At 38.9% G+C, this 72089-nt stretch overlaps 3 protein-coding genes, 2 long non-coding RNA genes and 1 other non-coding gene across 8 annotated transcripts; 4 read left to right on the forward strand and 2 right to left on the reverse strand.

Annotated features, from left to right (window-relative positions):
* Positions 1–1095: 1095 nt before the first annotated feature.
* On the reverse strand, positions 1096–1202 carry LOC148293269 (small nucleolar RNA R71). The gene has a single exon (XR_015826007.1). It is a non-coding gene; the product is annotated as a small nucleolar RNA R71 (small nucleolar RNA).
* Positions 1203–16211: 15009 nt separating this feature from the next.
* On the reverse strand, positions 16212–17324 carry LOC110746763 (uncharacterized). Its single transcript, XM_021947005.2, has one exon. It carries the CDS (start codon positions 17307–17309, stop codon positions 16212–16214), a length of 1098 nt encoding a protein of 365 aa, XP_021802697.2. The 5' UTR covers positions 17310–17324.
* Positions 17325–25190: 7866 nt separating this feature from the next.
* LOC110746411 (uncharacterized) lies at positions 25191–29483 on the forward strand. Its single transcript, XM_021946634.2, is given in 6 exon segments — positions 25191–25732; positions 25988–26142; positions 26459–26566; positions 27821–28290; positions 28293–28379; positions 28735–29483. Coding segments are annotated over 6 exon segments (1977 nt in total). The 3' UTR covers positions 29350–29483.
* Positions 29484–31962: 2479 nt separating this feature from the next.
* On the forward strand, positions 31963–57030 carry LOC148293270 (uncharacterized). Of its 2 annotated transcripts, XR_015825756.1 has the most exons (6): positions 31963–32017; positions 56181–56235; positions 56457–56516; positions 56668–56708; positions 56793–56845; positions 57004–57030. It is a non-coding gene; the product is annotated as an uncharacterized LOC148293270 (long non-coding RNA). The 2 variants fall into 2 exon arrangements; XR_015825757.1 differs by lacking the exons at positions 31963–32017; positions 56181–56235 and adding an exon at positions 56245–56330.
* On the forward strand, positions 31978–37089 carry LOC110771359 (uncharacterized). Of its 2 annotated transcripts, none has more exons than XM_021976001.2 (17): positions 31978–32191; positions 32365–32414; positions 32497–32549; positions 32649–32736; positions 32834–32886; positions 32979–33075; positions 33158–33210; positions 34016–34134; positions 34223–34306; positions 34996–35058; positions 35252–35369; positions 35469–35523; positions 35621–35646; positions 35754–35820; positions 35890–35942; positions 36525–36661; positions 36739–37089. In XM_021976001.2, exons 1-17 carry the CDS (start codon positions 32155–32157, stop codon positions 36867–36869), a joined length of 1284 nt encoding a protein of 427 aa, XP_021831693.1. In that variant the 5' UTR covers positions 31978–32154; the 3' UTR covers positions 36870–37089. The 2 variants fall into 2 exon arrangements, with proteins under 2 accessions (XP_021831693.1, XP_021832362.1); XM_021976670.2 differs by having other exon boundaries at positions 31979–32191; positions 32374–32414; positions 36739–37088.
* Positions 42734–44216, forward strand: LOC148293271 (uncharacterized). Its single transcript, XR_015837180.1, has 2 exons — positions 42734–43084; positions 43267–44216. It is a non-coding gene; the product is annotated as an uncharacterized LOC148293271 (long non-coding RNA).
* Positions 57031–72089: the final 15059 nt, after the last annotated feature.

Here is a 72089-nt window from a genome sequence, read left to right on the forward strand (position 1 = left end):
ATAACCCAGAATTGAATTGTTATGGTGAATCGAATGCCCTAGTCTCCAAACCTGTGTTTTAACCTTCAAAACCACCCTTTGTTACTTTTGTTTACTTGCTTTCCGTTGCAATTTCAGTTTGTTCATTTCTTTCTATAATCACAAGCATTCTCACTTCAAAGTTCATTTTAATCTTGCTGCATTTGTTTTCAAACTCACTCTTGCTTTAAATTCTGTTTTAAATTTAACTTCCTAACTTCATGAATTTGGTAATCTAAAGTACATAACTAATTTGAACTTCTCAGTCTTCGTGGGTACGACCTCGTACTTGTCTTGCTATACTACTAATTGCCCCGTACAATTGCGAGTTAACATATTATTAACAACAAAATTTTGGCGCCGTTGCCGGGGACTGAACTAAAGTTCTTCCCTGGTTATGTGCCCAAGGTTACCCTATTCTTTTTAGTGTTTCTAATTAATCTAATTTTCTGTTTCAGGTAGTTTATGTCTAAAAAGCCATTATTTGAACAAGTGAGGTCTTCGTTCCAACGTTCTAGATCTTTGAACGCAGGACCATCATTGCAACCTAGACAAGTGACCTCTGAAATTCAGAATCGTCTAGAAAGGGAGTTGTCAACTGCAAAAGAGCAAGCTCTTGCTACATTTACAAGTCTTGCTCTCCACACTGAACTTCCTGGTTCTTCACTTTCAAATTCGGAAGCAAGTTCAGACCAAGAAGAAGAAGAAATGATGGCTGGCATTGAGTTCATGGGAGAACTTGATATCCCAACAATTCCAGCATCTCCTTCATGCATTTCGCTGCCCACTGTAGCTCGAAACTATGAGCTTAAATCTTCTCATCTTAATATGTTGCCTTCCTTTTATGGTTTACCTAATGAAGATCCATTAACTCATATAAAGGATATTTTTAATGTTGTGAGTTCTTTTCCCTTGACAGGTGTGACAGAAGATCAACTTCGAATGAGAGTGTTTCCATACACTTTAAAGGATAAGGCGAAGTATTGGTTGAATTCTTTGAAGCCTGGTTCACTCACTACATGGTCTGCCATTCAAAAGAAGTTCCTGGAAAAATACTTCTCCACGCAAAAGACCGACATGCTTAGGGACAAGATCTTGTTATTTGCACAGCAAGATGATGAATCGTTTTGTGAAGCATGGGAGAGATTCAATGGGCTGCTCAACCAATGTCCTCATCATGGGATTCCATTGAAGCTTCAAATGCGTATGTTTTATAAAGGACTAACCCCTTCTAGTCATAATATAGTCACCAATTTTGCAGGTGGTTCTTTTAAAACCAAAACTCCAGAAGAAACGTACGAACTCTTTGAGGAGATAGCAATGGAGACCCAACATACGGATACAAGAGGTAAACGTGTTATTAGTGGTTCTAATGATGCTTCTAGTGTGCAGATTTCAAAACTGGAACAAAAGCTAGATGCTCTTCTTGCATTAAACTCAAGAAACCCTCCGAAGGAAGTGTGTAGCATCTGTGAAACTCATGACCATGCTACCACTGCTTGTCCACTTGGGGCTGGATATCCAGAATTTGTGCAAGAACAAGCTAAGTTGGTAAATTCCTACAACCAAGGTCCAAGAAATGATCCATACTCTCAAAGTTATAATCCAGGTTGGAGAAATCATCCAAACTTTTCATGGAGAAATACCCAGAATCAAGCAAATCCCCATTCATTCCAAAGACCACAACAATCATCATCATCATTGGAAGATATAGTGAAGCAGATGGCAATCAACCAATCCAATTTTCAGCAAACTACACAAACTGCCATCTCCAAATTGGAAGTCCAATTAGGCCAAATAGCTGCTGAAATAACTCAAAGACAGCCTGGGAAATGGCCAAGCCAAACTGAGATCAATCCAAAGAACCCAGAAGCCAAGGCCATTCATGTGCTCAGATCAGGTAAGATCATTGATAATAAAGATGATTCTAATCTTTCAAATGATGTTGTGATTGTAGAAAATGAAGAGGAGGAGACCATGGCCACGGAAGGAGAACAGCTCAAAACTTCTCAATCTGCTCCTAAGGCCAAATCAGATTCTCAGAAATCCGATCAATTCCAATTGCATAAAAGGGATGACAAATTTGTGCCACCACATCTTCAAGAAGATAGATACGTGCCACCCGCTCCATATGTTCCACAGATTCCATTTCCAGGCCGTCTTAAGAAAGCAAAGCAAGATAAGGCTTTTAAAGAGATTTATGATATTTTGAGTAAAGTTAATATCAATTTGCCTTTGCTTGATCTTATTGAACAGATTCCTGTATATGGAAAATTCATCAAGGACTTGAAAACTTACAAGCTCAATTTCGCTCCAAATGAAGGAGTAAAGCTCGACCAGAATGTAAGTGCTGTGTTGCAAAGGAAGCTTCCACCAAAACTAGATGATCCTGGCAGCTTTGACATTCCCATTAACATTGGAGGCAAGAAGGTTGGAAGAGCCATGTTGGACTTGGGAGCAAGCATCAATGTTTTGCCATATTCAGTTTATCAAGAGCTTGGCTTAGAAGGGATGAAGAAGACTTCAATGCGACTTGAACTAGCTGATCATTCTATAAAATATCCAAAAGGTATTGTAGAAGATATTCTAGTTCAAGTTAATACACTAATTCTCCCTGCTGATTTTGTAGTGATGGACATGGAAGACAATCCAAATGGAGATCGTGTTGATCCCATTCTCCTAGGCAGGGCATTCATGGCCACTGCAGACACAATCATCAAAGTGAAAGATAGCACCCTCTCCATGACTGTTTTGGGTGAAACTGTTGAATTTAAAATGCTTAATGCTCTATCTCAACCTTCTATCTCTCTTGATTCTTGCTTTTCAATTGATGTTGTGGATCATGAGGTTTCTTCCATAATTTTGCAGAGAAAGTCTAATGATGCTCTAGAAGCTGTCTTAACACAAGAAGAGGAAGATCTTTGTGAACCGGAGTTCCAAGAAGTGGTGGCTGCCTTAGAAGTGTTTCCGCCATACCCACCATCCTTTAGGCCACCAATCGAGCCTCTTGGACCATCATCCACGAAATTGGAGCCATCCATTGTCATCCCACCAAAGCTAGAACTTAAACCTCTTCCCAATAATCTTAAATATACATATTTGGGTGCTAACGAAACTCTCCCTGTTATAATTGCTGCAGGTCTCTCCTCACATGAAGAAGAGAGCTTAATTAAAGTTCTAAAAGAGCATAAAACAGCCATTGGATGGACCATAGCAGACATCAAAGGAATTAGTCCAAACATGTGCATGCACCGGATTTTAATGGAAGAAGACAACAAACCATCCCGTGATGCCCAAAGGAGGCTAAATCCCAACATGAAAGAGGTGGTTAGAGCTGAAGTTTTAAAGCTACTCGATGTAGGAATCATCTACCCAATTTCAGATTCTAAGTGGGTGAGCCCTGTGCAAGTTGTTCCAAAGAAGTCCGGAATCACCGTTGTGAAGAATGAGAAGAATGAGCTAGTTCCTACACGAACTGTCACTGGTTGGAGAGTTTGCATTGATTACAGGAAGTTGAACACATCCACTAGAAAAGATCATTTCCCCTTGCCTTTTATTGATCAAATGCTTGAACGTTTATCTGGCCATGCTTACTATTGTTTTCTTGATGGTTTTTCAGGTTATAATCAAATTCCCATTGCTCCGGAAGACCAAGAGAAAACCACATTCACATGCCCATTTGGTACGTTTGCTTATAGAAGGATGCCATTCGGTTTGTGCAATGCCCCAGCAACTTTCCAAAGATGCATGATGTCAATCTTTTCAGATATGGTGGAACGATTCATTGAGGTATTTATGGATGATTTTTCAGTTTTTGGTTCCTCTTTTGATAATTGTCTTCACCACTTGTCTCTAGTGCTTAAAAGATGCCAGGAAACAAATCTGATTTTGAATTGGGAGAAGTGTCACTTCATGGTGAGACAAGGCATTGTACTAGGCCATGTGATTTCAAGCAAGGGAATCGAAGTGGATAAAGCCAAGATTGACCTCATCTCAAATCTTCCACCCCCTACCTCTGTTAAAGGAATTAGAAGCTTTCTAGGTCATGCTGGATTCTATAGAAGGTTCATCAAAAATTTCTCAAGCATTACAAGGCCATTGTGTAATCTCCTTGCTAAGGATGCTGTTTTTGAGTTTAATGAAGCTTGCATGGAAGCTTTTACTACCTTGAAGAGGGAGCTAACTTCAGCCCCTATTATCATAGCTCCGGATTGGTCTTTACCATTTGAAATAATGTGTGATGCCTCTGACTTTGCTATTGGTGCAGTTTTAGGTCAAAAGAAGAACAAGCTGCCCCATGTGATTCATTATGCTAGCCGGACCTTGAATGATGCTCAAATCAACTACTCCACAACAGAGAAGGAGTTGCTTGCTGTGGTTTTTGCTTTAGAAAAATTTCGTTCTTACCTTGTTGGTTCTAAAGTAATTGTTTATTCTGACCATGCAGCTCTTAGATACTTGCTCACTAAGAAGGATGCCAAACCACGCTTGATTAGATGGATTCTCTTGCTGCAAGAATTCGATTTGGAGATTCGAGATAAGATGGGATGTGAGAATGTGGTAGCTGATCATTTGAGCAGAATTGGGGTTGAAGAAAAAGGAGCAACTATGCTACCTTGAATGAGACTTTCCCTGATGAACAACTATATGCTGCCCAAGTCAAAGAGCCATGGTATGCTGATTTTGTTAATTATTTTGCTTGTGGTGTTCTTAGAAATGATCTAACTTCTCAGGATAAGAAGAAGTTCTTTTCCATGTTGAAACATTATGTCTGGGATGAACCTTTCTTATTCAAGCATTGCCCGGATCAACTCATCAGAAGATGTGTTCCAGAAGAAGAGCAAGAAAGCATACTTAGGCATAGCCACGAATTGGCTTGTGGAGGTCACTTTGGAGCTAAGAAAACAGCACTTAAAATTCTGCAATCTGGTTTCTTTTGGCCCACTCTATTCAAAGATGCGTTTAATTTTTGTGTTAAGTGTGATAGGTGCCAAAGGATGGGGAACATAAGTCGCAGGAATGAAATGCCATTGAATAACATACTTGTTGTGGAGCTCTTCGATGTGTGGGGTATTGATTTCATGGCACCATTCCCATCTTCCTTTGGTTATACTTACATACTTGTTGCTGTTGATTATGTGTCTAAATGGGTGGAAGCCATAGCCACCAAAACCAATGATTATAAGGTGGTGCTGAAGTTCTTGAAGGATAATATTTTCACAAGGTTTGGTACTGCAAGGGCTGTCATTAGTGATGGAGGCAGCCACTTCTGTAACAAGCCATTCGAAGCACTCATGAAAAAGTACAACATCACCCATCGAGTCTCTACACCATATCATCCGCAAACTTCTGGTCAAGTGGAAATAAGCAATAGAGAAATTAAGCACATCCTGGAGAAGGTGGTGAACAATACAAGGAAAGATTGGGCAGCCAAGCTCAATGACGCATTATGGGCTTATAGGACAGCATATAAGCCTCCCATTGGCATGAGCCCTTATCGTCTTGTGTTTGGGAAAGCTTGTCACCTACCAATGGAGCTTGAACACAATGCCTTTTGGGCCATCAAGAAGTTGAATTTTGATCTAGACAAGGCAGGCCATGCAAGAAAGTTTCAGCTCAATGAATTGGAAGAAATTAGACAGGAGTCTTATGAGAATGCAAAGCTTTACAAAGAACGAACCAAGAGTTACCATGACAGAAACATTCAACGGAAAGAGTTCTCCAAAGGTATGTCAGTTCTTTTGTTTAACTCACGTTTGCGTCTCTTTCCAGGAAAATTGAAGTCTAGATGGCAAGGCCCATTCACCGTGGTCAATGTTTCTCCCTATGGAGCTGTGGAGATTCAAAACCCTAAAGATGGCTCGACTTTCAAAGTAAATGGACAACGTTTAAAGCCATTCTATGAGGGAGTTTCAGCTGGCATCCAAACTGGCCATGTGGTAGATCAACTTCCCTTCGTACCATCAACTTAGCTGATTGCACAATGTCTTGCCAAGACAGTAACTAAGGCGCTTCTTGGGAGGCAACCCATGTGTTCAAGAAGAAGGTGCTTGGTAGCAATCGACCTAATCGCATCAAGGGGAAGCATTTCAATCCTTTCTCTTTACTTGTTTTGTTTTTATTTTAGTCATTTTAAGTTTCTGTTCCTTTTTTATAAATAAATAAATATAAAAATAAAAAAAATAAAAAAATAAAAAAATTTCATATAAGCTAACTTTTGGTAACCCCAGTGAGCACCTCCGTCAATACAGTGTCTAGGAGTTCCTTAGGCGACACCTTCGGTGTCTAAGAAGTTTGGGTTTTAAGCGGGACCATTATGACCCCTCTGTTGTGTCGATACAGCTGCATCAAAATGGACTCAGTTGCATCCTCAACTTGTGATACTCGCAAGTGCACGAGCCGTTCGGTAGTATAGCGTATGTAAGTGCGAGGTCGATCCCACGAGGATTGGTGATTGAATGATTCAATTCATTTTCCCTACACAAAACAGAAATGAAAAAGAAGGGAAATAAATAAAACACGGAAGAAAGAAATAACTAACTCAAGCAGATAAGTTCCCAAGTTCAATTAGATTAACGGATTGATTCTAGCTAATGTATGATTAAGCCATGGTGTGTGGTCATAACCTTGTGTTCCTAATTCCCTAATTTGATCATTTGTTGTCTAACCTAAAATTAAGCATTAGGAACCCATTAAGCATAGAAGAACAATTTAAACAACCAAGCATGTATCTAATCCCTGTTGTCGAATGTCCATACATACTCTTCCTATTCATAGTTCAATTCGAATTAAAGCATGGTGTATACTCTTAATTCAAACCAAGATAGCTAACATGCAAGCCTAAATGGTGATCAATCATTCAAACTAGCATATTAACTTATAAGCATAATGAATAAGAACAAAAATCATAATTGAAACTTGGAAACTAATCAAACTTGAAACTAAAGAAAAGAATTTACATAATGAAAAGTAAAGTGAACTAAGAAAACTTAAGAAGAATTTCAACACAAATATTTCATTACAACAATTGAAAACTAGATAATGAAACTAAGAGAATTTGAGGGAGAGAAGGGAAAGGAGCTCTAGAGAAGTGTTTGAGAGCACCCCCCCCTTGGGGTGTGTTTACAAGCTTAGAGAACTTCCCTATTTATAGGCCTAGGGGAAGTGAAAATCTGAATTCAATATGGCTAATGCATACAACACTTGTTTTATAAAATCTGAAATGGTTGATGCACTTGTATTAGAAAATCTAAATTGGGTGATGCACTTCACCAATAGATCCCACCAGCAGCCCTAGCTCATCTTCATGTCACCATGACCAAGCTTCCAACCAGAAATGATAGCTCATACCTAGCTCACCATGACCAAGCATCCAACCAGCACATGCTGAGGTCAGCATGACCAGCAACTTCAAGGGCTTACAACTTGGGCTTCTCTTAATCAAATTAGGACTTTAAGCACTCGAAATTGAAGTTCAGAATGTCTTCTTTCCAGCCATATGTTATTTGGGCCAATCCAAGGTCGGAGGAGGAAGTTAAGGCCAAAACAAATTGCTAACTCATTTTCCGCGCTGATAAGATCCATCCTGAGCATGGTTCTGTGTTTGCTAGGTAACGGACTCCAGATTTATCCAATGGGGCTGAATTTTGGATATGTTATAGTACACACCAATTGGAACAACGTTCATGAAGAATGTGGCCTCATTCGAGCTATGTAGGTTGTTGAAACAAAGCTTGCAATATGACCTACGGAACTGGACTGGCAGGGGGCTGTAGCCAAAATGAGTTTGTCTTTTAAGCTCTTCATCCATTCATCCAAATTAGGCCTTAACATGCTTGAATTGCATGAATTATGCTCTCTAAAGCCATCATTATTACCTAAAGCTCAATGAACTGAAAGATAAACACAAAAAGGATTAAAAGCACAAGTTTAACTCAAAAACATAACCAAATCATAAGCTAGAAGGGTACAAAATGATATACAATTATGAACCGATCACCCTCCAACCTTCCCGGATCCCCTGGCTGTGTTTTCTGAGGCCCTTAACTGGTCATCCATGAGTTGCTTATATATTCATTTTTTTTTTTTTCCCTAAACCTTCTTCTAAACTTTTCCCTTTATCATTTGTTTGTTCTCAATCATCTTTTGTATGCTTTCACATTGAGGACAATGTTCAATTCAGGTCTGGGGGGAAGGTTTTCAATTTCAATTTTCTTATCCATTTGTGTTTTCAATTTTCGTTCTCTTGTCACTATTTATTTTTTTATTTTTTATTTTTTTTTATTTTTATTTTTATTTTTTTTAAAGAATGTCATACAATCAATGCTATGGAGCTGCTATTTGAGGTTTTCATATCAGAATTTTGCACTTCACAAAGCTTTTGCTCTTAGAATTCTGGTGGCTAAAGTACCATGCTCAAATTCTTGAAGGAAAATAGTGGAGACTACCCTAGTGAGCTATATCGAGCCTAATTGCTTTCTTGAGAGGGTTTAAAGTGTTCTATTTCTCATCCATACTTATTTTCTTCAATTCACTCTAATTGATCTCATCATTTCATTTTGATTGAATACTAAGGATGATTCTGTTTTACAGATATCATGTGCTTGCTCTCATTCATGAATGAACTCATTGAAGTGATGCTAGGCTATGTGCGTATAACTATTCTATGTGCTTTCTTTTCACCCTACCCATATGTGTGTTCCATTAGCCCTCTTGAAGCCAAACACTTAAAGCCTTTTTCTTCTATCACCCTCATCATTTCCCTACCTTTGTATCTCAATCTGAGATACTTGACCTATTGTAGCCATACCCTAGTAACTTAGAAATATACCAAGGTTTGCCAACATAAAGTTTGAAGCAAGGAAGTTGCAGCCATGTACCTAAATAAGAATTTTGTGTGAATCTGTGCAATAAAGTAAAGAAGATGCATATCAAATCAACAAAGATGAAAGTGTTTCAATATGATCTAAGTGTGAGAAATAAAGTCTATGCCAGGTGATACCATGAAGTTTGCTGCCATGCCAATCTAAATCAATGATGCTTTGCAGATTAATGAAGCATGCAACCTTGGTATGTTCTTAAGTTATTTGTTTTTCCTTCCAATTCTTCCATTTCCCCTAACCTTAGCCTTTCATTACAACCTTGTGAAAGACCTAGCTGATCTTTGAGGATGTATTCATGGGTGCTGGTATGTATATGTGTATCTATTTTCTTAGTATTTGATTCCTTTCATGAGATCTAACCAAATTTGTGCTTCTATTTCATACACTCACTTATGCTTTCTTGAGAGGATTAAACCTTAGGTTCTGAGTGATTGAGTGTTTTCTGTGAGAATTAGAGTCGAAGCATGTTCTCTATTCAAGGTTTGAGTGTGCTTGCTTTGAAACCGTGTGCCTTTGAGCTATAGCTTCCACTTGTACACACTGATTGATCACATATCTTGGCAACTCTATGGTGTTGGAGGTATGACTAAAGTTTTCTTTCATTTTCATTAGTTGATTAGTTTCCTATAATACATGCCCAATTTACTTACTTCTTTTGCTTAGTTTCCTATAATTCTGAGTTATTTGCCTCTATTTGTGTGTTTTGTAGGCCAATAGAGCAAGAGAGCATAATTCATGCAATTCAAGCATGTTAAGGCCTAATTTGGATGAATGGAAGAAGAGCTTAAAGACAAACTCATTTTTCCTACAGTCCAGTTTCGTGGGTCACATTGCAAGATCTTTGTCAGCAACCTACACAGCTCGGATGAGGCCGCATTCTTCATGAAAGTTGTTCCAATGGGTGTGTACTATAACATATCCAGAATTCAGCCCCATTGGATAACTCTGGAGTCCGTAACCTAGCAAACACTGAACCATGCTCAGGATGGATTTTTGTCAGCGAGCAAAACGAGTTAGCAATTTGTTTCGGCCTTAACTTCCTCCTCCGAGCTTGGATTGGGCCAATACTTGTGTGGTTGGATCATACACATTCTGAACTTCACAATGGACATCTTAAATGCTTCATTTGATTCAGCCTAGCCCAATTCGTAAGCCCAAGAAGTTGCTGGTCATGCTGACATGAGGATGAGCTGGTTGGAAGCTTGGTCATGGTGAGCTAGGCATGAGCTATTGTAGCTGGTTGGAAGCTTGGTCATGGTGACATGAAGATGAGCTAGGGCTGCTGGTGGGATTTATTGGTGAAGTGCATCAACCAATTCAGATTTTATAATGCAAGTGTTGTATGCATTAGTGAAGTGCATCAACCAATTCATCTTTTATAATGCAAGTGTTGTATGCATTAGCCATATTGAATTCAAATTTATCACTCCCATCTCCCTATAAATACCACATCCATTCCACATTCAAGACACAACAAATCCTGAGATTCACAACCCCCACAATTCACTCCAACCATCCTCAAACACTCTCACAATCCCAAACACTCCAACAATCACCAAAACAACTCCAGCAAACTTCTCTTCCATTTCCCTACGAATTTCATCTTCGTTAGCCATCACCACTCACTCAAACTCATCCCAAATCACCTCCATATCCTTCATACATCTTTCTAGAAGTGGGGAAGCTCTTGGAGAAGCATTAGAAGAGGAGAAGCACTTGGAGAAGCCTTGGACACCACAAGAACTTCAGAAAAAGGGTTTTTCTACTCTTATTGCATTCATTATGTTTTCTCATTTCTGTTCAAGTCTCTTTTCCATTATGAGTAGCTAAATCCATAACTAGGGCTTCGATGTAACCTAACATGAATATTCTGGGTTTATAAGTTTGGAGTTTCAAGTTTGATTCATGATTCATGTTCTTATTCATTATGCTTATAAGTTAACATGCTTGTTTGAATGATTGATCACCATTAGAACTTGTTTGTTAACTATCTTGGTTTGAATTAAGAGTATACACCATGCTTTAATTTGAATTGAACTATGAATAGGAAGAGTATGTATGGACATTCGACAACAGGGATTAGATACATACTTGGTTGTTTAAAATGTTCTTCTATGCTTAATGGGTTCCTAATGCTTAATTTTAGGTTAGACAACAAATGATCAAATTAGGGAATTAGGAACACAAGGTTATGACCACACACCATGGCTTAATCATACTTTAGCTAGAATCAATCTTTGAATCTGAATTAGACTTGTTACTTGAATCTTTATAACCCAGAATTGAATTGTTATGGTGAATCGAATGCCCTAGTCTCCAAACCTGTGTTTTAACCTTCAAAACCACCCTTTGTTACTTTTGTTTACTTGCTTTCCGTTGCAATTTCAGTTTGTTCATTTCTTTCTATAATCACAAGCATATTCTCACTTCAAAGTTCATTTTAATCTTGCTGCATTTGTTTTCAAACTCACTCTTGCTTTAAATTCTGTTTTAGATTTAACTTCCTAACTTCTTGAATTTGGTAATCTAAAGTACATAACTAATTTGAACTTCTCAGTCTTCGTGGGTACGACCTCGTACTTGTCTTGCTATACTACTAATTGCCCCGTACAATTGCGAGTTAACATATTATTAACAACAAAATTTTGGCGCCGTTGCCGGGGACTGAACTAAAGTTCTTCCCTGGTTATGTGCCCAAGGTTACCCTATTCTTTTTAGTGTTTCTAATTAATCTAATTTTCTGTTTCAGGAAGCCACCTCCTCCGACGATCTTGATGAGTTATACGCCAGCCTCCATGAGGAAGGGGGAAGCTCGGCCTCGGCTCCTTTGGACGAGGATTCCAAGACCGTCATTGAACGGCTATGGGAGTTCCTTCTCCTTGACGTTCGGCAGATGACCGCTGCTGGGGCAGTCTCGGAGTTTAGGTCCCGCTTGGATACGGCCATGGCGCTCGGTCTGCTCGACTCGGCTCAATTGGATGAACTGCAAGCCCGCCTGGCCGAAGGCGAGGAGATGATCGGCCGGTATGTTGAAGCCGTCACGCGGATGGCTGAGGGGAGCTCGCTCGATCAAGATCTGGAGGTGATTAAAGAACAAGTTCATCCTGCAATGGCTCGATTGAAAGAAAACGACCTCGTCGTCCAACGAGAGAATGAAGAGCTTGGGCAGGTTGAGGCCCAGATTACCGAGCTCCAGGCTCGCCGAGATCTCATCCTCCAACGCCGAGATGGTGCGGTCGCGGCCGGGAGCGAGCTGAAATCCTCGGCCAAGCGAATCCTCAAAGCAGCTACTGAGACGAAGAAGGCCCTGGCCGAGCGGAATCTGATTCGAGCGAGATGGCAGGCGGACATCAACGGCGGGGACATCGCTTGGAGAAGGATCACCTGCCTAATCTGGGGGATGTTCAGCGAAGGGGTCTAAGCGGGCGTAGAGCGGCCATCTTAACTTTTTCTTTTCTTTTCTCTTTTTGAGATGTAAATAAATAACCACATACAATTCTAAATTATTTACACACATAGTTTATCTTTTGTTTTATTTCGGCCGTGGCTGGCCGTTTTCTGTTTGTAAGTAATGCCCCCCTTTTTTTGTGTTTAAATACAAGGGCTTTCTTTTCTGAAAAGCTAGATGTATGTTGTTGTTTTATTTTGACCGCGCCGTTCGCTTACCTTGGTCGCCTACCTTCCTATTCTCTTCTTTTTGACTTTTTTGTCGTAGGTCCTCGGCGCCATCTTCTTTTGAATTTGCGCCGAGTTGTAGGCGTCGAGTTCCGACTGTTCTGAATTCTCTGAACTCCTGGGCCTCATCTGCGAGTCGCCCTTCTTCTCTTGGCAATGCTGCCCGATACTTTGAGGAAATAGAACCCTCTGCTTTGGTATTTTACCAGGGTCATGGCCGTCGACCAAGACATAAGGGGTGATACCCTCGGTCGAAATTTTTGAGATACGGCGTGCCCACAGAACCTTAGAAAATAAATCGTGCGCATTGCTAAGCTCCTTTGACAAGCGCGGCCTTGGGTAATCTGGTGCCCCCAGCTCTCCCTTTATTAAATTGTCTTTCACAATAGGCCGGATGTCCTTAAACCGAAACCCTTGACACGGCCAGCTTCGCTGCGCATTGTTTCGCGGCCAATCTTGCCGGGCCGTCTGAGCAACGGTCTCGGCCGTTATGACCGAGCCGGGTAGTTTCAGTGGAACGTCGTGGGTTTGGCCGAGATAATCTCGGTCGGTTAGCCATCGAGGTATGGTCACATGATCCTGCTGATCTGTATCATAAAGGGGACCTAGGCGCGTTTGCATTGTCGTCTGAATGGCCGAATCGTGTATTTGCAATGATAGTGCAACAGTCGTGCCTTTTTGCTCGCACCGTTGTGGTAACACTTCGGTCATACTGCTTTGGCCGGACCGTGCATGATCGGCCAAAGTATGGGCTAGGCCGAACTGCTCGGCCGCAAGTACCGTAGGACTCCTTTGGCTAGAGCGTGGAGCGGGCTACATACTCTCTTTGCCGGTTGGTTTGGTTCGGGACTCTCCCTTGAGGCCTGGGATTGCCCCCAGCCGTTGGTCGGCGGCAAAGAACGCTGGCCGTAGCCTAACGCTGGGGTACGGGAAAAGACGCCAAGGTTGCCGCTTTCGCCGTAAGGCTCAATCCTTTCACGTTCCTGGCTTCTATATCCGGCTCCAGGGAGTGTTGCGGGCGAAGTCACCGGCATTCTCTCCTGGAAAAGCGTTCGTAGCTCTGAAGAAAATCTGTCCATCGTGGCCATGAAAGATGTTTCCATCCTGCAAGCCTGCCTGGACATCAAATCCTCCATTACTGCCTGTTCCTGCATGGATTCGGCCGTGCGAACCGTCGTTACTGGAGCGCCGGCCGAGATCCCGACCGTATGTTCGGTCTCGATACTTGTGATTGTTGAGGTGGACTCAGGAGTCTCAGAAGTCATTTCGACTGCTTTGTTTTTGAGCTTTGCCTGTGCCCTAGTTTCCACCATAAGTTTTTGACAGTTATCCTACCGGGCGTGCGAAAAGTGTCTGCCGCGCAAATCTCACGGCCTGGAGTTCCGGGGCGAGGGGATGTGCGTTAACACGGGGTTTCCTGCTTTTGGGTGCGGTGCGGTTGTGCGCGGGCGTGCCAGCTGTTAAGCTCATAATTTCATACATATACATGCCCAATTTACTTACTTCTTTTGCTTAGTTTCTTAGATTTCTAAGTTATTTGCCTCCCTTTGTGTGTTTTGTAGGCCAATAGAGCAAGAGAGCATAATTCATGCAATTCAAGCATGTTAAGGCCTAATTTGGATGAATGAAAGAAGAGCTTAAAAGACAAACTCATTTTGGCTACAGCCCCCTGCCAGTCCAGTTCCGTAGGTCATATTGCAAGCTTTGTTTCAGCAACCTACACAGCTCGGATGAGGCAGCATTCTTCATGCACGTTGTTCCAATGGGTGTGTACTATAACATATCCAAAATTCAGCCCCATTGGATAAATATGGAGTCTGTTACCTAGCAAACACAGAGCCATGCTCAGGATGGATTTTATCAGCGCGCAAAATGAGTTAGCAATTTGTTTTGGCCTTAACTTCCTCCTCTGACCTTGGATTGGCCCAAATGATATATGGCTGGAAATAAGACATTCTGAACTTAAATTTCGAGTGCTTAAAGTCCTAATTTGATTAAGAGAAGCCCAAGTTGTAAGCCCTTGAAGTTGCTGGTTATGCTGACCTTAGCATGTGCTGGTTGGATGCTTGGTCATGGTGAGCTAGGTATGAGCTATCATTTCTGGTTGGAAGCTTGGTCATGGTGATATGAAGATGAGCTAGGGCTGCTGGTGGGACCTATTGGTGAAGTGCATCAACCAATTCAGATTTTATAATGCAAGTGTTGTATGCATTAGTGAAGTGCATCAACCAATTCATCTTTTATAATGCAAGTGTTGTATGCATTAGCCATATTGAATTCAGATTTGTCACTCCCCTCTCCCTATAAATACCACATCCATTCCACATTCAAGAAACAACAAATCCTGAGATTCACAACCCCCACAATTCACTCCAACCATCCTCAAACACTCTCAAAATCCCAAACACTCCAACAATCACCAAAACAACTCCAGCAAACCTCTCTTCCATTTCCCTACGAATTTCATCTTCCTTAGCCATCACCACTCACTCAAACTCATCCCAAATCACCTCCATATCCTTCATACATCTTTCTAGAAGTGGGGAAGCTCTTGGAGAAGCATTAGAAGTGGAGAAGCACTTGGAGAAGCCTTGGACACCACAAGAACTTCAGAAAAAGGGTTTTTCTACTCTTATTGTATTCATTATGTTTTCTCATTTCTGTTCAAGTCTCTTTTCCATTATGAGTAACTAAATCCATAACTAGGGCTTCGATGTAACCTAACATGAATATTCTGGGTTTATAAGTTTGGAGTTTCAAGTTTGATTCATGATTCATGTTCTTATTCATTATGCTTATAAGTTAACATGCTTGTTTGAATGATTGATCACCATTAGAACTTGTTTGTTACCTATCTTGGTTTGAATTAAGAGTATACACCATGCTTTAATTCGAATTGAACTATGAATAGGAAGAGTATGTATGGACATTCGACAACAGGGATTAGATACATACTTGGTTGTTTAAAATGTTCTTCTATGCTTAATGGGTTCCTAATGCTTAATTTTAGGGTAGACAACAAATGATCAAATTAGGGAATTAGGAACACAAGGTTAGGACCAAACACCATGGCCTAATCATACTTTAGCTAGAATCAATCTTTGAATCTGAATTAGACTTGTTACTTGAATCTTTATAACCCAGAATTGAATTGTTATGGTGATTCGAATGCCCTAGTCTCAAAATCTGTTTTCCAACTCTTAAAACCACTCTTTGTTACATTTGTTTACTTGTTTTTGTTTGCAATTTCATTTTTCTTCTTTTGTTCAACAATCACAACCACTCTTGTTTTAAATTCTGTTTTAGACATAACCTCCTACTTTCTTGAATTTGGTAATCTAAGTACATAACTAGTTTTAACTTCTCAGTCTTCGTGGGTACGACCTCGTACTTGTCTTGCTATACTACTAATAGCCCCGTACAATTGCGAGTTAACATAATATTAAGAACAAAATTTTGGCGCCGTTGCCGGGGACTGAACGAAAGTTCTTCCCTGGTTATGTGCCCAGTGGCGGATCCAGGAATTTTGTTTGCAGGGGTCAACGTCTAAAAGGTTAGAAAATTCTATACAAAATAGAACAAAAAAATAAATTAAAACGATAATATTATAATTCTTAATTAATAGAAAAAATCACATTACAATTGTCCACGACGGGTTTTCATATTCTGAAAACGTTGCATTATAGAGTCATTATCAATACAAATAAACACATCTTTCTCAATATAAACAAGTAAGCTATCACTCAACCATTGATCTCCCATTCGTTTGCGAAGTGGACCTTTCACAATATTCATAGCAGAAAATGCTCTCTCCACAGAGGCTGTTGCAACCGGTAAAGTTAAGGCTAATGTGAGAAGCAAATAAACATAATTAAATGTTTTATGCAACCCTTTCTCCACCATTTTTCTTGCAAGGCTACCAATCCCTTTCAATTGAGAAAAATCGCTCCTTGTACGCATATGATGAATATAAATCCCAAGCTGATCTTCAAGTGCCAAGAGGTCTCGGGGAGTAAAATCTTGAGGATAAAATTCAGCAAAACGAAGTAGCTTTTGTTTATCAAAAGCTCTGAATGAATCATCCGGACTCAAACATGCCAAACAAAGAAGTAACTCAGTATTTACCTCACTGAAACGATGATTTAGTTCCGCAAGTTGCCACTCAATGATCTGAATAAAGATATCCACACGATAATGATGGAGATGTGTTATTCTAGGAGCTTTCCGATGTGATCTCCATTGAGCTACATATGCATCATCCATGTTTGGAACCTCAATATCATGTTTGCCACAGAAGGAAGATACTTGATCAAGCAAGGCTTCAAATGCATTCTCTCTCATGTGCTGTAGTTGGTCTTTGCAATCTTTGACTAAAGCCATTGCATTCCCAATATCTTGGTCTTTCCTTTGTAATGCTTGTGACAAATCATTTGTGACTCCCAATATAGATCTCATGAAAAATAGGTGAAATACAAACTCAAAAGATTGTATATCTCTCAATGACCTATTTGCTTCACCTATATTATCAGTGGAGCCATCCTCAATAATCAATTTAAGCACTTTCACCACAGATTTGAACATGGAAATGATACTAAGTAATGTACCATAATGTGAGTTCCAACGTGTATCACCGGGACGCTTGAGACAAGTTTCTTGATTTAAGCCTCGCCTTGTTGGAAGAGTATCTTTTTCAAGAGCTTCCATAATATCCTCTTGTAGTTGATCTCTAAGCATGTCACGACGCTTACATGATGCTCCAACAATATTAACCAAGCTATTGCAAGATGTGAAGAAAGTGGCAATATCAGCATTTCCCTTTGTCACAGCCACAAGAGCTAGTTGAAGTTGATGTGCAATAATCTTTATTAATCAATTAAAGCATAATAAAAGATTAAAAAATAGGATAACATAATTTCAATTTGAGGGATAAAATCCATCATATTAAAACATACAAACTAATTAAATCATACAAACTAACATATAATTAATTAAAAACTCTAATTCATTCAAACTAATCAACATATACATATTAATCAATCTTATCAAAGCATAAAAAGATTATGAAATAGGATAACATACTTTCAATTTTGAGAGCAAATTTCAAAGCTAATTGAATTTGGGGTTTGCTGCCACCACTTGATGAGGGGAACGCCGGCGCCGGAGGATGATTCACGTGGAAAGGCCTTCAGATTGGGTGAAAGTTGAGTAGAATTAGGGGTTGGGGTTGGGGATTTAGGGTTTGAATGAGAGGAATGAGTGAAAAACCCATTCCCCAATCTGTTTTATCGATCTGCTGGGCTGCTGCAAGTTTTTTAATTTTTTTTTTTCGTTAAACCTAAGCCAAAACGACGTCGTTTTGGCCAGGTTTTAAAAAAAAAATTCACTTAAATGGAACGACGTCGTTTTGACGACAGAAACCCCAAAAAAAAAAAAACCACTTAAGTGGAACGACGTCGTTTTGACGTCAGGAACAAAAAAAAAAAATAGAAGTTCTGGCCTTGCGCGCGCTGCGCAGCTCCTGGCTATGGCTGCTCCTCTCTTTGGGGCATTTCATCAAACACATTTTGGGCATTTGCAGGGGTCAAGTTCTTCAGCTCCTATGGAGGATTCCGGGCTTGCGGGGGTCAATTGACCCCCCTTGCCCCTATGTGGATCCGCCACTGTATGTGCCCAAGGTTACCCTATTCTTTTTAGTGTTTCTAATTAATCTAATTTTCTGTTTCAGGTAGTTTATGTCTCACCCTAGTGGATCAACTTTGGATCCATTATTAATTGTTGAATAGTTTTGGATATAGTTGCAATATATGATAAGTGTAACTATGCCTAAAAGGTTTCTACAATTACATTTACTATTGTAGTAAAATGTTTTCACTCCATGGTAAATTTATTTTATTTGAATATGGTTACCACTTGAATTAAACCCATATATATGTATGCAAGCCAAGAGCATGTTTTTACATTGCTAGTTTAATTGTTTAAAGCGTTTAAATAATTAAAGGATGGTTATGGACTTAGACCAAACAATTGAGCTATGTGATTGGCCGCTTATTGGATATGTATTCGATTTTGATTGGCTATGTAATAATGAAATGGCTTTCATGCCTAATTTATTTTTATGCGCGCGTAATTAAAATGAATCACCATCCAAGACCATGATCCAACATGGTGGCTCGTGTTGGATCAACAAGAAAGTCCATAATCATCCTACAAGCCCAATGCAATTGGAATGTTCGGTAATGATGATAATTAATCAATTAGTAGTATCATGTATTTCCACTATCTCAAGCAAATGGTTTCTAAAAAATTTAGTGGGAGTATTATGTGCTACTAATATATTGCAATGGGAACCATTTAATGAGATTAGATAGGTAATTTTAACAGGATTAAAATTGGATTAAAATGAGACCAATTTAACTACCCTCAAAGCAATATTAAGTTGATAAGCGAAATGGCACTTTGAATGCTATTTTGTGGCCTTCCACCGTGGTAGTCTCTTATTGGGTGGCACATTTACACCTTGTTGGACCTCAGTGAGGCAACATCCAGTACTTGTAACCATCCAAGGGAAGCCTATTACACATACTTGATGTAGTGCGGATAGATAACGAGTGTGGCCAACAAACTGTTAGGTTGAGGTCATATTTGACACCCTATACCCACAAGCATGGTGGGAATAACTTAACTAAGACGAACGAAACCAACAAACTGTTAGGTTGAGGTCTAGTTCTCTAGAGGCCATAGTGATGGGTATTCACATTCATGATGTGATTGGATAAGAGTATCCTCTCATTAGTATCATAGCAATCCAACAAACTGTTAGGTTGAGGAAAACTATATGAAAGTGAGACTCCCCATCCCCACTAAGAGTTTCAACGGAAACTCTCGGATTTCAGGAGGGATATGAAATTTGCCAAAAATAGTGGGAGCTACCATCATGACTTAAAGACCCTAAGTCCTTGGTAGAAGATTAATCTAAATTAAAATCTATTTACGTTTTGCAGAATTTTTCAAATTAACCATCACAAACCCAATCTCGAAGATACTTGACTCAAACGTCCAAGATGACACGAACTATCCGGTTTGATTGCACAAACACCAACTTGTCCTATAATTGGATGAGATTGGTTGTGTATAAGAAAAATCCCACCACATACCCCTCATGGTCCATATGCCATTGAGGAGGAGACAAAGGCTTATAAGAAGCTTGTGTCAGATGACAACCGAGGTAAAAGTTACATGTTGGCATCCATGAAAAGGTGAAGCTACTCCTAGCTAACAATACCATATGTGAACTTGTTATGACAAGAATGGTAAGTGGGTTCCCGGTTAATCAACATGATCTCAAAGTAATATAATTACTTAAGATATTGGAAAATATGGATTTTTCTTTGATGTTGAAGTTCAACAAGATTCTTTCTTTCATCTCTATCATTAGTTAATCCCAATATGTTATGAACTATAATATGGGAAAGATGAATGATACCCTATATGAGCTACTCAATATAGCTATAGTAGCTTAAATGAATATCTCGAAAGATAAAGGGTTAAAGAGGATAGTTGCAAATTTTAGAAAGGTTCTTCTTTTTCCAAATCCAAACAAAAGATAAGGATAAAGGAAATAAGAAGAAAGATTTTCTAAAAACCCAAGGAAGAAAGAATACAAAAGAAAGACAAGTAACTGAAAGGTGCTTGTTTTCACTGTGGCAAGGATGGACATTGGAAGAGGAATTGCAAGAGATGTCTTGCAAGCCTCAAGAGAAAAACCTTCAGAAGGTCACTCTCTTGTTCTAAAATTAGTAATTACAGTTAAAGCTTCTAAACTGAATAGTTGATTCAGGAGCTAGTCAACATATAAGCAATTGTGTGCGTGGACTAGTGGGAGTAGAAGACTTGGAAAATGAGAAATGGTGCTAACCGTGGGAAATAGCACTAATGTAGTTGCCAATGCAATAGGCACCTAACATCTCAGACTACCCTCCGAAGAGGACCTGAATTTGAAATAATTGTTATTTCATTTCTGGATGTGTAAAGAACTTAATATCCGTCTCTATATTTTTAAGAGATGGATTTGATGTTTTGTTTGACAAAATGCTTTGTTCTATTTCACATATCAATCAAATCGTTGCTTATGCAATTTTGATTGATGGTCTCTTTTCATTTTAGAAATGAATGGTAGCATTGACTGTATATGGATAAAGATGCAACTAGACCTGAGAGGCCTAGAGATGTGGATACCGCAACTAAATTGTGATACCTTAAACTTGGAGGCATTAGCCAAGATCGAATTCACCGGATGGCAAAAGATGGAACCTTTTTGGATCATTTGATCATGTTCCTATGCCTACTTGTGAATCTTGTCTACATGGCAAAATGACCAAGTCTCCTTTCACTGGTAAAGGAGAAAGAGTTACAAAACTGTTGGAATTTATCTACTTAGATGTTTGTGGACCTTTGTCTACAAACACAGAGGGCAGTTATTCATACTTCATTACCTTTATCGATGATTATTCACGGTTCGGGTATTTATACTTAATGAAGCATAAATCTGAATTTTGAAAAGTTTCAGGAATTCAGAAATGAAGTTGAAAACCAAATAGGCAAGAGTATTAAAATCCTTAGATTCGATCGAGGATGTGAATACTTAAGCACAGAGTTTCTTGATTACCTTAAGGAACGTGGCATCTTATCACGATGGACTCCACCAGGAATTCCACAACATAATGGAGTTTCTAAAATGAGTTCTATGAGCTGTACTAATTTACCTATATCCTTTTAGGGATATGCACTTGAAACTGCAATTCATTTGCTAAATAGAGTGCCTTCCAAATCCATTCTACAAACTCCATTTGAAATGTGATTTGGGAAGAAACCAAGTCTTGATTAGATCAAGATTTGGGGTTGTCCAGCATATGTTAAAAGGCAAGATGCGGATAAACTAAATGCAGTCCCAGATCCACAACCTGTTGTAACACAGACTCCACGTAGTTCAAGTAGGGTTAGGAGAATGCCTAAAAGGTATTATGGTTTCCTTCATGACAACAAAGGAAAGTTGAATCTCCTAAGTGATTGTAAGGATATCGAAGACCCTTCGAACTACAATGAGGCAATGTCAGACATTGACTCATAGAAATGGCTTGGAGCCATGAAATCCGAAATGGATTCTATGTATACCAACTAAGTCTGGACTCTAGTGATCCTCCTCCTGGTATTGTACCAATAGAGAATAAATGGATCTTTAAGAGGAAGATAGGCTATGGAATAGTAGAAACCTACAAAGCAAGGCTAGTAGCAAAGTGCTACAAGCAAAGAGAAGGGATGGACTATGAAGAAACCTTCTCTCCTGTCACTATGACAAAGTCTATTCGGATTTGGCTTGCAATAGCTGCATACCATGATTATGGGATTTGTCAAAAATGGATGTGAAGGCGGCTTTTCTGAATGGCCACCTTCAGGAAGAACTATATATAGATCAACCTGAAGGCTTCATTTCTAAAGTTGATAAGCATAAGGTATGCAAGCTACATAGATCCATTTATGGGTTGATGCAAGGTTCTTGGAGTTGAAACATCCTATTTGATGAAGTTGTCAAAATCATTTGACTTCATACAAAACGTGGATGACCAATGAGTGTACAAAAGGGTCAGTGGGAGTTTGGTAGTATTCCTAGTGATGTATGTAGATGACATACTACTTATCGGAAACGATATAGGAATGATATCTTCAGTGAAGCTGTGACTCATTAAAATCATTCTTAACGAAAGATTTTAGAGAAGCATCTTACATACTAGGAATAAAGATTTATCATGATAGATCTAAGAGTATAATTGGATTACCTCAATCCTTGTATGCTGATAAGATGCTAAGGAGATTTCATATGGAACAGTCTAAGAAAAGTTTACTTCCAGTACGACATGGACTTCACTTTTCTAAGAGCATGTGTCCAAAAACTCATTATGAGATACAGCAGATGAGTAAAATCTCTTATGCATATGCAATAGGGATTCTCATATATGTCATAGCATGTACAAGACATGATATTGGTTATACGAGTATAACTAGAAGATATAAATCAAGCCCATGATTAGATCAATTGGGAGCAGTCAAGTATGTTCTTAAATACTTAAGAAGGACTAAGGACATGTTCCTCATCTGGGAGGAACATCAGAGTAGCAAGTGGAAGCATTTACTGATTTGGATAATGTATCTAATATCAACAATTGCAAATCCACCTAAAGGTACGTCTTCATTTTGAATGGACACGTAGTTAGTTAGAGAATAACTGAAGTTGATTACATTGTCGCTTTAGAAGCTACAATAAAATCTGTTTGGATAAAAGGTTCATTACCGAACTAAAATGTGGTTCTAACCATAATGTCACAAGTACCTTTACTGTGTGATGACAATGGGGCGATAGCTCAAGCCAAGGAACCTAGGTCTCATCAGAGATCCAAACACATAGAAAAATGTTACCATTAGATGGGGCATCTGCAAACAACGTAACAGATCCATGCACTAAGCCTATGTCACAGTCACAACTGGATAGACATACAGAGATAAAGGGTATGAGATACATGGCTATGTGGCTCTAGTGCAAGTGGGAGATTGTTAGAAATGTGCCCTAAGAGCCAATACATTTGATGTAATCTCCTTAGAATACATTTCGTATATGATATATAAAGGGCAAACTTAATTTGTTATCTTTTACATCGTGTAAAGAAACAAATGTCCAGGGTATGCTAAATAAGAGATAAAGTAATCTAAAGAAGATTAGATTCATGAGACCTTTAATCTCTAACTGTAGTATCCCAAAATGTTCCTAATCATAGGTTATCAAATGGGCATTGATAAACCGTCAAGATTAGCACATATTATGTATGCTCAATTGGGAGGATGGTTAGTCTCAAACCATTTGTGTAGTTGACACTAATACAAGTATGTGGGTGCTCATTAGTGAATGAGTACACTGAACGCGATCAACTGTAGTTCTCATATGGACTATTTATCTACATGTCAAATGAGAACTCATAGTTGCAATAATGCAAATTAGTCCTTAGACCTGAGGCATCATGGTTGTCCTATGATGCGTTATTGATCTTTGATAGCTCACAAAGGCAAGCCGTAAAAGATTTGTCTTAAGTGTTATTGGGATCTCTTAATTCATCATAGGGGCATGTGAATGTACAATAAGGAATCTCTACTTTCGATAAAGAAGGAGAATGTTTCAAGATGTGATTCAGTAAATCTTTGGCCAAAGTATTTTGAGCTTGATTTAGAAAGTTGTTCTTAATCATGTTCTTTTGAATCACATGAGGTTATAAATCATATTAGGGGTTTGACATAAACAATCCGTACCCCAATAATATGATTTGAAACATTATATAAGAGAAGGACCGTATTGCATTGCAATTCCAACTGAATAGGTTCTTCATCTATTCTGGTTAGCTTGGGTAGCCTTGATATATTGCTAGATGTCACTCTTGGCTTGTGGAAGTCCTAGGATTGATTGTGATCGATCCAAATAAAGGAAGAATTAAAAAGAGGGTTTTAATTCCAGTTGATTAGAAAGAGTTCTAATATTTTCCCACTGCCTTGCTAATTAGAACCTAATGGATCGCACACCTTAAATGGTTAACTTTGAGTAATACAAATGAGAATGAGGAAATCAATTTGATTGATTTGATGTGGATGATTTACTACGTGTAAAAACGTATTTGGGCTAAGTAATAGTTAACGGAAAGCCCAAATGGTTGGGTATCAAGCCCAAGGGCTTAAGACAACTAAATATTATGGTTTAAGTGTCATAAGGCCCAATTTTGGAAGCCCAATGGGTTTTGGCCGAAAATGCTTAAGTAAGTATGTATGTGAATTGTTTTCATAAGCTCATTAACACACAAACACAATCCAACATCAACCAAATGGGTTTGGGAGATCAAAGAGAGAAAAAAGAGAGTTTTCAAGAGTGAAACACTTTCATCTTTCAAAGTGGTTTAGATTGAAACCAATCTTGAGAATCTTGCACTAGCATCCAAGTATTCTCAAGATACTTATTCTCATCTCAAGGTTCCATTGGTGTGGAGACTTAGAGGCCATATACTTTTGTGGCTCACATGGAGGAGAAAGATCAAGGAGCAAAGATCAAAGATCAAAGAGGAGATCAACAAAGAGGAAATCATCAAGAGAAGACCAAACACAAATTGGTTCATATAATTGCTTCAAGGGTAATTAGATCTTATATTTTCTCTTGAATTTTCATTTATGAAAAACATATCAATGTTCATGGCTTAAGATACTTGGAAGAAGTTTTGTTTTTGAATTTAAACAACCACTATAGACTTCCGCTGCGATTAATTTGATTAAATGCATGTTTAATATTCAAATGAACTTTGGAAAAATGTTTTGAAATTACATGATGTCCATTCATTTAAAATACGGATGCTAATAACAATAGGGACAGTTTTGTGTCTCTAGTATTGCAATAGGGATGGTTTTGTGTCCCTTGATGTTTATAGGGACGGTTTAATATAAATCTGTGCCAAAAAGCAGTTTTTAGGGACTGTTTGTCTATCAGTCTCTTAAAAAAGGGTCCTTATTACCCAAATTTCTAGTAGTGAGGAGATGGAGGAGATAGACGAGGTTGAAATGGGAGAGGAACTTAGTCGCGCGAGAAAGCAATATGAATGGGTCATGAACGGCCAGTGGGAAAGCCTAAAAGGATTCTACAACAAGGATAATGTGCTTGAAGTATTTGGGCAAATGACAACGAAGTGCGACACTGTACTTCACGTGGCAGGCTTGGCTAGACGCAAAGACGTGCTTGATTTTTTGATTTCACTGATAGAATACAAGGATACGTTGATAGTGGAGAACAACCGCGGCAACACCCCGCTTCATGAGGTAGCTGCGTCTGGAAATTTGGACGCAGCAAAGCTGTTGGTGGAAGCCTTTGATCATGACGTGGAAGGCAGTTATGCAAGTCCGGTGTTGGTGGAGATTAAGAACCACTTAGGAGAAACCCCATTCTACAGGGCTGCTGCATTTGGTCACACAAAATTGGTCGAATATTTGGCTACCAAAGTGGGCGACGATATAGAGCAGCAGTTCCAAAGAACGGTTGATCGAGTATCCATTCTTCATATCGCAGTACTTGGCCAACATTTTGGTATCTCTCTCGATCTCTCTCTCCAAAATTAACTTTACAATATATATGTGGATGTCCGCGGACGTTATTTTTGTGTAGACGCCATTAATTTTCTTCCGCCTCTTCTTATTTTCTTCCCTATTTATAATGATAACTGCACAGTAATAATGTGCGGACATCCAAATGATAGAATAACATTAGTCTACCTATTATATCTGACTTTATTATATATTATGATTAACATGCATATTTCCTTCAATGCAAATTGCAATGCCGAGACTGCTCATTGGTTACTAAATAAGTACCCATATCTTGCGAATAGAAAGGAAAAGAATGGACTCACACGTCTTCAATTGCTAGCCCAAATGCCATCTTCCTTCAAACCCAAATTTCACGAAAGCATATGGATTAAGCTGCACCGTCATATATGTACCATCTACTCTCTCTACTGCTTATACACTACTGGCACAGTTAAAATTAGATATAAACTCAAAAATTTTATCAATGACCATGCTGATGAGTCAGCCTATTTTTTAATGGCAAAGTCAGAAATTTTCAATAGGGAGGGGAGGGCTAGCTATAAATTAAATTTATTTCCCGTGAGATTTGGCTAAATATATGCCGGTTCGGTTCAGAAGTGCTCGGGTTTGGTTAATTAGGATAGGCTACGTACTAAGTTTATTTTATGCAATCAGCCTTTCTAATGATAATGCTGATTTTTGTGCTCCCCTTATTATACATTCAGGCCTTTGTAATGACGATAACATTGATCGGGACCCAGCAAATCAAAAGAATGACTTGGAGAGCGGATTTAATCATCCTTCCCAATCTACTTTTTCAAACAAGATTATGAGTAATTAATCTAACTTTCAAAGTGTATGTTTGTTTATATATATAGTCCCATTCTATTGCTTTTAGGGTCTCTTATGATTTTTTTTCCAACGATCCAAACTATCTATTTTTTAAGTCTAAATTCATAGATTATCCTTGCAAAAAATTAAACAAATCGGAAACCGTTTAAACATCCAATTGTATCGTACAAAATCAATGAACATGGTGCTTCAAAAAAGTACTAAAATTTCAATAACTCAATTGAGTGGTCAAATGATATCGGATTCAAGTGTTTTTTTTTTTATAGAGATGATCTTTGAATGATTATCTAAAATATAGATGGTTTGGATTAGTGAAATACAATGGGGAGTGGGCCCTACAAAGGTGTCCCTCAAATAAGCTTATTTGAAAGATCCCTCAATAAAAGCTATATATATAGAATGTCATCCTTGCATAAAATCTTAAAAAACAACTTATTTGTTATTCAAAAACGTTATGTTTTCCATAATATAAAATGTTGGTAAGCCATTATTAATTATTATCGTTAAGAAACTTTTTCGTTAAACCTGGTACCTAATTTATTCATAGATATGTATTCTAATATAGTAATTTATATATGATCATATACATACTCTAATAGACCTACAAATATGTTCATAATTATTAAGTTAGTATATCAATATATACCGACCAACGTATATATGTTTACAATTTAATTAATAACTAGCCCCTTTGCACGCGCTTCCACGCCTGCGAGAGGCTTTTTTTAAAAAAATTTAAATTTATTTCAGAATTAAAAAGAATAATGGGTAGTTGTGTTCCATAAAAATATGATCCATTATCTAATTTTTCTTTTAATTTTAATTTTTTAATATGAAAAAGTGTGAATTTACCATATTATCCTAACTTAATTAATAATTTCAGTTCTTAATGTTTGTCTTAACCAAGGGCATTTTTTGCTTTATATATAGATAACGTACGTACTACAAATATATATATATATATATATATATATATATATATAACTAAGAGTTATAGAATTAAAATAATAAATAAATAAAAAACCAAACTAACAGCCAGGTAAAAATAATTAGGCCTTACCCAAGCTTAAGAATGACAATAAAATTTTGTACAATTGCTTAATTAAGGTTCGTTTTCATTATTAATTCCTGTGGTTTCATTTCATTCATTTGTTAAATTTTATACACTTGATTGTATTTACTTTTATTTTTTCTTTCTTCTCTTCATATTAATTCAATATCTCTCTCATGAATAGGAATGTTCAGAAGAACTACTATGGGCGAGGAAATGCAAAATCAAAAAGAACTATTGGAACTCACTGATTTTCTCGTCAAAATGGACTATTCATGGACGGAAATTGATCCAAACGAAGTAGTCAATACATTTTCTCTGGTGTCAAAACCAAATATTCCACAGAAAAAAGAAGATGCTGATTATAATAATCGTGATTGTGGCGACGGAAGGGAAACCAAATCTACTTATGAGTATATTCCATTGTTTATAGCAACTAGAACTGGAATATCACAAATTGTGGAAAAGATTTTGAAGCGTCATCCTCAAGCAGTTGAGGCGCACGATCTCAAGCATCAACAAAACATTTTGCACATGGCCATTAAGTATCGTCGGTTGGCCATCTTTAGGATTGTAAAGAAGAACAAATTCATAACTTCAAGGCTGGCTGACATGATTGATAGCGATGGGAACACCATATTGCAGATATGAGCTATTTCACAGATACGAGCTATTACTCTGTGGACGCTAAAGGTACATATGGTCCTGCATTTCAGTTGCAAGAAGAATTGCAATGGATGGCGGTGAGTGATATATATAAGCCTTAACCCTAATTTTAATTACCCTATATTTAAGTCAATTGAAGTTCGTCTACTAGGACATGCATTCATGCATTAAAAATACAGATTTTAAATGGTGATTCCCTTATCTTGATGAAAAAGAGCATTGATTTGTAGACAAGTGGTTTCAAGTGTTTAGACCCCCATGACATCATAGTGTGTGTGTGTGAAAACCTCTCTCCCTTCCTACACTTTAGTGACTAATTATTTTGATTTTTTTTCTTTTTTGACAAGGGAAACATCTTCTAACATTAATTGCCAAGAGAAACTAGTTATAGTAGTACGAAATGGTAACAATGTTTTTTCCATTTGTGGGCAGCGTGTGCAAAAGATAATCCCACTTAATTACACACTGCACCGCAACAAGAAGGGTGTGACAGCGGATGAGCTCTTTTCTAGGCAGCATGCAGAGCTTCTTCAGTCAGCAAAAGTATGGATGAAAGAAACTGCTCAGTCAGGCTCGGTCGTGGCGGCTTTGGTGGCCACCGTGGCCTATGCAGCTGAGTACACGGTTCCCGGGGGTACTAATCAGAACGGGCTTCCTAATCTCCAGCACTCTCCTTTCTTCAAAGCATTCGCCATTTCAAACACTGTCTCGCTTATCTTGTCATTGACTTCTTTGGGCACGTTTCTCAAAATCACGAGGTCTCCATTTGAGTACAAAAACTTTCACCACTCTCTTCCCTTCAAGCTGAATTTAGGGTTCCTCCTTCTCTTCTGCTCGCTTCTAGTGTCCATGCTCTCCTTCGCTGCTACTATTGTGCTCTTGATTCATCATCAAAAGATATGGTCAATTTCCCTCATTTACGTTGTTGTTGCCGTTCTTCCTTTCTCTGCGTTTGGGCTCAACCATAATCGTTTTTATCAAGTATTTTTCAAAGGTTTGAAATATATTAAAAAGAAACTTACGGTGTTGACCAAAAATAACTCTTAAATGATTTGCCCTCTGTAAGAGGACGTACGTTAGAATAAGAATGGAGCTGTAGCTCTCAGTTAGAAGGTTCCCTGTTCTTCCTCCTTTGTCGGTGTTTTTCCCCTTCCTTTTATGTATTTTCCAGAAGAAGTTAACATCCTTGAAATAAAAGTGTGTATGCTAAACATTGTGTTTGTGTCATGCTTTTATTTATAATTTCTCAAGTCGTACCAAAACGTCATTCATGCATGATCCTTATAATTATTAACAAGTTCAATTTATACTTGATGCTTCCTTTAAACTTGTTATTCTACTTTCGCTTTATTACTTTTTCTTTTTAAAATTTTATAATTGTGGGCTGGTATACGTTTACTTTGCTACTAATTGATTAAGCAAGGTATGTGATGCTAAAGAAAAAAAAAGAAAGAACAAAAAAAGGAAGGTGATATTGGGATTGATATCAAATATTGCTCACTACGTATAGAATATGTTTACTTATCAGTAATGAGAATGGGGAGAAAGAGAATTATTTCGATTCTTTGTTTCCTTTGCGTTTACTTACTCACCAAGGAATAAAAAGTAAGTGGACTCCACCTCAAAATTGGTAATTATTCCCATACAATCAATTACTCCCCTTATTGATCTAATTTTTGGTTTTTGGTTTTGGTGGGAATGATTACTGACTTCCCCGATTCCTTACTTCTCCCATTCTAAGTAAGTAAACATGCCAATAATGGGAGACTGCGTAAGAAAGAATAATATAGCTAGAGAAAGATGGAGGATGAGGTTGGAAGAAAAGGAAAGGTACTCAGTCTAGGGGAAAAGCCATAGACCACGACTGGAAACACCTAAAACAATTCTACAACAATGATGCGATGGAAGTAATTGGCGGGATCCTTTTGAGAGGATTTTGTGGGTCCATAATCATCAATCCATCCCTTGCTTTGGATTAGATTTTGAATATTATATAATATATTCATATTTCAATCCAAATTGTATCCAACTAACAAGACCTTATATATATTTCCCTTCTATTAAGGGATCTCGTAAATAATTTTATTTGAGGGACACTCTTTAGGGTACCTTACGAATTTTTTTTCCAACAATTCAAATCATCTATTTTTTAAGTATACATTCATAGATCATTCTTGCAAAAAATTAGACAAATTAAAAAAACGTTTTGACATCCAATTGTATCCTACAAAATCAATGAACACGGTGCTTCAAGAAAGTACTAAAATTTCAATAACACAATCGAGTGGTCAAATGATATCGGATTCAAGTGAGTTTTTGTAGAGATGATCTTTGAATGAATATCTAAAACATAGAAAGTTTGGATTAGTGAAATACAATGCAAATTGGGCCCTACAAACAGGGACGGACCCAGGATTTTAAAATGGGTTGGGCTAAATTTACCTTGCATATAAACCTATTAAGTCCATCTCTAATGCTAGATAACTCAAACCCAAATTTTCCTATCTAAAATAGAACTATTCATGTATATCTCGTACTCAACTTTATTAATTGTTTAAAATTGATTTAACTCTAAAATAATTTTATGTTTAATTTTTTCTTAATTTAATTTTAGTTTATATCATCGTAATTTATTTTCTTGATCATTTAACTTTAAAAAAAATTCAAATTTGGGAAACAAAATTTTGATGCCAGCAACTTCATGCCACATACAAGGAAACTGTATCGGTAGGTAGCAGGAGGTAAAGCCACTTGAAGTTGAGGTTTAATTTGTTTTGGAGTTCTGGGTTCTTTACCTCTTAACTAGTCATTGGGTGACATTCTTTACATTCCCTTAAATCTAGCATTACCTATACCTTAGGAATTCAAGCGTCCACAAACCAAATTCAAGTATGATGATATTAATGCAATTATACCTTAGGAATCCTTCGACAGGGCTTGGTAGATTTGGCCTTATGAAGAGGGGGTGAAAGCTATCTTGTTGAAACTCACAATTAAAATTCTCCATCTCATATTTAATATGTTGAGTTGTTGATTATTGTTGTAATCTTGTTTTCAAGTGCTTGGTTTATGTCCCATATGATAAATTACCTACGTGCAAAAAATTTGTATTACGAAATTGTTTTGATTTTTCTGTATTCGTCTATCCATATAAAGGTAGAAAGATTCAAAATCCCAAAAATTCACTATCTTAATAAAAGATATTAAAAGAGAAGATATTCTATTAAACAACATGTTTTGCAGTTGCAGGCACCTCAAAACTGTTTTGTATTTTAGATGTAGTTTTTTCAAATAACATATATGTGATTTATCAGTATGGTACTTGAATTATTGTGCATAGTAAACTGGACAAAAAATTATAAATAAAAGGGGACTCGGCTTGTGCCTTAGTTCATTTCATTAATAAGGTAAATTCAACTTAGTCCTTCTTGAAAGAATTATTAAAAAATAAAAATAAAACCCCTTTTAATTCCACCAATTTTTTTTCCAAAATTCATATTCAATAATCAATACCAATACAATACAACCACTTATTTTTTAAACCTTTGTCAACAAAAACAAAAGGTTGTGAAGCGGACATGAAACACGCCGCCTAAAACGTTATATAAATAGAGAAAGATTCAAATGTCTGGTTTTTTTTTCGTGAAATAACAATTGCCAAAACCCTAATCGAATCGTTTCCTATTGTGGCCAGATAGAATAGTAATAATAATAAGTAAGAGAGAGAGAGAGAGAGAGAGAGAGAGAGAGAGAGAGGAGTTCTATTGTGAACCGGATGCAGAAAGAGTCGCCGACTAAAAAGGTGATATAAATAGAGGCTTGTTGGCAGGGAGTCACAGTGGGAGTTTCGCCATGGCCGAAAGCTCTTTCAAGAACGAATATCCTCAGGGTATATTTTTCCTTCGCTTTATTTTTTTCGCTTTTTGGGTTGATTAGATGGTCTGAATAGTTCTTCAAAGATGCAGAATTGATGATGATTTTTGTTTATTTTGGAAATTGGTGATGAGTTTTTGTCTAAGTTTTCTTTTCTCATTTGTTTTCTGCTGATGGTTCTGGAGTAAGATGTTTCAGAAATGACCCAAGCAGAGGAGAACACTCCAGATCCGGCACCCGTAAGAATTTCACTCAATCGGATATGTTTAGTTCCTAGGCATTCACTGGGCATACTCTGTTCTAATTTGAGCCTTTATGCAGATGATTGTTGAGAATTCTGCAACCATTGACATTCCTGACCTTGGAAAGAGGAAGTTAGTTTCCAATTTCCTTGTTTTTTAAAATCTTGATTTGTATTGCTACATTGTAACAGGATTGTTTCCTTTTCATTTATGCTTTTGATATGTGTTCAGAAATTCGTCAAGAAAAGGAAGGAAAAATTTGGGGCCCGTTGTTTGGCCATGGCCCGTTATTGGTTTAGAACCTTTTGATTACAAATTGGTAAGAATTTCACTGAATTAAATATGTTTACATCCTACACATTCGGTGGATGCACTCTGTTCTAATTTGAGGCTCCATGCATGTGATTGTGGATAAGGTTTCGGAGACCAAGATTCCTAGCCACGTTGTGACTCGTAGCTGTCTTGTGAGGTTAGTTGCCGCGTCACTTGTGCTTTACTTATCCTGGTTTTAATGGAATAGGATTCTTATTTTCTTCATTTATCCTTTTGATATATGTTAAGGATTCAACCAAAGGGCTACAAGGACCACCGACCTTGTTTAGATCCACCTTGTTTAGATGCTGTGTATTTGAGGGAGATACGCCCAGATCTTATACCAGTAAGAATTTCAGCGCATTAACAATGTTTACGTCCTATGCATTCAGTGGATATAGTCTGTTCTAATTTGAGCTTTCATGCAGGTGATGGTGGAGAAGGATGCAAGGAGTTACCTTCCTGTCATGAACATGAAGAAGTTAGTTTCAAAAATTCCTTTGTGTGCTTTAATTATCTTGATTCGTATTATAGGATTGTTCCCTTTGCATTTATTCTTTTGATACACGTTATGAAATTGGTCAAGAAAAGAAACTAAATTGTTGAAAGTGCCCACTACTTTTTCTGTTTTTTATTGTGAGTTTTCATTTTAACATGTACGTGCAATCTATAGTATGCGGACTGGATGTAGTCACGACTCATGTGTATGGTTCATCTATAGTTGTACTTTTCCACTCTCTATATATATATGTACCTAAATACATAGGGTAATGATTTTCTCACTCCCCTTTTGTACACTTACACTCCCTTTTTGTTTTTAAATTCAGCTCTCTCTCTCTCTCTCTCTCTTTGTGTATATATATATATATATTTGGTGTGGAAAAAACTGCATTAGGTGAAGTTGTAGGAGGGCTAAGGGAATGGCATTCTTGGTGATAGTTTGATTGAATTGATTAAAGTAGCGAAGGCTTTCTACCGAGTAATTTTCATATTCCATATCACTACATAAGAATTACATACAGAAAGGAAAACCTGCTTATTACTACATTAGGTGAAGTTCTAGGAGTGTTTAGTAATGGTGCTGATTATGATGGTTTGCATGAATTGGTTACCTAAGTAGAAAAATATTCCAACCAAGTAATCTTATACTCCATATTAGTTTATAGGATTTGCATGCAGACAGGAAAACGTACTTATTACTACAATGGAAAATTCGAATTTCATTGATGTTGGTAGCTTGTCATTCTCATATAGTTTTATTGCGTATCCTCTTTTTCTTTCTGCAGATACCTTGTCCGTCGTGATATGCCCATTAGAGAATTTGTTAATTTTATTCGGTTTAATATCAAGCTCAGCAGAAAAAAGCCTATAGTTGTCTGTTTCAAGAACACTAAACCTCCCACTGGTGAGTTGCAGCTCGTTTTAGTTTTAAGGCATAATAATACCTTTTTCCCAAATTTGTGGTGGTATAATTCATCGATCCAATGTTACAGGTGCCTTGATGTCTGCAATCGATGAGGAAAATAAGGATGAAGATGGATTTCTTCACATTACGTACAGTGGAAAAGGAATACAGGGTAACATACAAATATGAGTCTTTCATGAATCATGCCTATGTATTACTAGCTCGGGTTGGTAGGTGTGGTAGGGGACCTAATTGCTGAATTGAAACTTTTATGCTTGCATGGTTTCAACTACACACATTTATCAAAGTTACACGAAAAGACTTTGTACTTTAAATTGTGTCATACCCGTTGGATTTCATACAGAAGCAGAAATCCTTTGATGCTGGGTATGCTATTATGTGTGATTTTGGTGGTAGGAACTTTAAGATTTACTTTTCTGTAAACAAAGAACAATTATGATTCGCTTTATGAATAGTGATAACTAAAGTTTCATGAGACTCGATATGGAAGGCAAGTATGTATAACCCTAAACCCTTTTAAAATCCATATTAAATACACCCAAAATTTTGAAAATTTTGCGCTAAATGAGTATCTTTGCCGAGGTCAGGCATTTTATTTCACTTCCACTTAATATTGTTTGTGTTAGTAATAAAAGAAAAACAAAAAGCCAAGAGAGGAAAAAAAAAAGAAAAAGAAAAAAGGAACATTTGTGTGAATTGGATGCGTAAAGAGTTGGTTGGAACATATTGACCAAAACAGAGATACAAATTGAGAAGATTTAAATGCATGTAATATAGACCTCTTCTCGATAACAAAATTTCGTATGCGGTTTTGATGTTTCCTTGTTTGAAAATTGGCAGAGAACAGTCGCAGCATGTGTTTCACCTTGGATGAATGCTCATACAAGAACACATATCCTCAGGGTATGTATTTCCTTCTTCTTTTTGTCGGAGTTTTTCCATCTTTTGTAGGGCTTAATTATATGATCTGTATAGATCTGTAACGATTAGCTTAAATTTCATAGATGCAGTGTTGTGATTTATTTTGGAAATTGGTGATTTGGTTTTGCCTAAGTTATCTGTCTCATGTCTTTTCTACTGATGTTTTTGGAGTAAGGAATGACACAAGCAGAAACAAATCCAACACCAGTAAGAACTTCACAGAATCAGATATGTTTAGTTCCTAGTCGTTCACAGGCCATAATGTTTGACAGTCCTGACATTGAAGAAAATCTGTTAGTTTCCAATTTCCTTGTGCTTTAAAATGTTGATTGGTATTGCAATAATGGAACGTGATTGTTTCCTTTTCATTTGTGCTTTTGATGTATGGTCAGAAATTGGTCATGGCCCATTAGTTATTTAGACAATTGGAGGAGTGTCGCCGAGAAGGTAAGAAATTCACTGAATCAAATATGCTTATGTCCTATGCTTTCAATTGATGCTCTATGTGCAAATTTGAGTCTCCATGCATGTGATTGTGGAGAAGGCTTTGAGGAACCCTGGAAAGAAGAGGTTGGTTGCCGATTCACTTGTGCTTTACTTATCTTGATTTTAATGTAATAGGATTGTTATTTTTTTCATTTATGCTTTTAATATGGGTTGAGGGATTCTATGAATAGGTACAAAGGCCTCCTTACTTCTTTAGATGGTGATTATTTGAGGGAGGCGCGTCCAAATTTTAGACCAGTAAGAATTTCACTGCATCAAATATGTTTACTTCCTATGCAGTATGTTCTAATTTGACCTTTCATGCAGGTGATTTTGGAGAAAGATGCAAGGAGTGGCATTCCTGACATGGTCCGGAAGAAGTGAGTTTCGAATTCCCTTTTGCTTTAGTTATGTTGATTTGCATACCTACAATAGAATAGGATTGTTCCCTTTTCATTTATACTTTTAATATATGTTCTGAAATTGGGCCAAAAAGAAAAGGGAGGAGGAGAGAATAAGAAAGAAGATTGTGGAAAGCATTGCCCAATACTTGATATGTTTTCATTGTTAGCTGTGCGTTTTAGTTTGTACATGAAATCTCTAGCACTCAGATAGGATCTAGTCATGACTCATGTGAAGTGAATCGTTCATTCAGAGTTGCACTTTTACAAAATAATAAGTAAATAAAAATATTGTGGGGGGAACAATGTTTCACTGCATTAGGTGAAGTTGTAGGAGTGGTTAGGGAATGGCCCTAACCCTAAACCCTATTGTTTGGATCAGTTGGTTACCTAAGTAGTGAAGGCTTCCTACCAAGTAATTTCCTATTCCATGCCACTATATTAGATTTACATACAGAAAGGAAAACCTACTCCAAATTTATTTGTATTCATAACTTGTCTTAAATGAAGGGGTTCTCACTCACACAGTTGTATTGCCTGTCCTGTTTTTTCTGATTGCAGATTCCTTGTCCCTGATGATATGCCTCTCGGAGATTTTTTTAATCATATTCGGTTTCAAGTCAAGCGCAGCAGACAGTTAGTCGTCGGCGCAATAAACCCTATATTTATGTTTTTCAAGAACACTAAACCTCCCATTGGTGAGTTGCAACTCGATCATCTTTGTTTTACTCATTTTAGTTGTGGTTGTAATAGTTCATTGTTCCAATGGTTACAGACGCCTTGATGTCCGCAATCTATGAGGAAAACAAGGATGAAGATGGATATCTTCACATTACGTACAGTGGAGAGGAGAGTGTATGTGGATCCAATGAAGCACAAGAATGCATGCTATGTGGTAGATCTTAAGGGAAAGTGTAAAATCTCGGAGGTCCGAGTGAATGATCTGACTTGCTTAAATCCTCATCTTGTGGCCTTATTATGGTGCTGGAAATATGTAGTTTTATGACATTGAAAGAAATGGACTTGGCGGCTGCATGCATGGAGTTGAAATAATTTTAATGATTTCCCAGTTCAGTTAGAAGTGAGTTTTGTCATTGTTATTCCTTCCCTGCTTTTGGGGGCTTTAATGAAGCATCTCTTTGACCCGAAAAAAATTGTTTCTGTTCCCCATCTTCATGATTCATTCCTTCTATTGAAGGACCCACCATCCTCGCATGATCACAACATGAGTTAGGAAGGGATGAAGCAACCAACTGCTGCAACTTGAGCCTCGTCTAATTAATATACCACAATTAGCAACCCCTCACATCCAAACCCAGCAATAAAAAATCACCCTCTCTTTAAAACCACAATACGAAATCAAATCCTTCAATCCCTTTGGAAGCCAAGAATTCATCATTTTAGAAATATGAGGAATCCCAGTAACTTCCTTGAATTCCCTTTCAAATCACTCATTGGGTTTTCTGATTCAACTAAATAAATTCATTCTGGAATAATAGAAATTGTAAATTATTGTAACGAGATGGAAAAAAAGATGCAGCAATTGACAATGAATTCTATACTTTATAGATTCAAACTGTGGGTATAGTGGCGAAGTGGGAGAGAGAGGCAAGACGGGGAGAAAAAAAAAATTAAACCGGCTATACTATTTATTAAGAAAAAATTAGGAAAATAATAATACAGCCGAACGGCTATACTATTTGCCGTATTTTAAAAAAAAATTGGAAAAACGAAGTATCGCAGCCCGGCTATACTATTTCACTGTGCAAAATTAGGGGAAAACCTAGTATAGCCGAGCGGCTAGACTATTTCTTTTATAAAAAATAAAAGGGGAAAAAAAACCTTTATGGAGCGCGGCTATACTACTTCTTTGCAAAAATTGGAAAAAACCGAGTGTAGTCGTGCGGCGATACTATTTCTTTTTAAAAATTTGAAAAACAGGTATCGCAGCGCTGTTATACTATTTAACTACATTATATTTAAATGAGTAGCCACTTGGCCATACTATTTTATTAAAATTATGAAAAAAAGACTCTCCTAGTTGCATTAGTTTATACCCTAGCGATAAAATACGTATGTGTTTTATTTGGAAAAATTTTCGCAAATTACAACTTAAAAGTTCGGCCACTATGTAATATTTTAATATAATTTATTTAAATATATATATATATATATATATATATTATTTGTATTCAATAATATATGATAATTATGTGTATAATACGTGAATGTTCTATGTATAATACGTGAATTTCATGTGTATAATTATTTAAATATTTAAATTTATACTATTTATATTCAACTTAAAAGATCGACTATACTATTTCATTTAAAAAATTTAGAAAAAACTAAGTATCGTCGCGCGGCTATACTATATAATGTTTTAATATTTTAATATAATATTATATAGCCACTATATAATCTTTTAATATATATTATTTGTATTCAATAATATGTGATAATTATGTAAATAATACGTGAATTTTGTGTATATACTCATTTTTATGTGTGTAATACGTGAATTTCATGTGTATAATTATTTAATTTTTTTAATAGATATTATTTATATTCAACTTAAAAGATCGGCTATACTATTTCTTTTAAAAATATTGGAAAAAATCGAGTATAATAGTGTGGCCATACTATTTCTTTTTAAAAAAATTAGGAACAATGAGCATAGTAGGGCGGCGATACTTATCTTTTTAAAAAAAAAATTGGAGAAAATCGGGTACAGCGGCGCGGCTATACTATTTGTTTTAGAAAAAAAATAAAAAAATGAGTATAGTTGGTCGGCTATACTATTTATTAAGAAACAATTTGAAAAAACACTACTCTTTCTTTTAAAAAAAACTAGAAGAAAAAAAAATCCTGTATACTCGGGTGGCTATACAATTTCTTTTAAACAAAAATTGAAAAAAAAAAAGAAGTATCGCCGTGCGGCTATACTATTTCATTTTGAAAAATTAGGGGAAAACCCTGTACCGCCGGGCGGCTATATTATTTCTATTTAAAAAATTGGAAAAAACCGAGTCTAGCCCGGCGGCTATACTATTTCTATTTTAAAAAAACTTTAAAAAACCGAGTCTAGCCGGGCAGCTCTACAATTTCTTTTTAAAAAATAGGGCTCGTATAACCGACCGGCTATACTATTTCCTTTTAAAAAAATTTAAAAAACCGAGTATATCCTCATGGCTATATATTTCTTTTATAAAAAAGTAGAAAAAAGAGTACAGCCGGACGGCTATACTATTTCTTTCAAAATATTTTTAAAATCCAAGTATGGCCGTACGGCCATACTATTTAAAAATATATATATATTAATTAATTACATTATATTTAAATGGTATAGCCACCCGATATATTATTTAGTTAAAAAAAATATGAAAAAAATTACCCTCCTAGTTGCATTAGTTTATACTTTATAGATATTAATTTGGTTTACCTTCGCGGCTATAATAATAAAATATGTACATGTCTTATGTTTGTACCATATCTGACCCTCCACTCATCCAATGACACGTGGATTAGAGAAACTCCCCAAGTGCCCTAGGCTCCGAACAATCAGCATCGGCTACCGATGATACTGTCTCAAAGCAGCAAACGGTCGCTACAGACCCAACATAGTCTACAATTGGTATTCCCTACCGATTCTGCAGAATCAACCTCGAACCACCCACCCGAAATATCTAAAGACTCGTGTCAACCTCATAGGGCCCTCCCACGAGTCCCACATCGAAATTAAGTACTAAGAGCATACAAAATGCTCTCTATAAATAGGCCCCTTCACTACAATACAAGGATAAGACTTTTCAGCTTGACTTTTATACTAATATATTGTCAACAGCAAAAGCTCTTAGAAAACAAACTTACTTTGGCATCGGAGGGTCTTAGGCTGGTTCCACACCGGTTCCATAGACCTTACGAGTCTTGGCTTCCTTCTATTCAGGGTCAACATCCAAGGACAGGAAGAATCAGCATCTAGCACTCAATCGATCTCTAACGTCGTCCACATTACTTGTAAGTTGCACTCATCTCTATCTGTTTAGTTTTAGTGCCAACAGATTGGCGCCGTCTGTGGGAATCGCTTATCGATTAACCCATATCTCAACTGAGACCAAAAAATGAATCCATCTTCGGCCCTCCCTGCCGATGGCCCCATCCTTGGTATTGGTGGTGAGCCAAGTCTAGCTCCTTTGTTTCAGACGCCACGAACAGAAACGCCTGCTCGACCAACCACACTGGAGGCTCGCATGGAGACACTACAGCAGGAAATGACAAGAATGCAGGAGCACAACAATATCCTCGCCTCTAAACTTGATGACACCCAGAGGCAACTGCATGATCAGCAAACACACTCAACCCAGTTGCAGAATGGTCTGGAACGAACCATGCAACTTCGGCAAGAGAAGTCGTTCAAAAGCGTACGGAAGCCCAGTGTTCAGGATAGAGGAAAGCAGCAAGCCGCAGGCGGACCATCTGCCTCCCGAAGGCTGTTCGTGCCCACCCCAAAGGAGCGTCGTCCGCAATATCAAGTTTACTCTGATTGTCGCGATAGGATTAACGATCGACGCAAAGAGCGACAGCCTCGCCCATCCCGATCCAGGCAAAGCTTAATGATTGACGTCTGGAGGCACTTCGACCAAAATCCCCAATACGTCGAAGGTACGACATGATCGGCCTGGAAGAAACAGACGAATCAGACTATGTTCCAACTTCACTAGGGACCACAATCTCCCACCGATCGGCGGGACCTTCAAAAGAGCACCATAGCCACCGATCGAATAGAGAAAACGATCAGCATACAAGAGGCTACGAAAGGAACTCCAGCCGAACGGCAGATCGAGAAACTCAAGGCCATAATGCTGGCCGGCACACAGAGAACCGAGCGCAAGAACCCTTCGGTGACGATCTTCCCTCTACCGATCCTACCATCCGTCTCCTCCTCCAGAAGATGAACCGCATTGAGGAGGAACAAACCCAGGCTCGGACGCCAACATGGGGTAAGGTACAACCAAGGCCATTCACCAGTCGTATCCGAACGTTCAGACACGAAAAAGAGGTCCAAGCACTCCGAATATCGTTCTACTCGGGGGTGGAAGACCCTGTAACTCACATTCATACCTTCCAGTCGGCACTGGGCTGCAAAGGACTTACAGACGAAGGCCAATGCTTATTATTCCCCTCCACCCTGACCGGAGCCGCCTTAAATTGGTTTTACCGACTGGAACCAGGTACAGTTGATTCTTTCGATCAGTTGAAACAAACTTTCCTCAACCATTTTATGATTCAAACCGATCGCCTGTACTCGGCCGATGACCTCTATACCGTTTGACAACAAGATGATGAGCCCCTAAGAGAATATGCGGCTAGGTTCAGCCATGAGTATTCCCGATGTCCAGAAACCGACGATAGAACAGCCTTCGGTGCTTTTAAATGTGGTCTTCGGTCATCCCAGTTTTGCTACCTAGTTCACAGCAGCAACTGGACCACATACGCAGAGCTGATGAAACAGGCGGCTATCCACGCCAAGGCCGAACATTTCAACTCCAAAGGACCAGCTTCGGCACTACCAAGCAAAGCAGCAACGACCGAACGGTCTTCAGCACAAAATTGTGACCGATTCCCAACTAATCGGATGGCAAATCAGACCCCCTACCGAACGGCACCCCCTGCCTTTGCTCCTTACGACGCAAGAAACAAGCGGAAAGATAACTTCCAGGATCGGCAGGACAACAGCAAAAGGGGCAAGGACTCTGGCAGGCGAAGCGACTTCAGAGATCCGAAAAAGAATCGGCTAGAGGAAATTTTCACTTTACTCAACACCACTTACGAGCATGTCCTCCTGACAGAAGGTGAGATGATACTGAAGCCGAATAATCGCAAACTCCCTCGGCAGAACGAGGACACAGGAGTCTTCTGCCGATACCACCAGTACAATGGCCACGATACGGAATCGTGCATCAACGAAGGAAAGCTGGATCAGTACCTAAACACCAAAACGGCTTCAGATCATCCCTCAAGTCGGCAGATCAATATGATCAGTGGAGGGGCATCCATCGCTGAAGCCAGCAACCGATCCCTCAAGAACTACGTCCGTGCCGTTCGGCACCCCCAAATCCTCAGCGTAACAGGGGGACGAAACGACAAGATCCAGCGACTCGGTTGGGAACCTATCACCTTTTCTGAAGAGGAAGAGAGAGGCATCATCTTCCCCCACTCCGATCCCATGATCATACGAGCCGATATTTCAGAATTTGATGTGGGACGAATCCTCATAGACATTGGCAGCTCGATCAATGTGCTATTTGCCGACGCCTTTAATGCCCTCGGCCAAGTGCGGGGGGATCAGTTGAGTGCACGAACATGTTACGTTTCGCCAACAAAAGAATCGGCAAGAGCTACACCTTGTGAAGCATACTCAGTTGCTACAAACGTGATTGTACAGAACGACAGGGGGACGGCCAAACCAAATGATCCCCGAGATGAGGCCGTCACCCCACAAGCGCAACCCATTGAAGATCTAGAATCGGTCACCCTCTCCGAAGCGCAGCCCGACCGACAAGTTCGAATCGGCACCACCTTGAGTTCGGCACTACGGGCCGATTTCATTGCCTTTTTGCGCGCCAATACAGAAGTCTTCGCCTGGTCATACGATGACATGCCCGGCATCGCCCCAAACGTCATCAGTCACAAGCTCAGCATTTGTCCCACTTTCAAACCCATCAGACAGAAACGGCGGGCCTACAATAGACATGGCAAAATCCCATACGACACGATAACACGACACGAATTCGCACGAAAAAATCAGTATTCGGGTTGGAGTTATCGTGTCGTGTTGCTATCGTGTTGACCCGTTAGCCACCCGTTAAGCTAACGGGTCGTTTCGGTGTCCATTCGCGAATACACGAACCAACCCGTTAAGTGGGGGTAATTTTGTAATTTTCTATTCTAAAAAAAAACCCTAGCATCTCTTTCTCTTCATTCATTCAGCCGCTTTCTTTTCTTTCTCTTCTTTGCAGTTTTCTTTCTTTCTCTCTCAAGTCCTCATCTTCTCCTTCTTCTTGCGATCTCTCCTCTCTCTGTCTTTGAAGATCTTTTCTGCTGTTAAATCCTATCTTAAGGTATGAATGTTTTTCTTAATTGATTCGGTAAATTTATTTGATTTTCAGTATGGAAATTATATATTTATGTGGACTTTGGAAATTATATATTGATGTACTGGACAGGTTTGATTTTTCTTAATTTACTATGCTGTCAATTAGAGATATAGAGGCTTCTGACTTGGTATTTGCTAGAGACACAGAGTGCACGGGAGAAGAAAGAGGAAATGAGGAGAGAGAGAGAGAGAGAGAGAGAGAGAGAGAGAGAGAGAGAGAGAGAGAAACATTAACAAATGTTCAGATTATTCCCATTCATTGGAGTTGGACGCCTCCCTGGCCCTCCATAATTCATGGTGTTTTTGCTCTTCACATTTCTTCTTTGTCTGGGGCCTTGCTTTTTCCCCTGCTGCTGGACTTTTGTCCTTCTAAAGTTATTGTGATTGTCTTGTTTATTACAGTTCTTCTGTTTCCTTGTGCTGTCCTGGTGGATGCTTCATCCCCAGATGTTTGTGGTTCTGGCCCTCTCCAGGTTTGCTTATGAAAGCTCCGTGTTGACCAAAAAACGTTGGAATGGCCCAACTTCAATTTTTTTAATTTATATATATATATATATATATATATATATATATATATATATATATATGTTTAGTGTTACAGTTTCAAACCAACAATAAAGCATGAAGAAGAATCAACCTTGTATTTTGATTTAGTGTTACAGTTTCAAACAATTTGATCTTTGTATGGTTTTGGGTTGTATTAATATTATTTATTTTTATGTATAGAATTGATATTAAAAGCAATATTAGAGAAGAATTTTTATGTGCAGTTCACAACAATTTCTGTGAGTTTGGAATTTTCATACTAACTGCTGTCTAACAATTTCTGTGTTTTTTTTTTCTTCCAAGAAAATTGCAATGGTGAAATGTTGAAGTTTGGATCATCTTAATGGATTTTTTTGTGTGCAGAGCTTCATGGATTACTTCATATTTATTTTGCCTTTTCCTTTTGTTATGATGGATCATGTTCACGGATGTTGATGTTGAAGTTTGGATTAAATTCAAGAATATTAGCTTTTGTTGGAATGATTTTGATTTTGTGGGCATGTAAAAATATAGGTTTTTTAAATTTTTATTAAAAAAGTTTATTTTCTTAACGGGTGAAACGGGTCGTGTCGTGTGATTCGCGAATTAGAGCGGGTCGTGTTCGTGTTTGATATTTTCCACCCGTTTTCTTATCGTGTCGTGTCGTGTCAACCCGTTAAAAAAAACGGGTTGACACGAAAACGACACGAATACTGATAACACGACACGAATGCCATGTCTAGCCTACAATGCCGAATGGTACAAGGCAATGAGAATCGATGTGGAAAAACTATGAACAATCGGCTTCATCCGGGAGGTCACTTACCCAATTTGGCTGGCTAATTCGGTCCTGGTCAAAAAATCGAGCGGCGCCTGGAGAATGTGTCAGGACTATACCGATTTAAACAAAGCTTGCCCAAAATACAGTTTTCCTTTGCCAAGGATCGATCAGATGGTGGACGCCACAGCAGGCCATGAACTTCTCAGCTTCATGGACGCATACTCAGGCTACAACCAGATATTCATGAGCTTACTGACCGTGAACATACGACCTTCATCACCGATAAAGGACTTTACTGTTACAATGTTATGCCGTTCGGCCTGAAGAACGCTGGGGCAACATACCAGCGCTTGGTCAACAAAATCTTCTCTGAACTCATCGGCACCTCGATAGAGTTTTATGTGGACGACATGCTAGTCAAAAGCAAAACGGCCGATTCTCATCTCCATAACCTCTCCCTCATGTTCAGCGTCTTAAAAAAGTACAACATGCGTCTCAACCCAAGCAAATGTGCTTTCGGCGTCTCTTCTGGCAAATTCCTTGGCTTCGTGATCAGCCAAAGAGGCATTGAGGCCAACCCTGAAAAAATCAAGGCATTGCTCGACATGCAGATACCGAAGACACAAAAAGATATTCAGAGTCTCACTGGGCGTGTCGCCGCTCTGGCCCAATTCATATCCAAGGCTACCGATCGGTGTGCTCCTTTCTTTAAGGCCCTCAAGGGAAGCAAACGGCAGATTGTTTGGACTACTGAATGCGACCGAGCCTTCCAAGACCTCAAGACCTACATGAGCAGAGCGCCCCTATTATCCACCCCTCTCCCCGGCGAAGAACTCATTCTATACCTCTCGGTTTCGGCAACGACACTTAGTTCCTTGCTCATTCGCAAGCCGAACGGCATCGAACTTCCAATTTTCTATACTAGCCACGCTCTGCAAGATGCCGAGATTCGGTACCCTGAGCTGGAAAAGCTCGCCTACGCTCTTGTTCTCTCAACACGCAAGCTTCGGCCATCTTTTCAGGCTCACAGTATTACCGTTCTCACCAATCAGCCTCTACGCCAAATACTTCAAAGACCCGAGACGTCCGGTCGGCTAGTAAAATGGGCCATCGAGCTCAGCGAATTCGACATCCACTATCACCCTCGGCCTGCCGAGAAGGGTCATGCCGTAGCGGATTTCATCTCCAAAATGACTACTTCCGAAGATATCGACCCCGAGCCGGCTTCGGCAGCATCAGTCGGCCACCCAACCGAAGGGACCTTTACTCCATCAATTCCCCTTTGGACTCTCTATGTAGACGGCTCGTCCAACGGACAAGGCAGCGGAGCCGGCTTAGTACTAAAAGCCCCCGATCAGACAACCATCGAATATGCCATCCGTTTCCAATTCCGGGCTTCCAACAACGAAGCAGAATACGAAGCTCTTTTGGCAGGCCTTCGGCTCGCTAAAGAAATGGTTGCTAAATAACTAAGGATATGCAGCGACTCACAACTTGTCGTTAATCAAATACTGACTGAATTCGAAGCCAAAGATACTTCGATGGCTGCCTATTTGACACATGCCCGCCGGTTGTTTCACCACTTTGCTGCGTATCAAGTTCAACAAATCCCCAGATCCGAGAACAGCCACGCCGATGCCCTATCACGCCTGGCATCGGCAATTGACGACAACATAGGTCGCCATGTACCGATCGAAATCCTCTCTCGGCGCAGTACCTCTGACACCGAGGTACATGTCGTTCGGCAGGATACAAGTTGGATGGATCCAATCCATGCATTCCTCGCCAACGGGACGTTACCAGACGACAAGGCTGAAGCTAAGATTCTCCGCGTGGTCACTTAATTTTGAATCAAATTCTCTATCGGCGTGGTCACTCTTTACCGCTGCTTCGGTGCATGACCCCACAGCAAGGTAACTACGTTCTACGAGAAATCTACGAAGGAGCTTGCGGGGACCATTCTGGCGCCCGATCTCTGGCCTTCAAGACCATCCGGCAAGGGTATTATTGGCCGACTCTTCATGTCGATGCCACCAAACTTGTCCAGCGGTGTGATCATTGCCAGCGTTTCGGCTCCGTCTCAAAATTGCCTGCCGAACCTCTCACTCCGATTGTCAGCCCATGGCCCTTCGCTCAATGGGGTTTAGATCTCATCGGCACTATGCCCTAAGGAAAGGGACAGCTTAAATTCGCCATCGTCACCGTCGACTATTTTACAAAGTGGACCAAGGCCGAAGCTTTGGCAACCATCACCGCAGCCAAAGTTGAGCATTTCGTATGGAAAAATATAATTTGTCGGTTCGGCCTCCCGAACGCAATCATCACCGACAACGGTAAACAATTTGACTCTTCTCAGTTCAGGCACCTATGCCACCGATTCAACATCAACTTATTCTTCGCATCCCCAGCGCACCCACAATCGAACGGCCAGGTAGAGGCCATTAACAAGATCATCAAAAAGACACTGAAGAATAAGCTTGGGGCAGCTAAAGGAGCCTGGCCCGATTTGCTCCCAGAAGCTTTATGGGCCATCAACACCTCCTACCGACGATCAACTGGCGAAACGTCGTTTTCCCTTGCTTTCGGTACCGAAGCTGTTGTCCCAGTCGAAATAAACGCACTCTCGTGCCGAACAGCATCTTACACGCCAGAGCGAAATGAGACGATGCTTGCACTCAACCTAGACCCCCAGGCTCAACTTCAGAATGCTGCCTATAAACAGAGGACTTCACGATACTACGATTCGAGCGTCAAACGCCAATCGTTCAAAGTGGGGGACTGGGTCTTACGCAAAGTCTCTCTCGCCACAAAGGACTCCAACGACGGCACCCTTGGCCCTTCATGGGAAGGTGATCGGTTCATAATTGTATATCATTTTGTACCCTTCTAGCTTATGATTTGGTTATGTTTTTGAGTTAAACTTGTGCTTTTAATCCTTTTTGTGTTTATCTTTCAGTTCATTGAGCTTTAGGTAATAATGATGGCTTTAGAGAGCATAATTCATGCAATTCAAGCATGTTAAGGCCTAATTTGGATGAATGGATGAAGAGCTTAAAGACAAACTCATTTTGGCTACAGCCCCCTGCCCGTCCAGTTCCGTAGGTCATATTGCAAGCTTTGTTTCAACAACCTGCATAGCTCGAATGAGGCTACATTCTTCATGAAAGTTGTTCCAATTGGTGTGTACTATAACATATCCAAAATTCAGCCCCATTGGATAAATCTGGAGTCCGTTACCTAGCAAACACAGAACCATGCTCAGGATGGATCTTATCAGCGCGGAAAATGAGTTAGCAATTTGTTTTGGCCTTAACTTCCTCCTCCGACCTTGGATTGGCCCAAATGATATATGGCTGGAAAGAAGACATTCTGAACTTCAGGTTTGAGGGCTTAAAGTCCTAATTTGATTAAGAGAAGCCCAAGTTGTAAGCCCTTGAAGTTGCTGGTCATGCTGACCTCAGCATGTGCTGGTTGGATGCTTGGTCATGGTGAGCTAGGTATGAGCTATCATTTCTGGTTGGAAGCTTGGTCATGGTGACATGAAGATGAGCTAGGGCTGCTGGTGGGATCTATTGGTGAAGTGCATCAACCAATTCAAGATTTTCTAATACAAGTGCATCACCCAATTTAGATTTTCTAATACAAGTGCATCAACCATTTCAGATTTTATAAAACAAGTGTTGTATGCATTAGCCATATTGAATTCAGATTTTCACTTCCCCTAGGCCTATAAATAGGGAAGTTCTCTAAGCTTGTAAACACACCCCAAGGGGGGGAGCTCTCAAACACTTCTCTAGAGCTCCCTTCCCTTCTCTCCCTCAAATTCTCTTAATTTTGCTTTCTAGTTCTCAATTCTAGCTTTCCTTTTGCTTCTTAGTTGTAGTTTATTTTTCTTTGTAATGTAAATTCTTTTCTTAAGTTTTCAAGTTGAATTAGTTTCCAAGTTTCAATTATGGTTTTTGTTCTTATTCATTATGCTTATAAGTTAATATGCTAGTTTGAATGATTGAACACCATTTAGGCTTGCATGTTAGCTATCTTGGTTTGAATTAAGAGTATACACCATGCTTTAATTCGAATTGAACTATGAATAGGAAGAGTATGTATGGACATTCGACAACAGGGATTAGATACATACTTGGTTGTTTAAATTGTTCTTCTATGCTTAATGGGTTCCTAATGCTTAATTTTAGGTTAGACAACAAATGATCAAATTAGGGAATTAGGAACACAAGGTTATGACCAAACACCATGGCTTAATCATACATTAGCTAGAATCAATCTGTTAATCTAATTGAACTTGGGAACTTATCTACTTGAGTTAGTTATTTCTTTTTTTCCTTGTTTTATTTATTTCCTTTCTTTTTCATTTCTGTTTTGTGTAGGGAAACTAAATTGGATCATTCAATCACCAATCCTCGTGGGATCGACCTCGCACTTACATACGCTATACTACCAAACGGCTCGTGCACTTGCGAGTATCACAAGTTGAGGATGCAGCTTAATCCATTTTGGTGGAGCTAAATCTACACAACAGAAGGTCCTTATGTGATCGTCACCGTCTGCCGACCGGGGACTTACTGATTGCGTGGTACCGATGGCCAAACCCTCGGCCACCCTTGGAAGGTAGACCATTTGAAATATTACTACAAGTGACTGCACCTTCGGTCATCACTTTTTGTACAAGTGACTGCACCTTAAGTCTTCACCTTTGTAATCGGTTTGTTTTTAACAATTCCTATTCTATACATACAGTAACGCCATAACGGTCAACCTATATTCAGAATATATTACCTACGGCATGCTTACTTATATTAGAATACGAAATTTAAAGATAAACCGAATTATAATTAACTTGGATAATAAGCCACGACGGGCTATGTCTTCGCAAAAATTGTCGTTCGGCATGTTCCAAATATTTTTTATACATTTCCAAAATACGAAATTAAAAATACACAAGTCTACAAAGCGGGGGGCTCGGCATTCACATTTTCATCTTCGGCATCAGCAGACGCAGGCTCGGCAACGGTCGAAGCTTCGGCAATAGGCACACTGGCTGCGATCGGTGCAGGATGGCTCTCCTCCTCCCCGCTGCTAGAATCGGTGTCATCGGCTTCTTCAGGCTCGGCATCCTCACCCTTGTAAGCCTTAACCATCTCTTCGGTTACGCCATCTAGCAGCGGTGGCGGATCCCGAAGGAAGTTCAGATTCAGCTTCTTGTCCACGTTATAACGCTTGAATCGGTAGACAAGGTCGTCACATTGTTTCATGACTTCCTTGTCCACCAGAAGCGTGAACTCCTCCGTAGATCGGTAGTCAGCAACGGCCTTCGCCTTCGCCTCTTCCACCTCCTTAGCATGCGACCACTCGGCTGCATCCATCTCTACTTGCACAGCTGCATTAGCCTCATGAGCAGCCACCACTTCCAGCTCGGTTGCCGCCGGTTTCGAGGATAACTCTGCAATCTTGGCAGCGTTCTCCTCGGCACGCCGATCAGCCTCCTGGAGCATCTTACCGGCATCGGCAATCTTCGAACGGCCCTCCTCAAATTTCTTCTGGTACCGTTCGGCAGCATTCACGGCTCGCTTAACGCAGAGCCACATCTCCATATCAGCCTGCAACACATCCAAAATTTAGTATATGCCGAGCGTATAAACACTTTACAACAACAAAATATACAGACTTACTGCAGCCTGAGGCGCGTCCGGTTTGCTCGCGCACCGTCTTCATCGACAACTGCTCGATCTCTGACAGCTCCATTTAAGCGCCATCGATCATACAGTTGATGAACGGCACCGCCTTCTGAGGGCACGCTATGTTGACCGGCCCTTCTTCCCCCTCCCCCTCATCATCAGGGATCAGCACCGATGTCCCCTCATTCGGCCCCCTTGGTTTCTTCGGCAACGGCGTCACATCGATGGGACCATCGACCTGCCGTTTGCCCGTCACCTGGAGGTGGACCTCCCAAACGGCCTCGGCTCTGGCCACCCTCTTTTCTCGGCGACGATCGGCCACCGTTATTTCATCTGTCGAAGCCCCTTCGGACGCCCCTGCAGTTTGCTTCTTCTTCAACTTGGGGGACTCCCCTTTCTTCGGCTTCGGCGCCCCATGACCCTCTAGGCGCCGCCTCGTCGCTTCACTCATTAGCCTTCCTCCTGCCACTGCATAAGAACACAAGTTAGAAAGGAAACGGCAGTCATGAAAACGAGAAAAGAAAGGAGCTGCCGAACGGCATCACTTACTCTGTCTTTTTTCTTCTTCCTCTTCCTCCTTTGCTCTTCGGTCGTGTTCTGCCTTGCCGATCAAGCCTGCCTTGAACAGGTTCCGAAAGCCCAACAGCTCCTTAAAGAAGCGATCTTCTTCAGCAATCTTCACCTGAACACGCTCGATCGCCTCCACTTCTCTGATCGGCGCTGCAGGCCGTTTCAAGGACACTGAAACACAACTAACAACGATCAGTCAAAAAAAAAAAAAAAAAAAAAACAACAACACTCCTGCCGAACGGCAGGCCTTAACCTACCGACTGTTTGGAAGGTTGTAGGGATCCGCCTCTCTACGATCACCCCCGGTGCCGATTCCCAAGCACCAGACACAATTACCCGACGCTTGCGCCAGGTCTTTTGGGAGCTCGGCACCCCCACTACAAAGTGTCCACACTGCCCTGCCGAAAGACAGTTGGACTGCACCCACCCCCCTTGATCGGCACTCTTCGCCCTCGTCACATTGTACAATTGGGCGAACTACTCATAGCTCGGCTCTCCCTCCCCAGCTATGCCGAATGCAGCGATCGTCCCGAGCAATGTAATCCAAGTGCCGCCAGGATCTTCTGCACCGAATGCCTCAACGGCAGCCGAAGCCCATGCTTAAAAACATCGGTGAAGAAGACCACTCCCTTGTCATTGTCACTCAACGACTCTAAGGGCTCCAGAATTCGCATCACCACCGATTCCGGAATATTAAACTCCACCCGAATCTTAGCCAGCTCAGCCTCGGTCAGTGTGTTCGGCTCTAAGTGATCTACTCCGAACACAAGTTCCTTCGGCTTCGCCATCGGGATCCGTTGCCTGCCAGTGACAACCCTCAGCACCCCTTCCCCTGGCGCAGCAACGGACACGTCACCTGCGCCGGCCTCACGACCCGAAGTCGAAGGCTCACTACCTTGAGGCAATCCACGCGAAGTGCCACCAGCTTCGGTGCGCATTCCTGCCCCCTCCACTATCTCACAACTTGAAGAGCTCCCAGAATCGGTACTCTCACTCCCCTTTGACGAACTCCCCAAGGACGATTCGTCCTCGTATGCCCTTGGACTACGCCTACTCTCGAATTCGGTATCTGACATCTACAAACACAGACGAAGGGACACAAAGGGCCATGCTAGAATCAAAAGTCCTATTCTACCACCTAAACACCTATGTTCATGCTTGTTCATACTTGTTCATGCTTTATTCAAACAAAAATTCATCGAATTCAACACTTTGATTCATGAAAACTCGTAAACACAGCTACATACCTTGTTCACACGGTGGTTCAAGCACGCCGGAAATCGCCTCCGGCTTGATCAACCTCGCCCGAAATCGCCTGCTCAGCCTTCACACGGTTGCCGGAAATCGCCTCTCACAAGCTCTGATTGCTCTCAAAATCTTCAAGTATTCCAACTATCGTCCCTTCCTTACATTTATAGGACGAACCTAGCATCGGGAAGTGAAGCGACGCATCGGGATATGAAACGACAAGACTCTTCACAGCCATGCCAACATGTGTCACGCATGCAGGGGGAGTTCAAGCATCATCATTCGAAACGTTTCCAATCCTCACAGACGCTTCCATTTCCTAAACGCTGCAACTCTAGCCACTTTCGAACACAACTCCACTGGCGATCGGCAGGCGCACATTGATGAGTTCTCACTCACCTCTCGTGCCGAACGGCAGGCGCACACTGATGAGTTCTCACTTACCTCTTGCGCCGAATGGCAAACGCACATTGATGAGTTCTCACTCACCTCTTGTGCCGAACGGCAGGCGCATATTGATGAGTTCTCACTCACCTCTTGTGCCGAACGGCAGGCGCACATTGATGAGTTCTCACTCACCTCTCGTGCCGAACGGCAGGCGCACTTTGATGAGTTCTCACTCACCTCTCGTGCCGAACGACAGGCGCACATTGATGAGTTCTCACTCACCTCTCGTGCCGAACGGCAGGCGCACATTGATGAGTTTTCATTCACCTTTCGTGCCGAACGGTAGGTGTTCCTAAAACCAGACCTCCACACCTCTCGGACCATTCGGTACATCATGCCGTCTCTTTTCCAAGCTCACTCGCTCGGGCACTTGGGGGACTACATGCCACCATCGGCAACAATGAGACCATCGAGTCCGGATCAGAATGCCGAAGACAGATTCAAGTCTCCAACCAAGAAGTCGCTTCTCAATTGGTAACTTGGGGGACTACTGTTTGTACCATATCTGACCCTCCACTCATCCAATGACACGTGGATCAGAGAAACTCCCCAAGTGCCCTAAGCTTCGAACAATCAGCATCGGCTACCGATGATACTGTCCCAAAGCAGCAAACGGTCGCTACAGACCCAGCATAGTCTACAATCGGTATTCCCTATCGATTCTGCTGAATCAACCTCGAAGCACCCGCCCGAAATATCTAAAGACTCATGTCAACCTCATAGGGCCCTCCCACGAGTCCCACATCGAAATTAAGTACTAAGAGCATACAAAATGCCCTCTATAAATAGGCCCCTTCACTACAATACAAGGGTAAGACTTTTCAGCTTGACTTTTATACTAATATATTGGCAACAGCAAAAGCTCTTAGAAAACAAACTTACTTTGGCATCGGAGAGTCTTAGACCGGTTCCACACCGGTTCCATAGACCTTACGAGTCTTGGCTTTCTTATATTCAGGATCAGCATCCAAGGACAGGAAGAATCAGCATCTAGCACTCAATCGATCTCTAAGGTCGTCCACATTACTTGTAAGTTGCACTCATCTCTATCTATTCAGTTTTAGTGCCAACATCTTATTTGGAAAAATTTTGGCAAATTACAACTTAAAAGTTCAGCCACTATATAATACTTTAATATAATATATTTAAAATTTTTAATATTTATTATTTGGATTCAATAATATGTGATAATTAGTTGTATAATAAGTGAATTTTGTGTGTATACTCGTTTTTTATGTGTATAATATGTGAATTTCATGTGTATAATTATTTAATTTTCAATATATATTATTTGTATTAAACTTAAAAATCGGCTACACTATTTCTTTCCAAAAAAAAAGGGAAAAAAACAGAGTATAGCTGCCTAGCTATACTAGTTCTTTAAAAAATAATTTTAAAAAACCGAGTATAGCCGGCTATATAGGGAAAAACCTTTAAATAAAATTGGAAAACACCCTGTATAGCCGCGCGGCTATACTAATTCTTTTTATAAAAAAAATTAAAAACCTAGTAGAGCCGGGGGGCTATACTATTTCTTTTAAATAAAAAATTGAAAACCCAAGTATAGTCGCACAGCTATAATATTTCTTTTAGTATTGAATAAGATAATAACTTAATTTGGAAGAATTTTATATTATCACGTAGTGCTAATTTCTTCATTTTTGTTTTTTTTTTTTTGTTTTGAAAATGCGATATTTTAAATTATAAGAAGGAGATTTGAATTTATGTGTCAGAAAACGTGCACAATAATTACGGTACACAATTTCTATATCTAATTGGAATATATAATTGTAATGATGTTGTCATATATCTAATTGGAATATATAAAAAAATTACTAATTTTCTCACTTCTTGCTACACAATTTATTAAACATGCTACATTGACAAATATTGCTTGATACAAGAGATAATATGACTTGGTGGATACAAGAGATAACATGACTCGAACACCATACAATTACACCCCATTATCCCAAACACATTCCAAGTTCGAACCGCCTCATCCGCGGCTGCAGTGGCCACAGTGCATCCATCTGGGGTCTGAAAACATAAACACCTTAAGTTACAAACAATTAGAATGTGTAAATGTAACTACCATATGAAGTTGCCATGAAAATTTATTCCAAATGAAAATCAATCCATGAAATCAAATACACAAACATAATTGAATTCACCAAAGTGCAAATTAAAGTCCAAATTAGTACCTGTGTCATGAAGAGAACTCTGGAGGTATGGGTATGGCCAGTGAGCTCTGCCATAGGAACACTGAGTTTCAAAGAGCAATTGCAAGAATGTTGCTGCTGCTCCAGTCTAGTAAATTCAAGTAGAAATTATCTACAATACCGGGAGCGTCCAACGTTCTCTCTGGACCCTGCAAAATCAAATTGAAAGAATTAGAACAGCCACACAGAAAAATCAATATGATCATCATTACAGTCACAATCCTAAGAAAAATTAGATTCCCTTATACGATGATCACTACACACACTACATATTATCATCATTTCAGGCACTATACAGGCAGATTTACATTCTCTTAAATCTAGCATTACCTATATACCTTAGGAATGAAGGAAGTTGATGAGGTTGCACCCCAAAACAAATTGGCAATGGCGAAGTAGCCCAACTCCTTATAAGCCCTTGCAAGGTTTTCTAACTTTCCAATGTGGGACATTGTATTGGGACATTGTCACCTTCACATTCACAAGGAATTCAAGTGTCCACAATCCAAATTCAAGTATGATGATATTAATGCAATTATACCTTAGGAATCCTTCGACAGGGCCTTATGGAAGAGGGGGTGAAAGCAATCTTGTTGAAACTCACAATTAAAATTCTCCATCTCATATTTATTATGTTGAGTTGTTGATTGTTGTAGTAATCTTGTTGAAGGGCTTGGTATATTTATATATGTTTTCAAGTTTTTTTTTTTTTTCCAATTTATGTCCCATATGATAAATTACATACATGTAAAAAATTTGTATTACGAAATTGTTTTGATTTTTCTGTATTCGTCTATTTATATAAAGGTAGAAAGGTGAAACATTCAAAATCCCAAAAATTCACTATGTTAATAAAAGATATTGAAAGATAAGATATTCTATTAAACAAAGATAAATTGGTACATTAACAATATGTTTAAATTAAATTTAGTAAAAGGGAGTAAAACAAAAGAAAATGTTTTGCAGCTGCGGACACCTCAAAACTGTTTTGTATTTTAGATGTAGTTTTTTCAAATAACATATATGTGATTTACCAGTATGGTACTTGAATTATTGTGCATGGTAAAATGGACAAAAAAATATATACAAAAAGGGATTGGGCTTGTGAAAGTTCACTCGTGCTGTTTTAGTTCATTTCGTTAATAAGGTAAATTCAGTTCAGTTCATTTTAGTTTCTTGACAAAATTAAAAAAAAAACCCTTTAAATTCCACCAATTTATTTTTTTTTTCAAAATTCATATTCAATAATCAATACGAATACAATACAACCACTTATTTTTGGACTTCTGATATTTCCGATACCACTGATATTTTAGACCTTGATACCAATACAATACAACTACTTATTTTTAAAAATTTTGTCAAAAAAAAGAAAGAAAGAAAAAACAATAGGTTGTGAAGCGGACATGAAACACGCCGCCTAAAACGTTATATAAATAGAGAAAGATTCAAATGTCTGGATTTTTTCGTGAAATACCAATTGCCAAACCCTAATCGAATCGTTTCCCATTGTGGCCAAACAGAATAGTAATAATAATAAGAGAGAGAGAGAGAGAGAGAGAGAGAGAGAGAGAGAGAGAGAGAGAGAGAGAGAGAGAGAGAGAGAGAGAGAGAGACGCCGACTAAGAAGGTGATATATATAATTCTCTCTCCCTTTCATTGATTTTGATCCTTTGTTGTTTTCCCAGTTCACAACTACCGAAACCCTAATCGAATCGATCTTTGGTGTGTTATGTTTTCGCGAAATACTTCCACCAACAACTTTTTCCTCGCCTTTGATGTTGTGGGTTAATTTATAGGAAACAAAATTTCGTAAGTGGTTTTGATGTCTCCTTGTTTGAAAATTGGCAGAGAACTGTAGCGTGCGTTTCACCACGGCCGAAAGCTCTTTCAAGAACGAATATCCTCAGGGTATGTGTTTTTTGCTTCTTTTTTTGGGTTAATTACATGGTCAGTATAGTTCTTTAAATATTTGTTCAAAATTTCGTAGATGCAGAATTTATTTCGGAAATTGCCGATTCTCATCTATTTTATACTGATTTTTTGGGCTAAAATGTTTTAGGAATGACCCAAACAGAAGAGAACAATCCACATCGGACCCCGGTAAGACTTTCACTGCATAAGATTTGTTTAGTTCCTAAACATTCACTGGGGGCATACTCTGTTCTGATTTGAGCCTCTATGCAGATGATTGTTGAGAATGGTGCAAGCATTGACATTCCTGACATTGGGAAAAAGAAGTTAGTTTCCTATTTCCTTGTGCTTTAAAATCTTCGTTTGTATCGCTCCAATGTGAAAAGATTGTTTCCTTTTCATTTATGCTTTAAAATCTTCGTTTGTATCGCTCCAATGGGAAAAGATTGTTTCCTTTTCATTTATGCTTTTGATATGTGTTCAGAAAATCACCAAAAAAAGGAAGGAAAATTAGACATGGCAAAATCCCACACGACACGATAACACGACACGAATTCGCACGAAAAATTCAGTATTCGGGTTTGAGTTATCGTGTCGTGTTGTTATCGTGTTGACCCGTTAGCCACCCGTTAAGCTAACGGGTCGTTTCGGTGTCCATTCGCGAATACACGAACCAACCCGTTAAGCGGGGGTAATTTTGTAATTTTCTATTCTAAAAAAACATACCTTAACTTAACCCTAGCATAGCATCTCTTCATTCTGCCGCTTTCTTTTCTTTCTCTTCAGTTTTCTTTCTCTCTCAAGTCCTCATCTTCTCCTTCTTCTTGCGATCTCTCCTCTCTTTGTCTTTGAAGATCTTCTATGCTGTCAAATCTTCTCTGAAGGTATGAATGTTTTTCTTAATTTATTCAGTAAATTTATTTGATTTTCAGTTTGGAAATTATATATTTATGTGGACTTTGGAAATTATATATTGATGTACTGGGAGTCTGGAACTTGGGATTTGCTTGAGACACACAGTACGCGGGAGAAGAAAGAGGAAATTAGGGGAGAGAGAGAGAAAGAAAGACAAAGAAAACATTAACAATTTAACAAATGTTCAGCTTTTCCATTCAACGTTGGAAACTTGGAATGGCCCAACTTCAATTTTTTTTTAATTTTTTTAATTTATAAATATTATATATGTGTTTTATGACTACGACTTTCCACCTATATCCAACCTTGTATTTTAATTTAGTGTACAGTTTCAAACAATTTGATCTTTGTATGGTTTTGGGTTGTATTAATATTATTTATTTTTATGTATAGAATTGATATTAAGAGAAATATTAGAGAAGAATTTTTATGTACATTTCACAACAATTTCTGTGAGTTTAGAATTTTCATACTAACTGCTGTCTAACAATATCTATATCTCTTTGTTTTTATTTTTGAAGGAGATGAATGTTACAGAAAATAGCCCTACCAATGCTATTGATATTAATGATGAGGAGTCAGTTGACATTTCAATGGGTATTGATGCAGCAAATACTGAAAATACAGAAGAGAAAGAGTTAAGCCCTACAAAGAAAAAAGTTAGAGCCAATGTGGGTAAGCGTAGACTAAGATCTCCTGCTTGGGAATCATTTGATTTACTGCCCGTTGATGAAGATAACAAAAAACGTGCTAAATGTAAACATTGTGGGGTTGTATATGTGTGTGATAGTAGGTATGGGACAGGAAATTTGTTGAATCATGCTAAAAATTGTGTTAAGAAGCCTTATGGTGATGTGAAGCAATTACTTATGTCATCTTCAGGATTGCGTTCCCCGCAATTTGATTATGTGAAATTTCGTGACTTGTTAATAGAGGCGATCATCAAGCATAATTTGCCTTTTAGTTTTGTTGAATATGAGGGAATTAAGGCTTTGTTTGCATATGTCTCTCCTGATATTAAGCTGCCATGTAGAAATACTGTTAAGGCATGTGTGTTGAGGATGTTTAAAAGTGAAAGACAAAAGCTTCATACTTTGTTAAGCTCAATTCAGGGAAGAATTTGTTTAACTTCAGATTTGTGGACCTCTGTATGTACTGATGGGTATCTTGCTCTTACTGCTCACTTTGTTGACCAAGATTGGAGATTGCACAAAAGAATTATAAATTTTTGTCATATGCCTCCTCCACATTCTGGTGTTGCATTATCTGAAAAAATCAATACATTAATAACTGAGTGGGGGATTGAGAAGAAGTTGTTTTCTATTACTTTAGATAATGCTTCTGCAAATACTTCTTTTGTTGAGATTTTGGCGAATCAATTAAACTTTAGAGGTCTTTTGTTGATGAGTGGCAAGTTTTTTCATGTGCGTTGTTGTGCTCACATTTTAAACTTGATAGTCCAAGATGGACTTAAGGAAATTGATTCATCAGTGACAAAGATTCGTGAGTGCATCAAATATATAAAGGGTTCTGAGGGGAGGAAACAAAAGTTCTATGAATGTGTTGCACAAGTAGGGATAATGGGTAGTAAGAGAGGATTGAGACAAGATGTCCCTACTAGATGGAACTCAACTTATACCATGCTTGAGAGTGCACTTTTCTATCGTCGTGCTTTTATTAATTTAGGATTGATTGATTCCAATTTTAGTAGTTGTCCTTCTCCTCAAGAGTGGATTAAAGTAGAGAAGATTTCCAAGTTTTTGGGGTACTTTTATGATGTTACATGCTTATTTTCTGGTACAAAGTACCCCACATCAAATTTATTCTTCCCTAAGGTGTTCATAATACAACACCAAATCAAGGCAGCCATGGAAGATAATGATGGTTTCATGAACAAGATGGGAACTAATATGAACATGAAGTTTGAGAAGTATTGGTCAGAGTACAGTTTAATTCTTGCAATTGCAATTATTTTGGATCCTCGTTATAAGTTGCATTTTGTAGAGTGGGCTTATACCAAGCTTCATGGTAAGTATTCTGAAGAGTTCAAGTACGTTAGAGACACATTGACATCCCTTTTTGATGTGTACTCAGAAAATTTATCTCATCTTGTTACTTCGAATTATGGAATGAATGAGATGACTAGTCACACGGAAGATGGAGACACCATTTTTGAGGTAACCTAAACTTATTTTCTTTTTTATATTTATTGTTGCATATTATATATTACAATGATGCATAATTCTAATATTTGCATGTTTCATTTTGTATGATGTAGGATTTTGATAATAGTTACAAAAATGGTCCAAGTACAAGTAGGAAAAATGAATTGCATAAGTATTTGGATGAGGAAAGACTAGATAGAAAGCAAGACATAGATGTTCTTTCTTGGTGGCAAATGGAGCATTTTCATTATCCGATACTTTCAAATCTAGCTCGTGATGTGTTAACAATTCCTATTTCTACGGTTGCATCGGAATCCGCTTTTAGTATTGGTGGTAAAGTACTAGATCAATACCGTACTTTATTATTGCCAGAAATTGTTCAAGCTTTGTTGTGTACTCAAGATTGGCTTTTTGGCAAAGGAGGTAAATTTTATATAACTTAAAACTAGTGTTTTATTTTCTGTTTTTTTTCATTATGTGAATGTTTTGTAACTTTCGGATTTTCAATGCTTAGCTATGGAGGAAGAGAGTGCTAGTGTGGAAAACCTTACTGAAGATATCTTCAAACTTACTTGTCAAGATACTAGATCAGGACAAAGCTCCAATACTATCTCTCTTCAAGATTGATGCGAGGTATTGATGAGTAATTGATATTTTATCAATATAATATTTATCAATAATTGTTTTCTCATAGTTACTTTTTTTTTCTTTCAGGAAAATTGCAATGGTGAAATGTTGAAGTTTGGATCATCTTAATGGATTTTTTTTTGTGCGGATCTTCATGGATTACTTCATATTTGTTTTGCCTTTTCCTTTTGTTATGATGGATCATGTTCATGGATGTATTATTTTGGATTAAATTCAAGAATATTAGCTTTTGTTGGAATGATTTTGATTTTTTGGGCATGTAAAAATATAGGTTTTTTAAATTTTTATTACAAAAGTTCATTTTCTTAACGGGTGAAACGGGTCGTGTCGTGTGATTCGCGAATTAGAGCGGGTCGTGTTCGTGTTTGATATTTCCCACCCGTTTTCTTATCGTGTCGTGTCGTGTCAACCCGTTAAAAAAAACGGGTTGACACGAACACGACACGAATACTGATAACACGACACGAATGCCATGTCTAAGGAAAATATTGGCGTATGTTAGCCCATGGCCCATTACTTATCTAGACCCTTTTGATTTCGATGCCTTACGGTTGGTAAGAAATTCACTGAATCAAATATGTTTACGTCCTTTGCATTTGGTGGATGTGCTATTCTAATTTGAGTGATTGTGTACAAGGCTTTGAAGACCGAAATTCGTGGTAGCCCCCGGAGGAGGTTAGTTTTCGATTCACTTGTGCTTTGCTTATCTTGATTTTACTAGAATGGGATTCCTTTTTTTTTTCTATTTTTTTTTTTTTTTTTTCATTTACGCTTTTGATACAGGATAATAAGGAATCAAATGAATGGCCACAAAGACCATAGTCCTTGTTTAGATGCTCGTGTTTTGAGGGAGACACACCCAAATCGCATACCAGTAAGAATTTCACTGCATCAAATATGTTTACTTCCTATGCATTCAGTAGATATATCCTATATTCTAATTTGAGCTTTCATTCAGGTGATTTTGAAGAAGGATGCAAGTAGTGACATTCCTGACATGGACGGGGAGAAGTTAGTTTCAAATTCCCTTGTGCTTTAATTATGTTGATTTGTGTTTGTACATTCAAATAGAATTGTTCTCATTTCATTTATGCTTTTGATATATGTCTTGAAATTGGTCAGGAAAAAATAAAGGGAAAGGAGGAAAAAAAAAAATTTGAAAGCATGACCCAATAATTGTTAAGTTTATATTGTGAGTTGTAAATTTTAATGCGTACATGCAATCTATAGCGCATCGATAGGATCTAGTCATGACTCATGATGTTTCATTTAGAGTTGCACTTTTCCAATATATATTTATATATATTGTGTGGGGAAAACTTTTTACTGCATTAGGTGAAGTTGTAGGAGTGGTAAGGGAATGGTCCTGATGGCGAAGGTTTGAATGAATTGATTAACTACGTGGCAAAGGCTTCCTACAAAGTAATTTTCATATTCCATAAGTGGATATAAGATTTATACAGAGAGGAAAACCTACTTATATTACTACAAAGAAAGGCAAACTCTAAGTTCATTTGTGAAGGTTTGAATGAATTGATTAACTACGTGGCAAAGGCTTCCTACCAAGTAATTTTCATATTCCATAAATGGATATAAGATTTATACAGAGAGGAAAAGAGTTGTTCTCTACCTTCATCTTTCAAGCACTTTCGAACAACTCTAATGTTTGGAAAAGAGTCCCCCAAGCTTGAAGACGTAATTCAAGCTCTTCAGTCATATGCTAAACTAGATGATATAACTGAAAGTTCTCAAGGCCTTTATGCCAAAGGCACGGAGAGGGGGCGGGAAAAGACCAAGGAAGAGAAAACAAGCAACAGAGGTAGGTCAAAATCCAAGAAGAAAAAGGAAAAGAAGGAAGGTTGCTTCGTATGTGGTTCAGCCGATCATTGGAAGAGGAACTGCAAGATTTGGAAAGAGAAGAAAGCCAAGATGGAAGGAAGCTCAGGTTCAGCTAGTGCAGTCACCGAGCATGAGAGTGACGGAGAGCTTCTTTCAGTAACATCAGGCTCCAAGGCTTTCACAAATTGGATTTTGGATACCGGATGCACTTTTCATATGTGTGCTGTAAGAGAATGGTTCGATACTTACAAAGAAGTCAGCAGTGGGGAAGTTTTAATGGGGGATGATTCTGCATGTCCTGTAAAAGGAATCGGCACTGTTCGAATCAGAATGTTTGATGGGATGATACGAGCTTTGGGGAACGTTAGGTATGTCCCTAGACTAAGAAAGAATTTGATTTCCTTGGGTACTTTAGATGAGGTCGGCTATGGGTATGAGTCTAAAAAGGGAAGACTCAGGGTAACCAAAGGATCACTGGTGGTAATGCGGGGTGACCTACAACCCAATAAGCTATATAAGTTAATTGGGACCACTATAGTCGGGGGAGCAGCTGTTTCTGTAAATCAAGGTATAGAAGACAAGACTGAACTTTGGCATCATAGGCTAGGGCACATAAGCCAGAAAGGGTTGCAGGAATTACACAAGCAAGGCCTGTTGGAAGGCGTGTCATCTTGCAAACTGGACTTTTGTGAATATTGTGTTCTTGGAAAGCAAAGGAAGGTATCATTCGCGAGTAGCAGTGCAGATAACCGAAGCAAGGAGCAACTCAGCTATATTCACTCAGATGTTTGGGGCCCTGCACCAACCAAATCAAATGGTGGAGCCAAGTATTTTGTTACTTTCATGGATGATTTTTCTAGGAAGGTTTGGGTTTATTTCATGAAGCAGAAATCCGAGGTTTTTGCAAAGTTCAAGGAATGGAAAACAGAAACCGAGAATCAAACTGGAAGAAAAATCAAGTACCTGAGAAGTGACAATGGAGGTGAATATACAAGTAATGAGTTTACCGATTACTGCAAGCAGGAAGGCATCATAAGGCACTTCACAGTAAAGAAGAATCCCCAACAAAATGGAGCTGCTGAGAGGATGAACCGAACTCTCATGGAGAGAGAGAGGAGCGTGCGATTTCATGCAGGATTGCCTGATAGTTTTTGGGCAGAGGCTGTTAATCATGCAAGTTATTTGATTAACAGATCACCATCTACAGTTCTCGGTTTTAAGAGTGCAGAAGAGGTATGGTCTGAGAAGCCGGTGGACTATTCCAAGCTCAGGGTGTTCGGTTGTAGTGCTTACGCACATATTCCAAGTGATGAAAGGTCCAAGCTCAAACCAAAGTCTACGCATTGCATATTCTTAGGTTTTGAGAAAGGAGTGAAGGGTTTCAAGCTTTGGGATATCAATAACAGGAAAAAGGTTGTCAGCCGAGACGTTGTCTTTGATGAGACAACCATGCCTCTGAATAAAGTCGAGAGCAGTAGGGAGAAGAAAGACGATGCTGAAATTGAAGCAACAAAGATTCCGTTAATCAGTTCAGATGAAGAAGCTCAGGTGGAGCAAATTGAGCAAGATGCCGAATCTGATGGTTCTGAGGAAGAAGAGCATCAGCATCGTTCACCAGTTAGGAATCAGGTGGAGCAAGAAACAGGGCAGTTTGAAGGCACTCTAATCCGCCAGACATCCCAAAGGGTTCGAACTCCAACCAACAATCCACCTGCATTCCAGAGATGCATAGCACTGGACAAACCTAATCGAAACAAGAAGAAACCTGACAAGTTTGGGTTTGACCAAGATGAAGTTAATTACGCTCTCAACATTAGTCAAGGAGATCCAACTAATTATCGAGAAGCTATAGCAAGTGATGAGCGAGATAGTTGGATAAGTGCTATGACAGAAGAAATGGAGTCTCTTTACAAGAACTCTGTTTGGGAGTTGGTTCCTAAGCCCAAAGACAGAAAGCTAGTTGGATGCAAGTGGGTATTTAGGAAAAAGGAAGGACTACATGAACAAGATGCCGTGAGATTCAAAGCAAGGCTCGTGGCTAAAGGGTACTCACAAAAGGAAGGGGTGGATTATGATGAGATCTTTTCACCCGTAGTCAAGCATACTTCTATCAGATTGCTTTTAGCAATGGCAACTCAGCATGACATGGAGATTGAGCAGATGGATGTGAAGACGGCATTTCTTCATGGGGATCTAGAGGAGACAATTTTCATGGAAGGATTTGTTGAATATGGGAAAGAGAACCTAGTATGTCAGCTAAGGAAGTCCCTGTATGGCCTGAAACAGTCTCCAAGACAGTGGTACAAGAGGTTCGATTACTTCATGCTGAAAATCAATTTTAGAAGATGTTTTTATGACTGTTGTGTGTACTATCATGTGTTCCAAGATGGGATGATCATATTGCTATTGCTATATGTGGATGACTGATCGGTTCATAATTATATATTATTTCTTACCCTTCTAGCTTATGATTTGGTTATGTTTTTGAGTTAAACTTGTGCTTTTAATCCTTTTTGTGTTTATCTTTCAGTTAATTGAGCTTTAGGTAACAATGATGGCTTTGGAGAACATAATTCATGCAATTCAAGCATGTTAAGGCCTAATTTGGATGAATTGATGAAGAGCTTAAAGACAAATTCATTATGGCTACAGCCCCTTGCCAGTCCAGTTCCGTAGGTCATATTGCAAGCTTTGTTTCAGCAACCTACATAGCTCGGATGAGGCCACATTCTTCATGAAAGTTGTTCCAATGGGTGTGTACTATAACATATCCAAATTTCAGGCCCATTGGATATATCTGGAGTCTGTTACCTAGCAAACACAGAGCCATGCTCAGGATGGATTGTTTTCAGCGCGGAAAATGAGTTAGCAATTTGTTTTGGCCTTAACTTCTTACTCCGACCTTGGATTGGCCCAAATAACATATGGCTGGAAAGAAGACATTCTGAACTTCAATTTCAAGTGCTTAAAGTCCTAATTTGATTAAGAGAAGCCCAAGTTGTAAGCCCTTGAAGTTGCTGGTCATGCTGATCTCAGCATGTGCTGGTTGGATGCTTGGTCATGGTGAGCTAGGCATGAGCTATCATTTCTGGTTGGAAGCTTGGTCATGGTGACATGAAGATGAGCTAGGGCTGCTGGTGGGATTTATTGGGGAAGTGCATCAACCATTCAAGATTTTCTAATACAAGTGCATCACCCAATTTAGATTTTCTAATACAAGTGCATCAACCATTTCAGATTTTATAAAACAAGTGTTGTATGCATTAGCCATATTGAATTCAGATTTTCACTTCTCCTAGGCCTATAAATAGGGAGGTTCTCTAAGCTTGTAATAACACCCCAAGGGGGGGAGCTCTCAAGCACTTCTCTAGAGCTCCCTTCCCTTCTCTCCCTCAAATTCTCTTAGTTTCCCTTTGTAGTTCTCAATTGTTGTAATAAGATCATTCTATTAAATTTTCTTTGTACTAAATATCAAACACTTTTCCTTTCTCTTCTTCTAAATTCTTCAAATACTCTCTTCTCCAAACACTTCCCAAACACTTCTCCCATTTCCTTCATCAAATTCTCTAAAGCTTTCAAACACATGTTCTTCCAAAATCCTCAAAGTTCTCAAACATCTCTCTACTTCCCTTCTCTTCCAAAAGTCTCCATGTCTCAAACACTTCACAAACACATTTCTCTTCCTTCCCTAAGTTCTCAAATTCTCCAAGTTCACAAACATCCTCCAAGTTCTCAACCACTCTCTTCCAAATTCTCAAAGTTCCTAAACACTCTCTTCCAAAATCCACAAAGCTCTCAAAACACCTCTCTACTTTCTTCTCCAAATCCTCCAAGTTCTCAAACACTCTCTTCCAAATTCTCCATGTCTTAAACACATTCCCTTCCAAAATCCTCAAAGCTCTCAAACACATGTTCTTCCAAAATTCTCTAAAGTTCCCAAACACTTTCTTCTCCCTCCTCAAAGTTCTCAAACACTTCCTTTCTTCCTCAAAGTTCTCTTAGTTTCCTTAATGTTTTCTTAGTTGTAATTTATTTTTCTTTGTTATGTAAATTCTTTTCTTAAGTTTTCAAGTTGAATTAGTTTCCAAGTTTCAATTATGGTTTTTGTTCTTATTCATTATGCTTATAAGTTAATATGCTAGTTTGAATGATTGATCACCATTTAGGCTTGCATGTTAGCTATCTTGGTTTGAATTAAGAGTATACACCATGCTTTAATTCGAATTGAACTATGAATAGGAAGAGTATGTATGGACATTCGACAACAGGGATTAGATACATACTTGGTTGTTTAAAATGTTCTTCTATGCTTAATGGGTTCCTAATGCTTAATTTTAGGTTAGACAACAAATGATCAAATTAGGGAATTAGGAACACAAGGTTATGACCACACACCATGGCTTAATCATACTTTAGCTAGAATCAATCCATTAATCTAAATTGAACTTGGGAACTTATTTGCTTGAGTTACTTTCTTATTTTCTTCCTTCTTTCATGTTCTTTGTTTTTGCTTCTGTTTTGTGTAGGAAAACTGAATTGGATCATTCAATCACCAATCCCTGTGGAATCGACCTCGCACTTACATACGCTAAACTACCAACGGTTCGTGCACTTGCGAGTATCACAAGTTGAGGATGCAGCTTAATCCATTTTGGTGGAGCTAAATCTACGCAACAATGACATGCTAATCGCTTGTCAAGACAAGTCTAGAATTCAAGACTTGAAGAAGATGTTGAGCGAGGAGTTCGACATGAAGGATCTAGGTGCAGCACAGAGGATCCTTGGCATGGAAATTCAGAGAGATAGGACCGCTGGAAGGATTTGGATATCACAAGCCAAGTATATTCAGAAGGTTCTTGAGAAGTTCAACATGCAAGAAGCAAAGGTAGTTTCAACTCCTTTGGCAGCTCACTTCAAGTTAAGTGGGCAACAGTGTCCTAAGTCCGAGGAAGAGCAGCAAGTAATGGAGAAGGTTCCTTATGCTAATGCTGTGGGCTACCTTATGTATGCAATGGTATGCACACGTCCCGACATAGCTCAAGCAATCAGTGTCGTTTCCAGATACATGGCAAATCCAGGAAAGCAACATTGGGATGCAGTCAAGTGGATTTTGCGTTATTTGAAGGGTTCTTGGCGACGAAGGATTATGTTTGAGAAGCAAAAGGAAAATGCAGGAGTGTTGGGATATGTAGATGCCGATTATGCAGGGGACTTGGACAAGAGAAGGTCAACTTCTGGTTATGTGTTTACATGTGCAGGAGGACCAATCAGTTGGAGGGCACTACTACAACCAATTACAGCTTTATCGACCACAGAGGCAGAGTATATTGCTTTGGCTGAAGCTGGAAAGGAAGCAATTTGGCTTAATGGCTTGGTAAGTCAAATGGGAATCACCCAAGATTGTGTGAAGCTGAAGTGTGATAGTCAAAGTGCCATCTACTTGGCAAAGAATCAAGTATTTTCTGGAAGATCAAAGCACATTGAAGCAAGATATCACAGAATCAGAAATTGGGTGGAGTCTAAGGAGATTTGGATTGAAAAGGTTCATACGGATGACAATGCCGCAGATTTCCTTACAAAGATAGTGCCGATCAAGAAGTTCAAGCATTGCTTGAACTTGATCAATCTCGTTGATTGATTAAAGTGGAGCACCTCTTGAAGATTTCCAGAGCTGCTTCAAGGAGGTTTAAAGATACTCTGGGGTGCAACGATCAAGACTTGGTTTGACTCACCAAGGTGGAGATTGTTAGGATTTTGGCTCGTCAAATATGTCCTAGTTGGTTTAGGATTGCTTTAGGGAAATTAGATGTATTCTTGTCCTAGAGGGATTAGGAAAGAATTTCAGTTTTCCTTATTCAATTCAGGTTTGGATTTCTAGAAGCCTATTTGGTTTTGGATAAGTGTAATTTCCTAATCCACTTAGGAATAGGAATTCAATCAGCCTTAGGACATGTAAGCCAACTCTATATCTATAAATAGGGTGTGGCAAGGCTTATTTTGAGAGAGAGGAAAAATAGCCAGAGACAGCCAAGAGTTTTGAGATTAGTTCTAGGGTTTGCAAAAGTTCTGTAATCTCTATTATTAATCAAAGGAGCGGTGATTTCTCTACCTAGAGAAATCACAACTGGACGTAGGCAAAAGTTCTGCCGAACCAGTATAATTCTTGTGTGTCTAAGTTTCCTAATATTTGCTAGTTTAGTCTATTGCCGTTGGTTACATTAAAGAACAAGATCCAGCAGCAAGTTATTTAACAAAACCTACTTATATTACTACAAAGAAAGGCAAACTCTAAGTTCATTTGTGAAGGTTTGAATGAATTGATTAACTACGTGGCAAAGGCTTCCTACCAAGTAATTTTCATATTCCATAAATGGATATAAGATTTATACAGAGAGGAAAACCTACTTATTACTACAAAGAAAGGCAAACTCTAAGTTCATTTGTGTTCATAGCTTCTTATGTTTTCGTTGCATCAGTTGTGCATTTTAATGTGCTCGTGCAATATATATGCACACAAATAGGATCTAGTCATGTGTATCGTTCCTACACAGTTTCATTTTAACAAAAGAAAAAAAAGTTGTGGGAGAAAACATTTCAGTACATTAGGTGAAGGTCTAGGGTTGGTTACGAATGGTCTTTATTATAATGGTTTGCATGAATTGGTTACCCAAGTGACGAAGTCTGCCAACCAAGTAATCTTATATTCCATATTAGTATATGGAAGAGGAAAACATACTTAATACTAGGAAAACTCGAAGTTCATTGCTGTTCGTAGCTTATCTTAAATGAAGGGGTTCTCAGATAGTTTTATTGTCAATCCTGTTTTTCTGACTGCAGATTTCTTGTCTATGGTGATATGCCTATTCGAGAATTTGTTGATTTTATTCGGATCACGGTCGGGTGCAGCAGAAAAAAGTCTATATTTGTCTTTTTCAAGAACACTGAACCTCCCACTAGTGAGTTGCAACTCATTTTAGTTTTAGGCATAGTAATTCTTGCTTGCAAAGTTGTCGTTGTAACAATTCATCAATCCAATGTTACAGGTGCTTTGATGTCTGCAATCGATGAGGAAAATAAGGATGAAGATGGATTTCTTCACATTACCTACAGTGGAGAAAGCGTGCATGGTAACACACAAATATGAGTCTTTCATGAATCATACCTATGTATTTCTTGGGTAGGTAGGTTGGGGAGGGGATCTAATTGCAGAACTGAAACTTTTATGCATGCATGGTTTCAACTCCACACATTCATCAAAGTTACACGAAATGACATTTTACTTCAAATCGTGTCATAGCAAAGTCATGATTCTCCAACCTCCCCCCTTTGGATTTCAAAGGATTTCATACAAAACCAGAAATCCTTGGATGCTATGTATACTAATATGTGAGCTATGGGCTTCTATTCTCCAATTTTTAGGAACATGTCTCTTTCAAACAGTTTGCTGTTGAAGGCTGCAGTGTCTTGCTTAGGATTGGTTTCTTCTCATAATTGCAGATCTCTGTGCTCGTTTTCCTGTTTCTTCCTGTTATTGGTGGATTACTTGTCCACTATTTTGTATGGTTTTTAATGACACAAAATTTCTCCTTTTCAAACAAAAAAAGTGTGTTTGAGTTTGGTGCTAGGAACTTTTAAGATTTTGTTTGTAAACAAAAACAATTATAATTTGCTTCAAGATAACTATAAAATTCTCAAAAAAATAAAGTTCCTATAAGAGTCGTAATTGGAGACCACATTGTCTTTACGGATTTTATATTTGCGAACATTTAATACACCTGAACTTTTTAATTCCACCAAAGTCTTGTTTTTTTTTTTTGTGGCTAAATGGGTATCTTTGCCGAGGTCATGCTTTTTTATTTCATTTCCCATCAATATCGCTGCTTGTAAAAAAGGTAAAAAAAAAGTACTTGTGTGAAGTGGACACACAAAAAGTTTGCAGCTCGCCGACTGAAACAGATATATAAATAGACAAGGTTGAAATGTATGTAATGTAGACTGATTCATGTTGGAAACGTGGAATCGGATACAACGCCAGCAGGTCTGTTCCTGAATTTGTACATGTGATTCTCTGCTTTCTGTAATTCTCTCCCCCTTTCATTGATTTTGACCTTCTGTTCTTTTCCCAGTTCTCAACCAATCAATTCTTCTATTACCAAAAACCTAATCGAATAGATCCCTTTTCTGGTTTGGTGTGTTATGTTTTCTTCAAGTACTTCAACCCACAACGTTTTTCTCACCAGCCTTCTGTTTGATGTGGTGATTAATTTCTGGGTAATAAATTTCGTATGAGGTTTTGATGTTTCCTTGTTGGAAAATTGGCAGAGAACAGTTGTGGCGTGCGTTTCACCATTGCCGAAAGCCGTTACAAGAAAAATGGTCCTCAAGGTGTTTTTTTTCCCTTTTTTTTTTCTTGTTGGAGTTTTTCCAGGGTAGTGATTTATTTCGGGAATTGGTGATTAGGTTTTGCCTAAGTTTTCTTCTCATCTCTTTTCTACTGATGTTTTTGTAATAAAAGGACTAGGGTATACTGTTACAAGGCCCGTTACTGATTTAGAAGCTCGGAAGAGGAATGGCTACAAAGGCTGCCCTCCTAATTTAGATGCTTGGTATTGGAGGGAGAGGCGTCCAAGTTGTATACCAGTAAGAATTTCTCTGCGGCAAATATGTTTACATTCTATGCATTCATTGGGGTATACTCTGTTCTAATTTGAGCTTTTCCTGCAGTTGGCTGTGGAGAAAGATGCCAGGAGTGACCTTCCTGAAATTGGCTCAAAGAAGTTAGTTTCGAATTCTCTGTAAAGAAAGGCAAACGCCAAGTTCATTTGTGTTCATAGGCTGTCTTAAATACACTAGCATGTTTTTTTTATTACAGATTCATTGTGTACGGTGATATGCCTCACGGAGAATTTGTTGATTATATTCGATTTACTATTGGGGTCAGCAGAGAAAAGCCTATATATGTCTTTTTCAAGAACACTGAACCTCCTGCTGGTGAGTTGCAACTCGATCATTTTAGTTCTACTCATTTTTGTTGTGGTTCGTGATAATTCCTTGATCCAATGTTACAGGTGCCTTGATGGTCGAAATCGACAAGGAAAACAAGGATGAAGATGGATATCTTCACATTACCTACAGGGAAGAAGGGAGTGTCTATGAATGCAAATTGCAATGAAGAGCAAGAATGCTATTAAGTACAACTTAGAAAAAGTGTTAAACTCTCGGAGCTCTGAGTTAATGATCTGATCGCAAGGGACTTTACTTGAGTTTTAGTTTTTGATTATCCAAACTGAATGTAAAATACGAAAATGTCAAAAGAGGTTTGTGATGGAAACTCCTAGCTAAGACTTCTTCCATGTGAGTGCAAATTAGATATTTTTCTTTGGACGCTCTCTTTTAACAGCTAGAAGCGGGCCCTCCATTACCCAGTGAAATTTCTGATGCCTCTTTTTACTTGCTGGCAATCCGTTGTTTTCGAAGCGCACTTCTCTCTTTGTGAATCTAACCAATTGACGGTTTCTCTATACACTAGTACCGTATGGCAAGTAACTTAAAACTTCTTCCGTTATTGACCAAAAAAGAAAACTTCTTCCGTTAACTACTATAGTATTTGACGTTATTTTTCAAGATTATGGTCAACTGCAAATTTGTGTTATCGGAGATAGTGTAGGCAGCTGAAGCCAAACTTTTAGGTCTTATGACCAATTCTTAGCCTTAAAGAGGAACTTTGAGGTCTTATGTCCAATTCTATTTAAATCCGCACTTTTCTTTTTTCACCATAATATTTAAATCATTAAGCTCTTAAGTTTTATTATTGGATTAAAAGACAAAAAATGTTATCCAACTTAATACTTAACCCTAATATATCTATACACACACCCACACACAGCACCACTCTTCATATTAAGTTTTTAAAAAAAACACAAACTCTTCTACACTCTATTGCCAGATTACTCTTCTCTTTCAATCCAAGAAACCTACTACACTCTCATCTTCTCTTCACAAA

This window comes from Prunus avium, chromosome 7, assembly GCF_965620075.1.
Source record: "Prunus avium chromosome 7, drPruAviu1.hap1.1, whole genome shotgun sequence".
Taxonomy (NCBI): Eukaryota; Viridiplantae; Streptophyta; class Magnoliopsida; order Rosales; family Rosaceae; genus Prunus; species Prunus avium.

What these genes read in the sequence shown, in the direction of transcription:
- LOC110746763 (XM_021947005.2), bottom strand. Translation starts at nt 17,309, where the DNA reads ATGCTTAGAGATCAACTACAAGAGGATATTATGGAAGCTCTTGAAAAA.
- LOC110771359 (XM_021976001.2), top strand. Translation starts at nt 32,155, where the DNA reads ATGGCCGAAAGCTCTTTCAAGAACGAATATCCTCAGG. An exon ending in ACACTCCAGATCCGGCACCC is followed by an intron (nt 32,415 to 32,496) that starts GTAAGAATTTCA and finishes GCCTTTATGCAG; the next exon opens with ATGATTGTTGAGAATTCTGC. An exon ending in CCTGACATTGAAGAAAATCT is followed by an intron (nt 35,370 to 35,468) that starts GTTAGTTTCCAA and finishes ATGTATGGTCAG; the next exon opens with AAATTGGTCATGGCCCATTA.